We start from the raw sequence: 72089 nt of genomic DNA on the forward strand, positions 1-72089 counted from the left end.
TTTCCCTTTTAGGGGAGTAACCACTTTAGGAGTACTTTCTTGTTTGGGGTTAGAAATCATACTTTCCAGCTCTTCCAAACCAGATGAATCATTTGTTTCCTGACACTCCAGATGTGTGTTATCTGCCTCTTGCATCTCTAATATATTCATAACTCCTTGCTCATTCACTGGGAACTCTAAGGGCATATCCCCTTCTTTCCCAGGTGCTGTCGGAGCTACCGGTGCCCCCTGGAGTTAAAGATGTTTCTTCAACCTGAGGAACCGGGCTATGCTCACAACCCATTCCTAATGCGGTTACTTCCACAGGGGTATCACTGGGCTTGTCCAGCCATTCCATTACCGTTTTTTGTCTTGGGCCAACATCCACACCACTAGTGGAAGGCCTCAACTTTGCCTTCCTTTTTGTGTGTGCCATTTTTCTTTAGAAAATAAAAGAAAAAAAAAAACAGATAAAGAATCTAATTCCAGGAACAAACGATATGTAGGCTGAGTTGCAACTATACTTTAGGTTCCACCAATGGAGTACTGAGAGTGGAGAGTTTGGAGATCTTCAAGATAGAGAGACAACAGAGATTGTCTATTAATTCAAATATTAAGCGTAAACAGTATCTGGAAGTAGATGTGTTGATAAATGTGCATCTAGTATAATGTAGAAGAAGCAATCTTGCAGTCTGTATAATTCAATTGAATACTTGCAAATGCCAGTGAAGCCCGCGCGCCCCTTAGAGCGCACGGCTTGGCGGTGCGCCGGCGTTGGCTGCGCGCCGCTAAGGGCCCATTCTTAAAGGACCACTTCCGGGGTCCCGCCCTACACGTCAAAAAATTAGCAGCCGCTGTACACCATCGGGGCAGGGAACAGAAACGCTTACCCTGGGTTCTCTCAGCTGCAAGGTAATCCAGGAAATCCTTTCTCTCCTTCACTCTGTCTTTTTTTTTTTTTTTTTTACTTTTTTTTAACTTTTGGAGCCTCCTGTGCTTTTCTGTGCACTTCCCTGGCGCCGGCAGAAATTAACGCCTACCTTTGGGTAGGCATTAATTTCTTAAAGTAAAATGTGTTGCGGTCCCAGACCGTGCCCCAGGTCCCCCACCTACCTCGAGGCCGGCCCGGGCCACCGGGGTCCTGTTATGGCCTGTCCAGGCCTCTGCCACGGCTCTCCCTCCTCAAGGGAGATGCCGGCATTCAGTCGCGGCTGGCCCCACCCCCTAGATGCGCGCGCACGCAGGGGCTGGGGATTTAAAGGGATCAGCGCAGGAAACCTCAGGACTGCCCCCGGATGATGTCAGACGCTCAGTCCTATTTAAACCCTGCACCCAGGTCCCTTCCTTGCCTTGCAATGAGGTTGCAGAGTATCGAGCTGCTGCATAGAATCTTCTCTACTGTCTTCTGGCTTGACCCAGCTTGCCTCCTGACTCATCTTCAGCTTCTGCCCCTTGGTTTTGGTATCGATGTCTGACTTCTGGCTTTCAATCCGGCTCCGCCCCACGACTTCGTCTCCAGCTTCTGTTCCTGGCTTGGCATTGACTTCTTACCTCTGGCTTCCAACCCGGCTCTGTCCCCGACTCTGTCGCTGACAGATTACAACGCCCGGCCCAGGTCCTCCTTTTAGGGAATAAAGTCTGGTAGAGCACCAGAAATATTCGGTTATGAATCCCTTCTATGTGCCTGGCCCCCAGGTATATTGGTCCCTTCACTGTGACCGAGCATGTTGGGGCTGTATTCTACCGCTTACGGCTACCGTCCACGTTGCGCATTCACAACATGTTCCACGTATCCCTGCTTAAGCCCGTGGTGCTCTCAGCCTTTCACACCAAGCTGCCAGAACCCACCAGCACTGAGGCCGAGACCGACAGGATGTCTTGGACATTTGGTTCCACCGCCGCCGGTGGGAATACTTCCTGTCGTGGGAGGGGTACAGTCCAGAGGAAAACTCCTGGGAACCTTCCTCCAATATCCTGGATAAAAGCCTCCTCCGTCAGTTCCATCTCGATCACCCAGGTAAACCCAGGCCTCCAGGGAGGGGGCATAGGAGGGGGTACTGTTGCGGCCCTGGGCCGTGCCCAGGGTCCCCCACCTACCTCAAGGCCGGCCTGGGCCACCGGGGTCCTGATACGGCCTGTCCAGGCCTCTGCTGCTGCTCTCCCTCCTCAAGGGAGATGCCGGTGTTCAGTCGCGGCTGGCCCTGCCCTCTAGACGCACACGCACACAGGGGCTAGGGATTTAAAGGGGCCAGCATGGGAAACCTCAGGACTGCCCCCGGATGACGTCAGACGCTCAGTCCTATTTAATAGAGGTGTGATCGATCGTCTTAACGATCGATTTTTGCTGGGGGGAGCGGTAAACCGGATCGTCATGTTTTGTTTTGTTTTGATATCGTTAAAAATCGCAAATCGGGGGAGGGCAGGAAAACCGGCACACCAAAAAAACCCTAAAACCCACCCCGAACCTTTAAAACAAACCCCCACCCTCCCGAACCCCCCCCCCCAAATGTTTTAAATGACCTGGGGTCCAGTGGGAGGATCCCGGCGCGATGTCCCGCTCTCTGGCCACCGCTGCTGTGAAGAGAAATGGCGCCGGTGGCCCTTTGCCCTTATCATGTGACAGGGCAAAGGTAGCGCCGGCGCCATTTTGATTCCTAGCTCCTGACGTCACGCGTCCAGGAGATCGCTCCCGGACCCCCACTGGACCCCCAGGGACTTTTGGCCAGCTTTGAGGGGGGGGCCTCCTGACCCCCACAAGACTTGCCAAAAGTCCAGTGGGGGTCCGGAAGTGACCTCCTGCACTCAGGCCGTATTGCTAATATTCAAAATGGCGCCGGCTATCTGGCCGGCGCCATTTTGCAATACGGCAATACGGAGTGAAAGAACAACTCGTAATGTTTGTGAATATTCAACTCACCAAACTCAAGATAAGTGTTCTGCTGTTCATAAATATTGTCGGGATATAAAACCATATGAGAGACGGAGTGAATTATACCGCCCGTCCCATATTCAATTATAAAGACTGAAATTTCATTGCTTAAATCAGCATTATATAATTGGCTGCAGAGAATTTTACATTAATCCTTGAGATAAAATGCTATTGGACTAGTTTTTATATAGTTCCATCAGTCAACATTGTGGTTCATTCACACAAAGACATTTAGAGTTCAACAAAATGCTATATAATTGCTGCATAGTAACATGTTACCCTTTTGAGACGATTGAGTCCATCAGCATAATATAGCTAATTGCTCGGTTGAGTGAATGATTTGTCACTTTATTTCATCCATGTCATTAAGTTGCTGAACAGCAACACTTTGTTACTTTTTTGAGAAGTGTCAGTCCAACCATCAGCACAACTTAGCTGCTTGTTCAGTGGAGTAAATGATTTGCCACTTTACTTCACTAAAATCAGTTACAACAAAGTAACAAGGATATCGATCAAAAGGCAACAAAGCATAAAGATATTAATCAAGAGTGACAAATACAGATTTCAAGAATTTTTCTAAAACACATAATGTGAATTAAGTTAGATTCCAAGCAAATTCAGAATAATCAATTATTGAAATTCACAATGTTGCTTTACTAGTGCCAACAGACATCAATTTTAAAAAAAAGTTCAAATTATTAAAAAAATTAAAAAATTTAAATTAATAAAATAACACGCAAGTTTGTTAATACCAAAATAAAATTAAAACTAGAGATTATAAGACCGATGATTGGACCAATTGGCCATCAGAAGTTTCTGTTAATTCAGATCTCTTGCCAATACTGAGGTCTTATCTCTATAGTAATTTCCATGTTTAAATAATATAGTTTCAGTACCAGTCTTCTTGCAGCTCACATATTGCATAGCTAGTTATTTTTTTGTTTCGACTGTATACTAGTTATATCCCTTTATTTTGTTGGTTAGCTCCTAATATGGAACCTAACATCGTGTAACTATAGCAAGGGTTATTTTTCCCTATATGCATCACCTTGCACTTATCCACATTAAATTTCATCTGCCATTTGGATGCCCAATCTTCCAGTCTCGCAAATCCTCCTGTAATGTATCATAGTCCGCTTGTGATTTAACTACTCTAACTATATATATATATATATATATATATATTGAAAAGCACCGGTCCAAGTACAGATCCCTGAGGCACTCCACTGTTTACCCTTTTCCACTGAGAAAATTGACCATTTAATCCTACTCTCTGTTTCCTGTCTTTTAACCAGTTTGTAATCTACGAAAGGACATTACCTCCTATCCCATGACTTTTTTGTTTTCTTAGAAGCCTCTCATGAGGGACTTTGTCAAATGCCTTCTGAAAATCCAAATGCACTACATCTACTGGTTCACCTTTATCCACATGTTTATTAACCCCTTCAAAAAAATTAAGCAGATTTGTTAGGCAAAACTTCCCTTGGGTAAAGCCATGCTGACTGTGTTCCATTAAATCATGTCTTTCTATATGCTCTATGATTTTGATCTTGAGAATAGTTTCCACTATTTTTCCCGGCACTGAAGTCAGGCTCACGGGTCTATAGTTACCCGGATCGCCCCTGGAGCCTTTTTTAAATATTGGGGTTACATTGGCCACCCTCCAGTCTTCAGGTACAATGGATGATTTTAATGATAGGTTACAAATTTTAACTATTAGATCAGATATTTCATTTTTTAGTTCCTTCAGAACCCTAGGATGCCATCCATCCGGTCCAGGTGATTTGCTACTCCTTAGTTTGTCAACCTGGCCTACTACATCTTCCAGATTCACAATGATTTCATTCAGTTCGTCTGACGCATCACCCCTGAAAACCATCTCCAGAATTGGTATCCCCTCAACATCCTCATTAGTAAACATGGAAGCAAAGAATTAATTTAGTCTTTCTGCAATGGCCTTACATTCCCTAAGAGCCCCTTTAAACCCTCTGTCATCTAATGGTCCAACCGACTCCCTCACAGGTTTCTTGCTTCGGATATATTTTAAAACGTTTTTATTATGAGTTTTTGCCTCTATGGCCAACTTCATTTAAAATTCTCTCTTCGCCTGTCTTATCAATGTTTTACACTTAAGCATTGTCAAGTTAGGATAAAACATTTTCTTCAGATGGATCCTTCTTCCAATTTTTGAAAGATTTTTTTTGGCTAAAATAGCCTCTTTCACCTCACCTTTTAACCATGACTGTAATCGTTTTGCCTTCCTTCCACCTTTCTTAATGTGTGGAATACATATGGACTGCGCCTCTAGGATTGTATTTTTAAACAATGTCCAAACCTGTTGAACACTTTTAACCTTTGCAGCTGCACCTTTCATTTTTTTTCCAACTATTTTCCTCATTTTATCAAAGTTTCCCTTTTGAAAGTTTAGTGTTAGAGCTGCAGATTTACTTATTGTCCCCTTCCAGTTATTAGTTTAAATTTGATCATGTTATGATCACTGTTGCCAAGTGGCCCCACCACCATTACCTCTCTCACCAGATCCTGTGTTCCACTAAGAATTACATCTAAAATAGCTCCCTCTCTTGTTGGTTCCTGAACCAATTGCTCCATGAAGCAGTCATTTATTACATCCAGGAACTTTATGTCTCTAGCAAGTCCTGATCTTACATTTACCCAGTCAATGTTGGGGTAATTGAAATCTCACATTATTATTGCACTGCCAACTTGCAGGTCAATCCAGTAACGAGCGGTAGGAAGAGCTGCTTTAGTGCCCGGCGCACCCGCGGTTGCCGCACGCACAGTGCAGCTCACCTACCGCTCGATCCTGTATGTAAATAGCTTGCAAATGCAAGCTGCGTCTAAGAAGCGTCCGTGAAGCGTTAGGCCCGCGCAACCCATTTTACTGTATAGAGCGCCTATACAGTAACCTGGGTGCGCTGGCCTAACGCTTCACGGCCACGCTGGTATCTGTCATTTCAAATGTCATTTCAAATGACATTTGCAATGCAATTGGGCCGCTCAAGGCGTGGCGTCACGTCTTGAGCGGCCCAATTGCACGCACAGGGGCCTCTTTCGCTCGTGCAGGCGTCCATCTTCGCGGGCAGCTGGAGGCAGGCAGCTGCGGTCGTCCTCGTCGATGTCCGTCTCCGGAGGGGGGCTGCAAAAAAAGTAAGTCGCTTCGTCGCGTTACACTGCCAATCCTCTCTCCCCTCCTCCAGGAGCAAGGCTGCTTTTCGCGCCTTGCCTCGGGAGGAGGGGAGAGGGGATTGGCAGTCCCGAGCGTAGGATTGCCCGTCCTCTCTCCCCTCTCTCTTGCAACTTTTTCTTTTCGATTTTTTTTTTTTTTTTTTGCTTTTGTTGCTTCGGGAGGAGGGGAGAGGACTGGGGCTGCCCCGGAGACCAGCACCCTTGGACGCGGCCAGGGCAGGTGAGCGGGGGCTGGGGGAAAGTTTGCCGCCTACCCTTACCCCTGCCTCTAACGCAGGGGTAAGGGTAGGCGGTAAGTTAGCAGGTTAAACGTGCAGCAAAACGGTAGGTTAAAGTGATAGTTGGGGCGCGTGTTACTGGATGGTAGGGAATAGCTAATTCGATTGTTTACATGCAATATCATGCTGCGTGCGGAAGGGGTTGCCTGGGGATTTAAGGACGCGGTAAGAGTAGGTTAAGGGGGATTGGGGATCACAGGAAGGGCTAACGCTGCCGGAAAGTGAGTAGAAAGTGGGTTAGGAACGGGGGAACCGCGGACGGACTTTACAGGATTGACCTTTATGTTTGCTTCCCGATTTCTCTTAGCATTTCATTGTCTGTCTGACCATTTTGTTCAGGTGGATGGGATGGGGATAGGTGAACAATAGCACAGCTTTTAGTTCCCAGTGGCTGCACAGACCTCTACAATGCCCTCTGGGTATCTCCCTTCCCTGACTGAGTGCTGGGCCAAGATCCAAGAGAGGGGCTGCAGTGAGCCAGTGGAAGGATACAGGAAAAGAGGAGAGGAAGGTGGTGAAAGACAGAATCACAGACAGACTGATGCAATATGAGGCTAGCGGACTGGTCAACGAGTGCTTGGATGCATGTTTTGGACACACATCCAAAACCCCTTATGTAATAGGTGGTGCAAGGGAGGAGAGACAGAGGGGGTATGGAAAGGTCACATGGAGGGATCTGTGTGTTTGGGAGTATATGTGTCTGTCTGAGAAAGGAAACAGAGTGTGTATGAGGGAGGAATTTTGCGTTTGTGAGTGTGCTTGCATGTATGTATGGTAGGAGGATGTGTGTTTGGGAATGTGTGGAAGCCGTGTATCTGGAGTATGTGTTGGGGAAGTACGCAGGTGGATGTGTATTAGAAAGGCTTTCCTTGTGATAGGGAGCAAAACTGCAACAGAGAGGCTGATGTGATTGAGCATAGTTGAAATAACATTGTATAAAATAAAGTTTATTGATAGGGGTGCAATAGTCAGTAACCTTCCTGCCGCCTCCCCTCCCATCGCATGAAGTTTAGTGGGGGTGGCCAGTTGTGGTGTATGTGGCCACCCTGGCAGCTCCGTGCGTCCCGTGCCCTGCAGCAGGCGCCTTTTCTCTGGCTGCGCACGGCAAGCTCTTGGGGTAGCAGTGTTGCCAGGTTTTCATGAAAGAACAAGCACTTTTCCCAAAAAAAACAAGCCCAAAACAAGCGAAGTTGAAACTTTTTTTTTATTTCTTATAACATTGAACACTTGAAATACTTTTGTAATGCACACATAATGGCTGACTTTATTGTAATAAACTGTAGCTCTCACAGTTAACTAAAACAAGTGTGACAATTGATATCAGCCAGTTCTTCATTGTCTGTAAGGTCAGCATTGTCACGATACATATTTTCATTGAATCGCTTCAGCATATTACTACCTGGCACGAAGCTGGTACAGCAAATACCCTGGCGTCTCATGCCATAACGTACTTGCAATATTGCCGAAAGAGTTGCATTTGCCATACGGTTTCTTGTCTTGGACTTTATTAAATTTACTTGAGAGAATACTCTTTCAACATCTGCGTTACTCAGAGGCAGTGCTAAAAGTGAAAGTTTCCATGTCACATTTCTTACCTGTAGTTAGCTGGTATAGACAAGCTTTTTTTGCCAAAATAAGGATCTTTTTTGTAAAGGTGATCTGCTGCAGGGAGAAGAAATGAGGGAAAAAATAGATGAAATCAAGTGGAGTAGAACAAATTAAAAAATACCTGCCTCTCTCACACCTTCCCTCCTCTGAGCACATTTCTGGCCCCCACATCATCATCATCATTCCCCTCTCCCCATCGAGCACATTTCTGGCCCCCACATCATCATCATTCCCCTCTCCCCATCGAGCACATTTCTGGCCCCCACATCATCATCATCATCATTCCCCTCTCCCCATCGAGCACATTTCTGGCCCCCACATAATCATCATTCCCCTCTCCCCATCAAGCACATTTCTGGCCCCCACATCATCATCATCATCATTCCCCTCTCCCCATCAAGCACATTTCTGGCCCCCACATAATCATCATTCCCCTCTCCCCATCGAGCACAGTTCTGGCCCCCACATAATCATCATTCCCCTCTCCCCATCGAGCACAGTTCTGGCCCCCACATCATCATCATTCCCCTCTCCCCATCGAGCACAGTTCTGGCCCCCACATAATCATCATTCCCCTCTCCCCATCGAGCACAGTTCTGGCCCCCACATAATCATTCCCCCCTCCTGATACCTGGCTGTAGCTGCAGTCTGATTCCTTTGATGTTGCTGCTCTGAGCTCTAATGCCGTGCTGCTGGCCTTCCCGTCCACGTGAGATGCAGTGCTGGATGGAGGACGCGGTGCTCAGCTGGCTGGGTCTGGTCTGGTCTGATCTGGTCTGGTCTGGTGCGCTGCTCTGTGCTGCTCTGCGCTGCGCTCTGCCCACAAAACGTGCTCTCCTCACATCGGGACCGGCGGGTGTGGCGTGCATTAAAAGCTCTGTCTGCTCACTCTGATTGGCTCTTACTGCTGCAATATAGGGATAGGATGCGCCTGCTAAGGACACAGGCTTCATCGTAGCAGCAGCCAATCAGTGTAACATGATTCACACTTCAGCGCACAGGTCCCGCCCAACAAGCCCAAAAAAAACGCGACCGAAAGAAAAAATAAGCCCAATTAAAAGCAACCCGCGAGTCGGAAAAAAAAACCGCGAATGACTTCAAAAAGAAGCCCAATCTCGCGGTAAATAAGCGAGGTTGGCAACACTGTGGGGTAGGGAGTCAGACTCTGCGAAAAAAAGCACTGCCGCCGTTTGCCTGAACGTCACCGCGCTACGCGGTGACGTTCAGGCAGTGAAGGCGGAGCTTCTGGACCCTCTTTCCAGAAGTTTCGGGTATCTTCTCCGCTCTCGGGAGCCGCAGGCGCAGGTAGTGACGAGAGACAGCGGCAGGCGCGGCGCGTTCAGTTGCAAAGATGAGGACGGAGGCCAAGGCCGCTGCTGTTCATTTCTCCTCGGGGAAGGAACGCGTGACTCTCCCTTTGCCAGCGGAAGAGGAGCGCGGAGGTGAGCAGAGGAGCGGCGGAGGGGGGGGAGGTCGCAGCTGTCGTTCAGTACGGTCTCGCGCGCGCGCTTTGTTGGAATAACCCAGCAAGCCACTTACTTTGAATAAAGCTTTTGGTAAAATATATTTAGCATCTTATGATTACGAAATGCAGTTTATTTTGTTCTTTTTTTCGAACAGAATTACTACATGACGTGAGGTGAGGTGTAGGAGCCTGCAATCAGGAGCAGTGCCCCCCAGCTTTAGAAACGCGTCCCGCTTGCTCGGCTTCAGGCATCCCAGCTCTCACCCATCCAGTCTCACCCCCCCCCCCCCCCCCCCCCCCCATTTCCCCTATCATCCAGCCTTAGGCTGCAGGCCCCTTCCACCTCAACCCTGCTCGGCTGCCACTGTTCGCAGTTCCAGTTTGAGCAATATTGTCAGCTCCACTATGAAAAGTCTCTGAATTAGGTAAAAAGTACTTAAACGCACCCTATGTATGCATAGAAATGGATGTAGAAACGATTCAACCTTCATTGCCTAAAAAAATCTTGGTAGTGCGGTAATAATGGGAGACTTCAATTACCCCAATATAGACTGGGTAAATGTATCATCGGGTCACGCTAGAGAGAGAACGTTCCTGGATGGAATAAATGATAGCTTTATGGAGCAATTGGTTCAGGAACCGACGAGAGAGGGAGCAGTTTTAGATCTAATTCTCAGTGGAGCACAGGACTTGGTAAGAGAGGTAATGGTGGTGGGGCCGCTTGGCAACAGTGATCATAATATGATCAAATTTAAACTAATAACTGGAAGGGGGACAATAAGTAAATGTGCAGCTCTAACAGGAAACTTTCAAAAGGGAAACTTTGATAAATGAAAAAAACTGAAAGGAGCAGCTGGAAAGGTAAAAAGACTGCAACAGATATGGACACTTGTTTAAGAATACAATTCTAGACGTGCAGTCCACACATTAAGAAAGGTGGAAGGAAGGCAAAAACGATAGATGTCTTTAAAACCAGAGAGATCTTGAATGGGTAAATGTGAATCGTTATTTACTCTCAAATAATAGGACTAGGGGGCACTCCATGAAGTTAGCATGGGGCACATTTAAAACTAATCGGAGAAAGTTCTTTTTCACTCAATGCACAATAAAGCTCTGGAATTGGTTGCCAGAGGATATGGTTAGTGCAGTTAGTGTAGCTGTGTTTAAAAAAGGATTGGATAAGTTCTTGGAGGAGAAGTCCATTACCTGCTATTAATCAAGTTTACTTAGGGAACAGCCACTGCTATTAATTGCATCAGTAGCATGGGATCTTCTTAGTTTTTGGGTACTTGCCAGGTTCTTATGGCCTGGTTTGGCCTCTGTTGGAAACAGGATGCTGGGCTTGATGGACTCTTGGTCTGACCCACTATGGCATGTTCTTAACATGTACAATCATGTATTAAATGCCCCTTTAAGTTACGTCACGCATGGAGTATGGTAACTAATGGGCAGCTTACAGAGCATGGCTAGCTGGGCCCTTTTCTGTGCAGCATGCACACAGCATCTTCTCATGTTCCTTCTTTGAGTCCTTCCAGGCTCTCTTATCTCCAGGCAGAGTGAGACAGGGAGAGTGTACACTTAACATTGGATGAGATGCACTCTGAGTGTTAGAGCAGTAGCAGTGGAGCTCTGGCAGCAGCCAGGATGATTTGATGTCTGCACCACACTGATTTTTCCCTCCTCCTGCACTTGTATCTAGAGGGAGCTGGTCTATCAGGGCAGGTTCATGCATGTCTTTGCCCCCTCCCTACATCCGTTTGTGTTAAAATTTGGAAGAGAGATTGAAGGTGTTTTCAGCTTTTCTTTTGGCTACATGAATTCTCTCCATGTCCGCACCACACATTTTGTTAATGTAGATGTGCCTTGGGCTTAAGGTTGCAGAAGTGCTACTCTACTGTCACTTAGAATTCCTCCCCCCCCCCCCCCCCCCCCCCCAACGCACACATTTCTGTGTAGTTGAGGCAGAGGGTCAGACATCCATCATTATTCCACCCTGCAGCATGTTCCTAATGGCTGTGTGAGCCTGTGTCCCCAACACCACTCTTGGCTCTCACGTACCCTTGGTTAATGGGAATGGCTGCATCAGAACTGGATAAAGTTTGAAACATTGAAATAAAAATCTGTAAACTAGTCTTATGTCTCTAATCAACGTTCCCTCTAAGGACTGGGTTGCTGTGTATTTTCATTACCCTGTCTAGTGCTTGTCCATGCATTCACTCTATATGCTCTCTTGACCTGAAGCAAACACTCAGCAATCTTGTCATTGCTCTCCCTGTTCCTTTGCCCGAAATGGTCTAGTCCAGGGGTCAGGAACCCATGGCTCGCGAGCCAGATATGGCTCTTTTGAGGGCTGCATCTGGCTCGCAGACAAGTGTCGCCACACTTCGCGCTTCCCCGCTGACCCAGCTGCTCCCCGGTCCTCCGCCGCCCGGGCTTAAAATGCTGTCAGCCCGGGCGGAACACGGCAGGACAGCTGGAGTCAGCGGTACCCGGCGTGCTCTCTTCTCGTCCCCCCCCCCCCCCCCCCCCCCCCGCGGCCCGGAAGAGGAAGTGGAGAGCATCGGGTGCCTGCGCGGGAAGAAGAGACCACACTAGCGTGGTCTCTTCTTCCGCGCAGGCACCCAATGCTCACCACTTCCTCTTCCGGGCCGCGGGGGGGAGGAGAAGAGAGAGTCAGCGGCACGACTGGAGTCATCGGGTGCCTGCGCGGGAGTCATCGGGTGCCAGCCGGGTGCCAGCGCGGGAGTCATCGGGTGTCAGCCGGGTGCCAGCGCTGGAGTCATCGGGTGCCTGCGCGGGAGTCTTCCCGCGCAGGCACCCGATGCTCACCACTTCCTCTTCCGGGCCGCGGGAAGAGAGCGCACCGGCGTGCTCTCTTCTTCCCGCGGCCCGGAAGAGGAAGTGGTGAGCATCGGGTGCCTGCGCGGGAAGAAGAGGCCACGCTAATGTCCGACGGGAAGAAGACTGCAGCGCGGCTCGGAGGAAAATGAAGAGTTTCAACCGCGGCCGATGGGACTCCGCCTTCGCCTCCGCGAGGGCTGAAAATGAAGGAGGTTAGCGTTGGGAGGAGGCTGCTGCTGCCGCGAGTTCCCGGGGTGGGGGAGAGAGAGAGTGAATGAGCGAGCAAGCATGTGTGTTTGAGATCCTGTGTGTGTGAGTGAGAGATTGCATGTATGTGAATGATTGAGAGCCTGTATATGTGAAAGAGAGTATGTCTGTGATTGAGAGCCTGCCTGAGAGAGAGAGAGAGCATGAATGTAAGTTTACCATTGGGAACCTGTATGTGTAAGTTTGTGATTGAAAACCTGTTTGTGTGAAAGAGTATGTGTGTATGATTGAGATCCTTTGTGTGTGAGAGAAATCATGTGTCTGTATGATTAAGAGCCTGTGTGTATAAGTAAGAGAGAGATCATGTGTGTCTGTGTCTGATTGACAGCTGGTTTAGGTGATGGAGCATGTGAGTATGTGATTGAGAGCCTGTGTTTCAATGAGAGAGAGAGACCATGTGTGTCTGTGTGTGATTGAGAGCTGATTTAGGTGAGGGAGCATGTGAGTATGTGATTGAGAGCCTGTGTGTAAATGAGAGAAAGAGAGGACATGTTTGTAAGCATGTGAATAAGAGTCTGTGTGTGAGAGAAAAAGACAGCATGTATTTATGTGATTGAAAGCCTGTGTGTGTGTGTAAGCGTGAAAAGATAGCATGTGTGTAAATGTGTAATTAAGAGCCTATATAAGTGAGAGAGAGAAAACATTTGTATATGTGAGTACTGAGAGCATGTGTGTGTATAGGTGTGTCATTGAGAGCCAGTGTGAGAGAGAGCGCTGGTATGTGACTGAGAGAGGAGAAAGTTCCAAGCAAACCACCCCGCCTCCTGCTAATTCAGAACAATCTCAGGACACCTGGATATCAAACGTTCCCAGGTATGCAGAGCAAAAAAATTTTTGTATCCTTATTATTTTTCATTACTGGATCTTTGTGTCTGCTATTTTGAAATATTTTGTTGGTATCTGGAAATGTTTTATATGAGTTTTTAATTATTGGATATTCCACTCATCAGCTGTTTCGAAATGTTATTTTTGTTAGTACAGTTTTACTGCTGATTTTATATTTCTTGATTTGTTTTATAAGGATGGGTGATGTTTCTTTTTTCCTTTGTTACACTGCATACAGAGACTCTGGCTTGTTGCAGTTTCCAATTCAGTTTTTGTCTGCATGCTTCTTGTTATGCGTTTTGGTCTCTTTATTCTATGTTAGGTGAGGGACAGCACGTGATTCAGGTGAGGTTTTCTGCTGGCGTGTTGTTTCTGTGTAGGACTCTATAGCAGCCTGACTTGGTCCGTTTTCCTAATAGGAGATGTATTGGTGTCTTAAGGCCTGGTGTAATATTTTCAGAGACTTATTGTACATTAAAAGTGTGATCTTACATAAAATGCACATATTTACTTGTATTTAGTTTTAAACATATTGTATGGCTCTCATGGAATTACATTTTAAAATATGTGGCGTTTATGGCTCTCTCAGCCAAAAAGGTTCCTGACCCCTGGTCTAGTCCTTACTACTCCTGCGTGACCCTCCATGTGACCTGAAACTGGCAGTCTTGTCCCTGCTTTATCCCAGCCCTCATGGCTCGTTCCTCTTTTTTTTTTTTCCCTATGATCCCTTGGCAGGTATCTTCCGAGCTGTGCACCTACACTGCTCCATGGTATCTGCACATGTACGTATGCATGACTGTCCCTAACATACCATCTGCTGCACTATGCATGGATATAAATAGTGATGTGCTGTACCTGGTACTAAAACTTGGTTAACTTGTATCTAACCATTTAATTACAGAGCAATTAAAGACTGACCTGGTGAAACACAAGTCAAGACCATGTCCCCTGATTGCATGCATATTGATGAGGCTATTAGTTATTCACCCTGCATATGGGGGAGGGGGCAGTGCATCCAATCCACAATCCGCACATTTTTACATTCAAATTAATGCCTGCCCAGAGCAGGTGTTAATTTCTGAACACCCCAAAAAGTTGTACAGAAATGCAGAAAATTCTGCATTGTAGTGATATTAAGTCGGAGGAACGAAAAGCTCAAGATTTAAAAAAAGTGCTGGCAGTCAAGTTAGGGAAATGAAGGCTCAGTTAACCAGAATCCGTTTTCTGAGCCCGTGGCTATGTGCCAGTTAGGAAGTTGGACGCCGATAAATTCATCATCCGTTTTCTTAACCCAGACAGCCGACCTCTCCTGGCCGCCTGGTGTGCAGTTGACCCTTGCACCTCCTTGGCAGCGCAACCCCTAATTTAAATATTCCATGGCACCCCCAGATGAGGAGCCTGGGCACATGTTAGGAAAACAGGTGCTGAATACACAGCACCGGCTTTTGGTGCATTTTTATTGCATCAGCCCAGTTGCCTTTACTAATCACGGAATTTAAAATGTTTTTAAAGGACTCCTGCCTGTAGAGCTCAAATCTGGGAACCCTGTTTTTCTTGAAACTGATTAATTCAGAGCCACACAGACAGAATGTACATAGGAATATAGAAAACTGATTCTGGGTTGGGCCAGCTCAGAACTGGTCCACTTAATTTACACATGTGCAGGCCCAAAGAACTGTCCCAGACATCTGATCCCTCACTATACTTGCATAGCCCCCCCCCCCCCCCCCATGTTTACTAACATTTACAGCAGAAGGAAGGTGCCTCTCACATATGCAGGACTGTCCAGCAGATGTGCTTAAGTGTGGCACCAGGACTGATAAGCAAACATAAGAAATTGCCATACTGGGTCAGACCAAGGGTCCATCAAGCCCAGCATCCTGTTTCCAACAGAGGCCAAAACCAGGTAAATCTGTTTTAAATAATAAAGCAAAACTAATCACTCGTCTTAAGCTTCCTCTGTACCAGGGGGTGGCCACAAATGGCCCTGGTTTTCAGGATATCCACAATGAATATGCATAAGAGAGATGCATGCACTGCCTCCATTGTATGCAAAACTATCTCATGCATATTCATTGGAAATATTCTGAAAACCTGGCCCAGTTGTCGTACTCAAGCAGCAGAGTTGGCCACCCCTGATTTATACTATAGTCAGAAATAACGTCAGTTATGAAGCGTGTTACGAATAGATGGAGAACAGTCTTCAGGAGGGTAGCCGTGTTAGTCTGCTGTAACAAAAATGAGAAGAGTCGGGCGGCGCCTTTTCAATAAACTTGTTAGTCTATAAGCATGAGCTTTCAAGGACAAAGTCCACTTTTTCCCATCTGAAGTGGACACTATCCTCAGAAGTTCATGCTTTAATACATTGATTAGTGTATAAAGTGCCACCTGATTCCTCATGTATGAACAGATTAGCAGTGAGCTGGATACATACATTGAGTTTTACAGTGTAACCTGTCACTTGTATTTTGTTTGAACACTTATTTAAAGTATTACATATCACCATTTTCTTAGCTTTTAATTTCAATAAAGAACTGTTGCCATCATCCAGACAGGCTAGTATCACACTGGTTCAAAGCTTGTTTTATCACTGCCTGCACCCTGTTAAAATCTAAAATTTGGAAGGCAGGCTTTGTCTCCTGTAGCAATTCATGAAAAATTTCTTTATACAAAATGGACCTGTGCTGTGAACTGCTACACAGATATCTTAAAGAAACATCAGTGCCCTGACCATGCCTGTATGATATCACTGGCTGAGTTCTTGAGCTTTGTCCTGGAAGATTTTGCTGATTTACTGAATGAACTGTACAAATTCCTCCTGTGAACTCTGCTGCCTGCTACTGTTCTGGGTTTTCAACTTCTCATGCATGCTCTGTGTGGTAACTTCTTTCTAGCGGGGGCTGTACAGTTTGCTTTCTATGTGAAGCTGCCTTTGGGGGACAATAAAGCTTTCTGTACTCTGTGTGTTTCCTTGAAGACTCTGCTGGGTGTGTGCTTATTTATTTAACATTTTTATATACCGGGATTCATGTAAAAATTTACATATCTCTGTTTACATTATAACTGAAAACAAGCATGTAAGAATGCGATTACATTAAACAGGGCATAAAACTTGGATCTGAATAAATGGGGAAAACGCATAAATTAAAGACATGAAAGAAGACATGTTTATGAGTCAGGTTTAATCTGGCTGAGGATCTAGGAACACACTGGATTTATTTAATGAACGGGTATTCTGAGTAAACTTTGCAGTGATCAGCTGTTGAGATGGGTTGCTAAATTATAAGGGTGGTATGAATGGATGGTCTGCAATTCGGCCTGTTGGTTAGTATGGTGACACCAATGGTATGTCATTAGTATAATTGGAAAGCTTGGTCAAATAGCCAAGTTTTTAGTCTCTCTTTAAAATTGATAGGGCATTGTTCTAACCGGAGTTCTGGCGGTAATGTAATACAAGCTACAGTAATGTGTAATGGTGCTCAATTTGCAGCATTTGAGTCAAACAGTCTGAAAAGCTTTGCCCAATACTGTTAAGATCTCAGTCCTGTTCTTCAGAAATGGCAGGGTACTAATCTTGTCTGTTACTTTTATGGTGAAAGGACAGACTCCCTTGCTATTTCATAGTTGAACTGTCATATTTATTTTGCCATCCATCCACTGACCACCACACAGTGTATTCATTTTTACCACTGGTTTCCAAGCTGAAGGAAGCTTTCAAAGTGAAGCTACTTGGGGGGGGGGGGGGGGGGAGAGCAGGCTGACCTCACCTCCTGAGGCACGGAGAGAAAGATCATGGCGTCAAGGAGTCTAAACCACACAGAGTGGGGCTGATGGCTGCGGTGAGGAGGCAGGGAAGAATGAAGCTGCTCACCACTACCCGGAGCCTGAAATCACACGAAGATGATGGGTGTGTGTTGTATCCGAAATGAGCTGCTAACCCTGAGGAGCATTTCCAGGCACAGTGAGTACTGTTATCAGGCAGAGGGAGGGACTATCTGGGAGCCTGGACTGGGGTGTTGGGGTGGAGGTAATACAAGTACTTGAGAAGGGGCAAAGGGGTCATGAGTAGAGCATGAAGGAGAGTCAGTGCTTAGGATGGGTACATAAGAGGTGACTTGGAAAGGTGCTGTGGGTGGAGGAGTACCCTTTAGGAAAGGGCCATTGGGAAGGCAGCGCACAAACCGCAGGAGGGGAAAGTAATGGGGAGGATGGAAGGGGTCAAGGGAGATGGGAGAGCAGTAAGGCACTCGTGAAGGGGACAGGACTGAGAAGCTGCAAGAGCAGACATGGGTGGGACCATAAGGGGCTGGCAGCATGGAGGGGGGAGGGCGATAGAGAAATGACAGCAAAAAAGGAGCAAGTAGTCCATCACATCTGCCCAGCAAGCTTAAGGGTAATACCTGCCACTCTTTGCAGTTAGCTCCAAGCCATAAATTGTAGTTAGCAACCTTTTTTTGTTGGGTTATGAGCTTTTTTTTGAAAATGCAGTCACTGCTGCTTAATGTGCTGCCATAGAAGCAGTTCTGTGGGGTTTTTCCCCTTATCTCTGAGTTATCAGTACCCCGGGCTGGTTACTATGGGAAAATGTTATTTTATTAGAACATGGTAGTACTAAAATGTCTATGCTTACTTTAACACAGCCATGTTGTGGATATCAGCTTAATCCCTGTATTGAGAGGTCTTAAGCCACATAATAAAATTAACACATCCCAGGACAAGCAGGATGATAGTCCTCACATCTGGGTGACATCAATGGAGCCCTGACACGGAAAAACTTCTGTCAAAGTTTCTAGAAACATTTGACTGGCACACTGAGCCCACTGAGAATGCCCAGCATGTCAGATATTCTCAGCCACAGGGGTCTCCCTTCAGTCTTTGTTTCCATGTTGCTGTTAGCCTCGTGTGATAGGAGCTCTGTGAGATTTTTTTCCTCACAGAAAATATCATTTTTCAATCACAAAATTGTCTACTCCGGTCACCCTTCGACATACTGTTCGGTGAGTACTTTTTGAGTAATTGTTTTGGTCAATTCCAGTCACCTTTTATTCGGTACCGCAGGCCATCGTTACCAGGCCTGTTTTTTCATCATGGCCTCAGGTGTTGCGATCCCGGGGCGGCCCCGGGATCGCCGCCTACCCGGTCGCGGCTCCGGCGTCGGTCCGCGTTCCCCAGGCCTCCGGGGACCTCCGCCACCGCAGCCCCGACGTCGGGTGGCTTCGCCCGGGCCTGCGGGGCCCTCTGCTGCCTCGTTTCTGCCCCGCCGGAGCGGCCGGCGTTCTTCGGCGGCTGGCCCCGCCCCCTAGATGCGCGCGCGTCTCTGCCTCCAATTTAAAGGGGCCAGCGTGGGAAACTCAGAAGACTGCCTCCGGTGACGTCAGACGCTGCAGGGCTACTTAAGCCCTGCAGCTGCTCCTCTCCAGTGCCTTGCAACGAGGTTCCCAGGTATTCCTGTCTCCAGTTGCTGCGTTCCTGTCTCCTTTGGCCTCTGCTTATCTTCTGACCCCGGACTGGCTTGCGGTGATTCTCTGGCTCCTGACCCCGGACTGGCTTGCGGTGATTCTCTGGCTCCTGACCCCGGACGGGCTTGCGGTGATTCTCTGGCTCCTGACCCCGGACGGGCTTGCGGTGATCCTCTGGCTCCTGACTCTGGACTGGTGAACGACGACCCCTCGGCACTCAACTTTGGACTCCATCAGACTCTGCCCCCGCGGGCCCTCCTAAGTCCCAGCGGCCGGGTTCCTACAGGCTCCTCCTGGGGGAACTCCGGCTTCCAGGGTGAATCTCCTAAGTCCCAGCGGCCGAACTCCTACGAGCTCTTCTCGGGGGAGGATCGGCTTCCAGGGCGAAGACCTCCCCACCACAGCTTCATCGTCTCCTTCTTCCTTCTTCCTCGCCAAAGCCCTTGGTCGCATAGGGCTCCCAGAGTTCCTCCTTCGGCCAGCCACGAGTCTGTCCTTGCCGCCTCCCGGTCGGGGCCACTGCTGTCACCACCTTCAGCAATTCATCCTCTGGTTCCGATTGGCCCAAGGGTCCACGAATCCAACAGATTGCAAGGCTATGGACCCGGCGGACCTTGCCGGTCTAAAGGCTATTCCGGGCATTGCCCAGAAGCTGCAGCAACAACAATCCTGCCTCGATACGCTGATGTCTGCCGTTCAACGCCTGGCGGATTGCGTAGATGGGACCTCCGCAGCTTGCCCCGCAGCATCCACGTCTCAGGTCAACCCGGGTTCCCCTGTCCCGGTACAGATGCCAGCGCCCCCTAGGTACTCTGGAGATCCGAAGGCGTGTCGGGGATTCCTCAACCACTGCTACATCCGTTTTGACCTCCTGCCTGCGCAGTTCACCACGGACCGGTCTAAGACAACCTACATCATTTCCCTCCTGGACGGGAAACCCTTGGCTTGGGCTTCCTCCCTCTGGGAGCGCCAAGACTCTCGCTTAAATAACCTCGTGCAGTTCGTCAAAGCCTTCCGGAGGATCTTTGACGAACCATCCCGGGCCTCCACAGCTGTCTCAGAACTTCTCCAGCTGAAACAAGGCAATCGCCCCCTAGAGGAATTTGCGATGGAGTTCCAGACCCTGGCCACCGAGCTGGCCTGGGGGGAGGACAGCTTACATGGGATTTTCCTGGAGGGCCTCTCTCCTCGGCTCCAGGATGAACTTGCGGCCCGGGATCTTCCGGACGACCTACAGGAACTCATAGAACTGGCTGGACGCGTGGACCGGCGCATCCAGCGCCGTTTTCGAGAGCGAAGGTCCGCCCAGGGGCCGTCCGCTCGTCGAACCACGCCACCTCGGGTTCGAGCGTCACCGTCTGCGGTCGCTGCCTCTCCGCATGAAGAACCCATGCAGTTGGGCCGGGGTCCTCTCTCGGCCGAGGAACGGAGGTGTAGACGCTCGCAGGGGTTATGTCTCTACTGCGGTGGTAAGGGCCACTTTCTGGCTCGCTGCACTGAGCGTCCGGGAAACGCCCGAACCTAGAATCTAGAGGGGAGTTGATTCTAGGCAGCACCTCTCCCAACTCCCCATGTACTGTTCCGGCAAGACTCTGTCTTCCTGGAGGAGGCTTCGATACCCTGGCGCTGCTCGACTCCGGGTCCGGGGGGAATTTTATCCTCCGAGATCTGGCGCAACAACTACAGCTCAAAGTCTTGCCTCAGGAACCACCTTTACGAGTGTCATCCATCCAGGGAATTCCTCTTCCAGGGACCATTTCTACTCGCACGGGTTCTCTTCAGCTTCAGGTCGGGCTTCTTCATAAGGAGGAGATCTCTTTCCTCATCCTCGAGAAATCCATTCACCCGCTCATCCTCTGACTACCTTGGCTAAGGAAACACTCGCCGGTAATAGACTGGCACTCGCTTCAGATCACGTCTTGGGGGCCCACCTGCTCCCACAGCTGTCTTCCTGCTCGCTCGCTTCAGACGCTTCCGCTTCTGGCAGCCCCGCTGACAGTGTCACCACAGTACCAGGCTTTCCGGGATGTCTTTTCCAAAGAGAAGGCAGAACTATTACCGGAGCATCGCCCTTTTGATTGCGCGATTGATTTGCTTCCTGATACCACGCCCCCTCGGAGAGTATACCCTCTGTCCTTGCCGGAGACTAAGGCCATGTCCGCCTATATTAAGGAGAACCTGGACCGAGGTTTTATAAGACCATCTAATTCTCCAGCTGGGGCCGGCTTCTTTTTCGTGGCCAAAAAGGATGGGTCTCTTCTGCCCTGTATTGACTACCGGGGTCTGAACCAGATCACCCGGCGAGACCGCTATCCATTGCCTCTGATTCCGGAACTCCTGGACCGCCTACAAGGGGCCCGCATCTTCACCAAGTTGGACCTTAGAGGGGCGTACAACCTCGTTCGGATCCGACCGGGGGACGAGTGGAAGACCGCTTTTAATACCAGGGATGGTCACTATGAATACCTCATCATGCCTTTCGGCCTCTGCAACGCTCCAGCGGTATTTCAAAACCTAATGAACGAGGTGCTTCGTGACCTCCTGTACACGTCGGTCATTGTCTACCTTGACGATGTGTTAATTTATTCCCGGGATCTTGAGGAACATCGGCAACATGTGCGACAAGTTTTGCTAAAGCTGAGAGAAAACCGATTATATGCTAAATTGGAGAAATGCCAATTTGAGGAGGAGTCTCTGCCCTTTCTGGGATACATCGTCTCCTCTACCGGCTTCCGCATGGACCCTGATAAAGTTGCTGCCATCCGGAACTGGTCACAACCTGTGGGAGTAAAGCCACTCCAGCTTTTCCTAGGCTTTGCCAACTTTTACCGCCACTTTATTCTGCATTACTCCTCCTTGGTGGCACCTTTAACGGCCCTCACGCGCAAGGGTGCAGATGCACAAAATTGGCCATCAACTGCCGTACAGGCCTTCCAGGGTCTTAAAGAGGCATTCCTCTAGGACACCTGCCTCCGACACCCGGATCCCTTACGTCCGTTCATTGTGGAGGTGGATGCCTCCAACGTAGCCGTAGGGGTCGTCCTGTCCCAGGTCTCCAAGGACGGGAGAACCCGGCCATCTCCTACTTCTCCCGGAAGTTTTCGCCTGCCGAGGAAAAACTACGGCATCGGAGACAAGGAACTATTGGCCATTAAGTTGGCCATTGAAGCGTGGCGCCAGTGGCTGGAGGGGGCCCAACATCCTATCGTGGTTTATACGGACCACAAAAACCTTGAGTACTTGTCCCATGCGCAGAGGCTCAACCCCCGGCAGGCACGCTGGTCCCTCTTCTTCAGTAGGTTCGATTTCACTCTTCGGTACCGACCGGCAGCCAAGAATACTAGGGCAGACGCCCTCTCACGCATTTCTGAGATTGAGGACACCTCCGACCCTCCTCAATACGTGGTGGATCCGGCTAAAATCCAACTGGCAGCCACCGAACTCGCACCAGCAGGGAGGACGGTAGTTCCAGTGCATGCCAGAAGGAAGGTCCTAGCATGGGCACACGACTCCTTGACGGCCGGGCACCCCGGGGTCACCCGGACTCTCCAATTATTGACGGAGTTCTATTGGTGGCCAAGGATGAAGGAGGATGTCCGCCTCTACGTACAGTCCTGTCCCACGTGTGCGCAGCAAAAACCCCTGCCTGGTCGCCCCTGGGGGCTCCTTCAGCCAAAGGAGGTGATGGCCATACCCATTCATGAAGTGCTTCTGGAATTTCAGCATTGATTAAGGGAGCATCCTTGCTCTGTACCTGCTGTAAACAGAAGAACAGATGCAACATACCTGGTACAGCATACCCCAGGTTTCCAGAAACCACAATTGCCACACCACTCAGTGGCCATTGAATCAGCTCAGAAAAAAGCCAGCAAGCAGAAACCACACTCTTCTGCCCCACCAGGAAAAGAACAGAAGTTCTTAAATGGCTTAGGAAGAGAGGTTTTTCAGGGATCCATGCTGGTGTCTAGGATTGTGGCATACCAGCTTTATATGACGCAATATCAAAGAAACTTGTGGAAATAAGTTCAAGATATTGCTGATAATCTTCCTCAACAGCAGCTGACACTAAACACTGATTGCCAAGGGCCTAGAATCTGGCAAACACAAATTACAGGCGCCCTATGACTCCTTTAAAACATCCGCCTGTCTGTCAGCAGCTGGAATCGGTGCTCGGAGGTGGGCTTGGCTCAAGGCATCGGACCTCAGGTTAGAAGTCCAAGAGAGACTGGCAGATCTCCCATGTACCGGAGACAATCTCTTTGGTGAAAAAATTCAAGACACTGTCTCCCAACTAAAAGATCACCATGAGACACTCCATCAGCTCTCCAGATTGCCATCTGATCAGCTTTCTTCAGTAAGAAAACCCACCAGAAGGGATACTAGGAGGCCCTTCTAAAGGCCTAGAAGGTACTATCCACCTGCTTCTTTGGCACATCCCTACTGTCCACCAGAAAGAGGATATCCACGCCAGCCAAAGCAGACAAAAACCCAGCCACCTCCACAAACTGGTCCAGCGGCTGGTTTTTGAAGTAAATCAAGAGAACAGAAGCCTCTCCATCAATACCATGCCCCACTTACCTGTCGGAGGTAGACTACATCATTTCAAAAACCAATGGAGTCTCATCACTAAAGATCAATGGGTATTAGCCATCCTGAAGCAGGGATACTGTCTCAAATTCAAAACAATACCCTCAATTCCTAATAGTGTAAGTTGTACTCACATATATATAACCCTTCACCAGTTTTTGGTAACATTAAGACTGAATTACAATAGAGATCATTCAGCTCTGTTGTTGAGCTGCAACTGTGACAGCATTATCATGACTTTAGTCTTAAACCAGGGTTTACATTGCATAAGGAAAGAATTACTATATGAAAAACTAATAACAATCTGCAAAAGGCAGAACTCCTTCTGACCTTCCAGAGGATCGACCTGAGCCAGTTTGCCCCCTGGAAGACCTCTCCTACTTTAAATTCATGGGGAACAGGTTCAACGTGGAGACCAACCAGAAAGGTGCCAGACCCTCAGGCGAAGGTTTTGAGCATATTAAAGAACATTGAGATGCCGTTTGAGCCCACAGCCTTGCCCTTGCATGCCGAATTGGATGCCATCATGATCAGGGCTTGAGAATTTCCTTTCTCCGGACCAGCTACATTGCAAAAAAAGCAACCTCTAGTTTTGCATGAGGCTATCCTCCCTTTTTTTACAGCATGGTCTGGCTCCCCCTATGCATCTGTCATGGTCAAATCAGCCATGAAGAGGGTGAAGAAGACAAGGCTGCATTCGAACATCTCTCCAGGGCGAGATTTCGAATACCTGGATGACTTTGGCAAGCATACCTTTCAAGCTGATATGCTTAATGCCAAGATCCAATACCACCACCACCTATGAGTGTCTAGTCTCTTTACAAGCAGGCTTGTAGTTGTCACAGCTGAGTGACATCAAATGGAGCCTGGCACGGAATTGAAGGGTATACATACAGGAGACCCGCACTCCAAGAGTGGGCGAAGATATCCACGGCTGGTTCCTTTCCCTCTCTGCGCAGGGAGCAGAACCAATTAATCTTGTAGTTCTGCGAGGACGCAAAGAGATCTATGTCCAGCTGACCCCATCGGTGTAAGATCTTGTTCACCACAGAGGGGTTTAGGGACCATTCATGGGGGTGAAATGTCTGACTGAGGCGCTCTGCCACTACGGTCTCCGTCCCTGCCAGGTACACTGCACGCAGGAGCATGGAACGTGACCAGGCCCAACTCTGCACTGCTTCTTGACAGGAGGCAACAACACTGCAGAAAAGAGACTGCGTGGTTGCTGGGCTGGGCTCTATCTGATGATGTGCCCCATTGTGAGGGCTAACATCCTGCTGTCCTGGGAGAACACCTGGTTGAGTAAAGCAGAGTTGCTTACCTGTCTTACCTGGATCTGTAAGTCCTCAAGTTTCTAACCAGAGAGAATTCAAGAGGATGTCTCTCAAAGTCATACTTCCCTTCCTATAGCCCAACAACTGGATGTGTTCTCTGGATCTTGAGGATGTGTACTCCCATATCCCTATGCACCATATGGCCTAGTGCTACCTGTGCTTCTAAGTCAGTGGACGTCACTTCTAGTACAAAGTACTCCGCTTTAGTTTCTCATTAGCCCCAAGGGTCTTCACAAGTGTCTAGTAGTAGCTGTGGCCCTCCTAAGGAAACAGGGAATCCAACTGTTTCCTTACCTCGACGACTGGCTGCTGGGAGCCCGGATCCTCCTGCCCTACACAGCAGCCCACTAGTGACAATTCATTGTCTGGACAATCTGGGCGTAATCATCAGTTAAGAGAAATCCCATCTGCAGCCAACTCAGGCCCTACAATTCATTGGAGCCTTTATCAGTACAGAGTTAAGCACATCATTCCTTCCTAAAGACAGTGCCCTCGTGTTGCGGACCTTGGCCACTCAGCTGCAGAATGCCACACACGCCTCCTCTCTCTCCTCCCTTCCCTCTTCCTACTAAAAGCAAATGGCATAGGAGTGTTATGTTACTTCCTTTGTTATGTTACTACTCTTTCCTTTAGAAAACAAATTATGCACATAGGTTTAATGACACATTCTGTAGGTGGTTCTTAACCCTCCATTCTGGATAACATTTTTGACAATGTATCTTGTTGGAAACCTCAAACTGTACTACCTTTTGAAATCGAGCATCATTGGGTGACTGCACCAGTGAGTTGAACATACTCCTGCAGCAGGATTTGCACAGAATTTCCATTTTCTGTGCTGAATTTGGCAAGAATGGAGTAGGCTCTGGCATGCTGTGAACAGAGCCCATCCCACATGAGGTGAAGATAGTGCACGCCCCAGTCAGTGCAAGTGTGTGTATGTGTGACAAATTGGGAGCTGGTGTGTGTGGAAAAAATGATTGTGTGTGGGAGAGAGTGAGGCTGCCAGTTTGCTTGTGAGGGTGTGTATGGGTGAGAGCTTTTGTGTGTGAGGGAGCCAGGGTGCAGGGGTGTGTCAGACAGATAACCTTTGAAAGGGAACCTGGGTGAGGTTTGCAAGAGAAGCAGCCTGGAGCAGTGGTGTGTGAGAGAGAGCCTGTATCATGTGTGTGTATGTGCACTCGTGAGGGAGCCTGTATGTGGGTGAGTGAGGAGTCAAATTGAGTGAGGGGAGGGAATGGCAGGGGGAAGAGTTGGGGGGGCCTAAGAGGGCAAAGTGAAAGGAGACTGGCCACAGGAGTAGGGAGAGAGGGTGGCAGGGTCACTAGTACAGTGAGTCTAGGGAAATTCTGCTCAAAATACTTAAAACTCTGCATCTTTAAGTAACTTTTTTTCTGTATAACATTTTAAATTATATAGACTGTCCTATATTTGTTTGACCAATATAAAGGTTGCAAATTTTTATTTTGTAGAATTTTAAATATTTTTGCTCAGAATGCCCCCAGCAGTAACCAAGAGCATTTCATTACACCAGCCCGGGAATCGGGTTTCTAAAGTTGCACTGATAGCAGATGAATTAAGTGTGCAAAGTGAGGTAACTAGAGTGTGCAGCAGACTCCTCCTTTTCCTGCTGCTCCTGCTCACCCTCCCCATGCCGAGACGGGGGGAAGGGTAGGTGGGAACGTTTGCTCTTCCTGAGTCTGTGTAAAGTCTCCCGTGCAGCAGGGTCCCTGGTGGCCACGCCCACTTCCTGTCTGTGTATTGTAGCGTGCGCAGGCGCAGTTGTGCTGACACGAGTACCGGCAGCCCCTAATCTCCCTACATTATAAGAATAATCTTACATTTATTATATGCAGTAACTTAAGTAATGCTCTAGTCTTGTTCTCTCTACCCATGTTAAAGGGTAATTAACCCTTGGCTCTTTCACTGGAGGGAGGGGGGTAGGTGTGCATTCTGCATGGAGAGATCAGTTAAACACGATGGAAGGGGCAAGCGTTGCAATACTGCAAGGTTGTGGAGGAAGGGGGTTTGATGCGGAAACCTCATCAGTTTGAACAAAGCTGGGCATAGAGGAGAGTCCAGCAAGGGGCTAAAACGAAAGCTTGCCAGGAGCATGCAAGAGCTCCCTTAGTGCACACGAATAACAGGAAGTCGTGCAGGAGCTGTGAGTGTGCGCAGTCTCTGCTCCTGCTGCACGTTGGACTGGGCAAAGGGGCGACTGTGGTTTGCCACCCCCCACCCAGCTGAAAGCTGTGAAATTGCAAGAGAAAAGGAAAATGGGCGGATTACAGAGGTCTCGCAGTCTCTCTCTATCCCCCCCCCCGACCTCTTTCCATGAAAAGCTAATTTTCACGTTTGCACAAGGGACCGATTTTGCAGAAATCATCCAAATAGCAACGTCCTATGATGTGGGTTCCTTTCAGGGCTTCCCCATCCTGTCCTGGAGACCCCACAGCCAGTCGGGGTTTCAGGATATCCACAATGAATGTGCATATTATGGGGTCTCGTTATGCTAATTTACCTCGTCATGTGAATAACCTGAAACACTGATTGGCTGTGGAGTCCTCGGGACAGGTTGGGGAAGCCCTGCCCCTAGTTAATAGATGACTTGTAGGTTCCCAGCATGAGCATATTCAAGATGCTAACTTGCATGGATCACTCAGCAGTACAGGCCAGAGGTAATGGTGCAGGGTGGTCTCTTCTCACTGACGCCGCAGGATGGTTGAAAGGGCACTCCTGTTGTCAAACCCCAGAAGAAGGGTGTGCAGCCCACTGCTGAGCTGGAGGGAAGAGTGAGGGTTTGATGCAAGGCAGTCTATCAGGCAATCCTTCCAAAATACATCCATCCTAGTGCACCTTTCAAATAAGGACTTGTCAAAGGGATTTGCTTCTGTTCTGAAATCCATTGCATACCTATTATTCTGACAGCAGGTGACTTTAGTTTTCTGGTCTATTTTATTCAGCTTGGACCTTTGCACTGGTAGCTCAAAGCGAGTTACCTGCAGGTACTGAAGTTCATAACTTTGGGTTTTATTTTGATTTGAAACTGAAAAACAATCACCAATTTTTGTTTTTTCTGGATATTGTAAACGAAAATTTTTTGGGTAGATAAATCTGAGTTCTGCACTATTGTTCAGGCCTTTGTACTAACCACAATTACTGAAACTCTTTATATTGTTCTCCTGAAATATTAGTGCCCTGCAACCGCTGCACCCAAGGTTGGTCTTGGGGGCATCCCCCAGAGATCATGTGGACCCCATTGCTTCTTCAATAACATTGGTTGTCAGTGAAGCAGTGATCTGAAGTTTCAGGTCCTTACCTTGTGTATAATTATCTGCATAATATTGCTTCAAGCTATATAATGGATTTATTTTCTGTGCATACTGCAAGGAGATCCTTGCGTTCCATCAATCATTTATTAGATATTCCAATTTTTAAGGTTTCCCATGTTCAAGAGACCAGGAAACCGGCTGTCTGTGTTATAGGGCCCACATCATGGAATGACATCCCATTAGACAGCCAGAGTATTCAAGATGTTAAAATGTTTAGAAAAGCTTTTTTCTAATTTGATGATGCTTTTTAATTAAGTGGGATTAATGATTTTAAGGGTTGAGCAATGTATCTTGCTGTAAGTCTTTCATTTGTTTTACTACAATGTCTGTTAGCTGTAACATCTCATAACAGTCAATGTATGGGAGTTATAAATGTTTTAATAAAATGCTGGAGTGTTTTCCTGGCCGCAGAGGGCTCGCAATCTGAGGAGCCGTTGCAGAAATCTGGGCATTAAAATGCTGTGTTGGATTTCAGAGCACGGTTTTAATGCTCAGATTAAAACATTTTTTAATGCCTGATGCAGCAAACATGATATGCAAATGCATCGGGAGTTTAAAAAAAAAATAAAATTGTGCCGCCCTTAAATTGTGTATTTTGCGCAGACTTGAACACCCATTTTATCTTGGGAAGGGGGTAACAGAACAAGCACCCGATTCATTATATATTTTTTGTAATGTAGCTCTGCTCGGATGTCTTTCTTTACAAGTGGAATATAACGTTATAAACTACAGAGAGTCCTTATCCACCTAAGGGGCTGCCACTTAGCCAGATAACGGGCTGATACAGTAAAGTGCGCTCCGGTGGAGCACGGTTAGCCCGCGTTTGGCCACGCGTTTGACGCACTATTTTTTACCCCTTATACGGTAAGAGGTAATAGCGCATGGAAAAAGCATGGCCAACACCCCCCCCCGAAACTAATAGCACCAGCAACATGCAAATGCATGATGATGGCCCTATTAGTTATTCCTACGTGATTCAGAAAGCAAAATGTGCAGCCAAGCCGCACATTTTACTCTCAGAAATTAACTCCTGCCGGCACCGGGAAAGTGTACAGAAAAGCAGTAAAAACTGCTTTTCTGTACACCCTCCGACTTAATGTCATGGCGATATTAAGTCGGAGGCTCCAAAATTAAAAACAAAATTAAAAAAAAAAAAAATCTGCCTGCAGCTTGGAAGATGGATTCTCAATTATGCCGGCATCCGTTTTCCGAACCCGTGGCTCTCCCGTGGGTTTTTCTGTATCAGCCTGTAAGTCTGTACTTACCTGACTGAAGTCTTCCTGGTTTTAACTTTTTATTGGGGGGGGGTTAAGCGCCAATGCAGTAACGCTGGAAACTTAACCCCAGGTCACAGATAGATGGAGTCAAGTTCCTACTGTTAGGAAACCTGGGTTAGTGCCAGCATTACTTCTCTGCTTAATGCCCTCGTTGGCATAGAAATCCCATGCCAGAGCACTAGCAGCACTCACCTTTAGAAATGCATATTTTCTGCACACAGAAAGTGCAGGTGTAGAGGTGCGTTCTGAGGCAGCGGGAGGGTAAAGTGATTTGCTCAAGATCATGGTAGCAGGATTGCAATCCTGGCTTTCCCTGTGCTGGAACCACAAGGATAATCCTCTGCTAATAGGGTGATATGATTTTATAAACCAAACTCCCTGCCTGTTAGGTTAGGAATATATTCTTCTAATTGGCTCTTTCCTAGTTCTAGTGAATAAAAACTAATAATTAAAAATCATTTAAAACCTGGCACTTGCTACCGTAGTTACAGGGCTGTCCCTCTGTTCCTTGCCTGTGCTGCCCAAGATAATGTGCATGTGATGACCTGGCTCTTTATTACTCCCCCCCCCCCCCCCCCCCCCCCACACACACCGTCTGGAGCCACCACCAGGGCCAGTGCTAGTGTTTTGATGCCTGGAATCATTCAGTGCTTGGCCCAGCTCTGTCCTGCAATCTTCATTTTTAAAAACTGACAAGCCCCCCCCCCTCCCCCCAGAACCCATGGATAGGGAAGGGTTATGAGGTACCCTAGGGAAACCTTACAGGGTATCCGTGCCATTGGCCGGTCCCTGTCACATGGTAGGAGCAATGGACGGCCGGCGCCATCTTTAAAAAAAAAAGAAAATGGCGCAGGCCATCCAGTGCACCTACAATGTGACAGGGACCGGCCAATGGCACCGATAGCCCCTGTCACATGGTAAGAGCAAAGGGCCATCGGCGCCATTTTGATTTGTGGCAGCCGATAGCCCGAGCGTGGGAGAATGCTCCCGGGACCCCCGCTGGACCACCAGGTATTTAAACATTTTGTTTTTTGGGGGGGGGGGGCGGAGGGTGGGGGGATACTAACAAACTCATTTTAAAGGGTCAGGTTGTGTGTTTAGGTTGTGTCCTTTCTTCCCGCCCCCCCTCCCCCCAATAATAAGAGAACCCACTAAATTAATCGTGGGGTTTCCTATCGCTATCAGGGACCCCCGATATCTGACGATATTTTCAATCGTCCGTAAACGATTCACATCCCTAAGAGTTACCATTACAATATAGTCAACCTCCCATACCAAAACAGCCCTAACAACTTTATCTATGATAAGGCAACTCTGAACACATTACACTGGGCCCTAGAGCACCAATATACCTCCTATTAGGAAACCAGGCTGCTATAGATCCCTACACAGAAATTACATGCCAGCAAAATCCCTCACCTCGGTCACATATGCAGAACCCAGAGAGACCCTGACCAAATACAGAATAAAGAGATCAGAAAGTATAAACAGAAACCTGCTGAGAAGAACTGAACTGGAACTCATAACAAGCCAGACAACAATGGGAAAACAGGAACATTACCATTCTTCATAAATCATTACATAACAAAATCAAGAAATATAAAACATTAATCGTAAAGTCATATTCATAAAGAATATTTCAAAAGTTTATTAATAGAATATTGAAAATTTCCCAAACCAAAAATATTTAAAAAATCTGATGAATAAAAAAACCCAATAAAAAAAAAAAGTTCTATTCCCCACCCCAAAAAAAAAAAATTCAAAAGAGCTGAATCATCAAATTGTCTTCCAGCTGCTCTCCCAGATTCACCAAGCCTTCTCCACCTATGGGCTCTACAGGGAGACCTGACCTTGTGCCCTCTCTGCTTCTGCCGGCTCTCTTGTCACTATGGCCATTGGCCCTGCCCCTGATGATGTCGCCTGCCCTGGGGGGCTGGAGGGTGTGCATGACTCGTCACATGCACGGAGGGCTCCTTTGTGTGCTCCTTCGTGCATGCACGGTGTCACCGAGGATAGTTTTAACAGCTGTCTGCTTAAGGATTATATCTTTCTAATCATGTCTATCTCTGGTCAGGGGAGATTTCTTTCAAGAAAAGTAACTCCTCTTGTCCTAGCTCTTACTGCAGTTGAGGTAATGAGAGGAATAGTAAGAAGTGCTCCTTCTTTACCTTGTCTGATCGATGTTCAATCTCTGAAGAGTAAATGTCAGCTATTAATTACTTTATTCTTACGGAACAACTCTATTTTTGATTTACTGAGTCATGGTTACTGGTTGTTAATCAGATGTGTGCTCCTGGTTATTCCCTGGCAGGGGTTTATTGGTCATACATAAAGCTCTTGGAGCATTAAAGTTGAGCACTTAAATGGGACCTCAAACTTAGCCATGTTAATTATATCTGCAAGCCTTTTCTCGATTTGCTTTGTTTATATCCTTCCTAAGTTATTGAACTCTCACTTATCTCCCTTTCTTGAGCAATTACTGCTTTCCAAGTTTGATCTCAACAAGATGGTTATTTTGGGTGATTTTAATGTACATATTGATGTCTCTCTCCTCTGCCACAGCACTGCTCACTTTCTTTGCATACACTTCAGTCTCAGGCTATTCATATGCTTGGTAAGGAATATGTTACATGCATATCCTCTGAAAGTACATAAGATAATATCTCACAAATCAGAGGTCAAAGAGAAACAAAGTATCCTAATTATCTTTTATTCATTTACATATTGATGTCTGTAAGGAATGTGGTAGGCAAGAACAAGGTAAAAGTAAAATAATGTTTATTGATATACAATCTTAACGATTCTAAGTATCTAAGCACTAAAATATACAGTTCTAAGCATAATCATCTGTATTCGTGCACAGTATTTCGGCCAATACTCACTACACCCTTTTCATCATCAGCCTGGCAAGGAGAGAGAGCGCATCACAGGCGAAAAAGGGGTCTTCACTTTGTACGTCTACAAAGGACAAACATCACTTTGCATGTCAGCAAAGGAAAAGCATCACTTTGCATGTCAGCAAAGGAACTCTCTCAGTTTGTCAGCCACAGCTACTTGTCTTTTATAGCCTAATGTAAACAAGTGTGCGTGCCAAACTAGACTGTGTGTTTGTGGGACAGGATTACTCACTATCCTTGCCAGCAGTCCCAGTCTAAACAATCCAGACTCAAGGATGGATGGTCAGGTCATCTTTTCTCTGTGCTGTATGTCAAACATGCTGAGCTGATTCTGCAGTTTCCCTTACAATGTCTCTCCTCTGCCACAGTGCTGCTCACTTTCTTTGCATACACTTCAGTCTCAGGCTATTCATATGCTTGGTAAGGAATATGTTACATGCATATCCTCTGAGAGTACATAAGATAATATCTCACACATCAGAGGTCAAAGAGAAACAAAGTATCCTAATTATCTTTTATTCATTTACATATTGATGTCTCTCCTCTGCCACGGCGCTGCTCACTTTCTTTGCATATACTTCAGTCTCGGGTTATTCATATGCTTGGCCATACTCTACATCTTATCTTTGTTAATGACTCCACCTTTGCATTTCCTGCAGAGTCTTTGTGCATTTCGCCTGTCCCTTGGTCAGATCGTTACTCCATTACATTTTTGTTACATCTTCTTAGCTCTCCTCTTACTATGGAACCTACTATGTCATCCTCTCGAGATTTTGCTGACGCCTCCTCACTTCACGAGGTGCTTTCACCATTATTCACGAGCATTCAGTATGAGAATTTTTCGGCTGCATTAACATCTTGCTCTATTGATTTTAACTGCTCTTGATCAAGTTGCTCCACTTAAATCTTTTATTTTGTCTAATTCCAAACCACATCCTTGCTTTTATTTATTTTATTTATAGAGTTTTATATACCATCATTCGGTTTCGCCATTATAACGGTTTACAAGTTTCGATGGAATAGAGTATGTTAATGAGTTAGGATAGACATTATGATCAAAATTAGTTATGGCAATATTAGATTATATATTTTCATATGGCTGCGAGAGGCGGTACAGATAAGGTTCAAATGGATGAGGGAGGTAAGTTTATAGGTTCACATGGATGAGAGAGAATCCAGCCCTGATTTCTTACTACCAGACATGCCCATAGAAGAGCTGAATGCTCTTGGAGAAAAGCTCCCTCCTCTGAGAGTGCTCAGACTTCATCTTTTACTTCGTAAATATCAAGACTGCTTGAATTTAGTTTCTAGTGTTCTCTGTACAAAACAAAAGGAAATGCTTGACTTCCTGCACTTTTTAAGTTATATGTAAACAGATGTGATATGCAAATCGAACACCAGTATATAAAAACAAATACATGAAGGATCATTTTTCCAAAAAAATTAATGAAATAGGATATAACCAAAAAGTTCTCTTTAACATTGCAAAAAAACTTACCAATCCCATGACCTCACACTACACTGATATTCCTTTTGCAGAATCTTTTTCTATTTTTTTCAAATTAAAAATTGAAAAATGATGTGCTGCTTTCTCTGATACGGTATACTCAGCCTACTCCCCCTGCGTCTTCCTCTTGGACCAATTTTGAATTTGTTTCGTCAACTGAGTTTGAAAATTTAATTTCCAAATCCACCAATACCCTTTGCCCACAAATGCTTTGTTCTTCAGCTTTCTTGAAATGTTCTCGTAATATCATAGCTCCAATTTTTTTCTAAACTTATCAATCTCTTACTTAAAACACGCTGTTTGGGGGTTTTTTTTTTGTTTTTTTTTAGCAGAAGGCAATCTTGCCCTTCAGATTCTAAAAATTAATCGGCTGATCTCCTCTTTACCCTTTTGGACTAAAATTCTAGAATCTGTTTTGGGCCAACTGAATGATTGTTGAAAAAGCTGAACTTTAGATCCACATCAATCTGGCTTTCATCGAACTTTAAGTACTGAGCTCCTACTCCTCTCCCTTACTGATACTTTCGGGTCAACAATTCCTTTTAGTATCACTTGACATTTCGGCTGCATTTGACACGAATGACCACAACATTTTACTTTACAGGCTTCAGGAATTCTTAAATGTTCTTAAATGGTTTTATTCCTATCTGACCGTACTCAAGCCATCAAACTAACACATGAACTCTCTTCAACCTGTTCTATTACAGCTGGAGTCACACAAGGTTCTGCACTTTCTTCTACCCTCTTTAATCTTTAGCTTACTCCAGTTTGCAAACTTCTCGCTACCTTGTCTGATTCTTACAAACTCTATGCCGATGACATTCAATTTGTTCTTTGCATATGCCCAACATTGGGTGACACACTTCAGCACCTTAACATTTGGTTTTTCTGCTATTCAAGTGGCTAAAACATCATAAATTATCATAAATATGGGCAAAACTGAGTTTCATGCCATCCATAGTCCTTACACTGCTGTTAATTTCAGTTCTATTTCACTTCATGGCCATAATTTCATTATTCAGAAGCAGATCAAGTCTTGGTTTTATTAGACAACACCTTGTCATTTCGCCCTCAGACATGTTATTTTCCAAGGCTTCTACAGAGTTCGTGACTTGTCTGGCCTTAAAAAAAAAATCATTTCCATCTTCGCAAGTTCCACACAGTTCTTCGGGCTTCTCTTTTTATTTATTTATTTTTTATTTAAGGTTTTTTTATACCGGCATTCATGAAGCGCTCACATCATGTCGGTTTACATAAAAAAACAGGGGTGCAAAGAATACAATAAAAACATAGATAGACGTGATGAGGAAATGCAGTTACAATTAACAAGGACTAATGAACATGGGTGGAGGAAATAAAGAGAGATAGAAGAACTTAATTATATACAAGGAGATGAGGTACAGCTGCTGTGTAGGATATCTTGCTGGCGAGGTACATTAATTGGAGTTCGGGAAAGCTTGCCTAAACAGCCAAGTCTTGAGTCTTTTTCTAAAGGTTAGGGGGCAAGGCTCATTTCTGAGGTCGGGAGGGATGGAGTTCCATAAAGGTGGGCCCGCTGTGGAGAGGGCTCGATCTCTTAAGGTAATGTGACTGGTGGTTTTAGTAGGGGGTACATGGTGGGATCCTCTGTATGCGTCTCTGGTAGGTCTTGTGGAGTTGTGTAAGCGGAGGGGAATTTGTAGGTCAATTGTGGTGCATTGGTGGATAATTTTTGTATATCAACGAGATGGATTCCTATCTTAGACCACTGTAACGCTCTCTACATTGGCTTAGCTAATGTTTCTCTTCGCCCTTTGCAGTTATTACTCAATGCGGCTGTTCACTTGCTTTTTGGTTTGAAGTGGGCTGATCACTAAGGGGTAGATTTTCAAAAAGGGCGCCCTCGCGTACTTTTGTAGGCGCATCAGGCGCAAACAAAAGTACGCTGGATTTTAGCAGATACGCGTGGAGCCGCGCGTATCTGCTAAAATCCTGGATCGGCGCGCGCAAGGCTACCGAATTCGTGTAGCCGGCGCGCGCCGAGCCGCGCAGCCTACCTCCGTTTCCTCCGAGGCCACTCCGAAATCGGAGTGACCTCGGAGGGAATTCGCTAACGCCCTCCCCTCCCTTCCTCTACCTAACCCACCCCCCCCTACCTTTGTTGGGGGATTTACGCCTCCCAGAGGGAGAAGTAAATCCCCGCGCGCCAGCAGGCCTCTGGCGCGCCTAGACGCAACCTGGGGGCGGTTCCAGAGGGCGCGGCCACGCCCCCGGGCACGCTGCCGACAGGCCCCGAAAACGCCGCGCCGATTGGCCCCGCCCCCGACACGCCCCCCTCGGAAAACCCCGGGACTTACGCGAGTCCCGGGGCTCTGCGCGCGCTGGCAGGCCTATGTAAAATAGGCGCACCAGCGCGCAAGCCCTGCTCGCGTAAATCCGGGCGGATTTACGCGAGCAGGGCTCTTAAAATCCGCCCCATTACTTCTACCCTGATAGAGCTACACTGGCTTTCCATTCATGAAAGGATAAAATACAAGGTTGCTATGATTATTATTGAACTCTTGACCGATGAATCATGTCATTGGACCAATGCCATCCTACGATTTCATCAGCCCACAAGATCTCTGTGTTCCTCCCAACGCAGTCTGCTGGATGTATCATCTCCACAGCTTGCCGGACTTCAAGTCACTCGAGCGTGTGCATTTTCAGTTTTGGGGCCTACTCTCTGCAACTCATTCCCTATTGAAATTAGGCAATCTGAGTCCATCAAGAGTTTCAGAAAGGTAGTCAGAACTTAGCTTTTTAATCTTGCTTATTTTTAGGTTTCTTTTGCAATGTTGTATACATTTTGATTTTATGTTTTTTTATAGTTGATTTTATCATTTCTTTTTTGGTTTTTTTTTTCCTTCTAAATCTGTTTTTATTTGATGTTACTTATTATGGATGTTCTCTTGTACATCCCCATGTCCTGTATGCATTAGGTGATTCGCATATTAATACAATGTAAATGTAAATTACATCCAGTAGTTAAAACTAATAGGATTTAAAAATCTCTCCATTCCTGGGATCTGATTTAGTCACCCTGAGATTGTCATGAATTGGGGGAGATAGGAGCCATAAAAATTGTATCTTCTCTCACACATGCACAATAACACATTCATTCTTTCACGCACTCCCCCTCACAGGTACCTTGAGAGTGTGTATGTTCGCGTGCATGCCTGTGAGAGCCTGTATGTGACACACAGGCTCTCGGAGGCACACAAACAAGCTCTCACACAGACACACACACAGGGGCCGATGCAAAAAAATCAAAAAGAGCGCTGAAAGCAGGTGCTGAGTATTCAGCGCCTGCTTTCCTAGCGCACCCCCAGGCACCTCTCCTGGGGGCGCCTTGCAATGTTTAAATTAGGGGTTGCGTTGTCAAGGAGGTGCTAGGGTTGCTTGCATACTCCTAGCGCCTTGACAGCAGGAGCCCTCTTCCAGTCAGCAGCCATCTTCCAGTTAGGAAAACAGACGCTGAATTTATCGGCATCTCATTTCCTAATCTGCACGCAGCCATGGGTTTGGGAAACGGACGCTTGTGAACTAAGCATCCGTTTCCCAAACCTATCTGGCGCACTTTAAAACAAATTTCTTTAACTTTTAAAAAAGTTTTCCTTCCTCCTACTTAACGCTTTTCAGTACATTTTCCTATTAAGTAGGAGAATGTACAGAAAAACAGGATCTTCTGCTTTTCTGTACAACTTTTGGGAGTGCAAAAGTAACACCTGCTCTAGGCAGGCGTTAATTTCTGAGCACAAAACAGCATTTTAGATGTACCTTTTTTTTTTTTTTTTGCTTTTCGGGTGATTAACTAATAGCCTCATCAACATAAGAACATGCCATACTGGGTCAGACCAAGGGTCCATCAAGCCCAGCATCCTGTTTCCAACAGAGGCCAATCCAGGTCATAAGAACCTGGCAAGTACCCAAAAACTAAGTCTATCCCATGTAACCATTGCTAATGGCAGTGGCTATGCTCTAAGTGAACTTAATAGCAGGTAATGGACTTCTCCTCCAAGAACTTATCCAATCCTTTTTTATTTTATTTATTTATTTATTTATTGCATTTTGCATGTGATGAGCACTATTAGTTTTGCTGTGCATTAGACACACAAGGGAATTAGGTGGCGCCTACACAACCTGCATCCAACTGAGCGCACTGTATTGCACCGAGCCCCATAGACTCTTACACGTCACACACACACAGACACAGGCTCTCTCATTCACTCATACATAGAAGCTCACACACAATGGTCTCCTGCTATCTTCAGCCCGCTGCCTCCCCTGGGGCACCGCTCCGTGCAAATGCACGTTACGCACACCTGGTCACGTCAGGCCTGGCCACCACTAAAATCTTTTCATCTTCCAGTTTTACATCATAAACTTTTCACCCACAGAGAGGAACAGCGAGGCGAAGGACTTGAATGAAGTCAAAGTCTGCAATGGCGAAGCATCTGGAAGAATACAGGCTCAGCAAGAGAGCACGGGGCATGGGGCAGAGGCCAATGAAATCTCCGAAAATGAGGAATTTATATCCCAGGAAGGCACTGAGAATGCAGAAAATTCCAGGAGGAAGCATGGTAAGAGCTTGCTCTCTGTCATAACTCTGAGACAGCAGGATAGAGCTCCTGAGACTGTCAGAGAGAGGAGAGGGGCAGTCCCTGCCTTACTGCTCCCCTCACTCTCACACCTGAGACCCTCGGAGAGAGGAGAGGGGCAGTCACTGCTTTACTGCTCCCCTCACTCACACACCTGAGACCCTCAGAGAGGAGAGGGGCAGTCACTGCTTTACTGCTCCCCTCACTCTCACACCTGAGACCCTCAGAGACAGGAGAGGGGCAGTTGCTGCCTTACTGCTCCCCTCACTCTCACACCTGAGACCCTCAGTGAGAGGAGAGGGGCAGTCACTGCCTTACTGCTCCCCCTCACTCTCACACCTGAGACCCTCAGAGACAGGAGAGGGGCAGTTGCTGCCTTACTGCTCCCCTCACTCTCACACCTGAGACCCTCAGAGGAGAGGGGCAGTCGCTGCCTTACTGCTCCCCTCACTCTCACACCTGAGACCCTCAGAGAGGAGAGGGGCAGACGCTGCCTTACTGCTCCCCTCACTCTCACACCTGAGACCCTCAGAGAGAGAAGAGGGGCAGTCACTGCCTTACTGCTCCCCTCACTCTCACACCTGAGACCCTCAGAGAGAGGAGAGGGGCAGTCACTGCCTTACTGCTCCCCTCACTCTCACACCTGAGACCCTCAGAGGAGAGGGGCAGTCCCTGCCTTACTGCTCCCCTCACTCTCACACCTGAGACCCTCAGAGACAGGAGAGGGGCAGTTGCTGCCTTACTGCTCCCCTCACTCTCACACCTGAGACCCTCAGAGGAGAGGGGCAGTCGCTGCCTTACTGCTCCCCTCACTCTCACACCTGAGACCCTCAGAGAGAGGAGAGGGGCAGACACTGCCTTACTGCTCCCCTCACTCTCACACCTGAGACCCTCAGAGAGAGGAGAGGGGCAGTCACTGCCTTACTGCTCCCCTCACTCACACCTGAGACCCTCAGAGACAGGAGAGGGGCAGTCACTGCCTTACTGCTCCCCTCACTCACATAGGCTAAGACTAGCAGAGAGAGAGGAGGTCCTGGATGTTGCCCTGCAGTGGGCATGTCCTTATTTTCGCAGCTTGAGTCCTGTCTTATGATAACCTGTTTGCTTCAGCAGTTTAGCATAAACTGAAATTTGTGGAATTAACTGAAATCTCTGGAACTTAGAGATCCAAGTTATAATCCCACCTCTGCTGTGGCAGTCGTTTTACCTCCAAATGTGCTCTTCTAGTTTTATTTCTGGGTCTTCCTACTTTCTTTTCATAATGAGGGCAATGAATTTTGAAAGCCATTTCTGTAGGTGAAAAAGCATTTCAGCTGTGGAAATAATTTTTGAAAATTGCTCTACGTGTATGCAGGTAAAATGGTGTGTGGCATTGCCTGCATAGTTTACAAGTGCACGGTGGGAGGCAGCCACATGTGGAGCTTTGCATCTCTGATCTCTGCAGGTACTTTTTCTTGGGACAATAATCAAAGTATAACAATTTACTTAATTTTGCTTGGATTAGAGGGGCAAACCCTGCAGGTAAAAACTACTGGGGGCGTTTGCAGTAATGTCCGCAAGTTAAGCATTGCCCCATATTTTCTTTTTATTATTTTTTCAGGGACCTCTTATTATTGTATTGCTCTCTGCCTGTTGAAAGCTCTCCTTCCATGAGAACCGCATGTTGACCTTTGATACTTTACATATATCAGGGTGACACCTGTCAGAGGTTCTGATGATGATCAGTGCAGTTGCACCCCCTGAGTTGTGTGGTTATTTCCACAATTGTGACTCTAAGTAGGAGAAATTCTTAAACTCTTTCCAAATACTGATATCCCCTTAGCACTGAAATGAAAATCAGAAGAAAATAAGAAGATGGATGTTTTGTTTCAATAATGGTTGATTTTTTTTGTTTTTTAATCATTAATGGGAGCATTGTGGTTTACCTTCCACTTCCCTGTCTCTCATATTTATTTAAATATGTTGACTGGTAGAAGTAGGTTTAGACAAAAGCCCTCTTACAGGCTGATGCAGTAATCTGGTAGCCATGAAAATGTGCACTGGTTTTCACGGTTTTAGCTGCCAGTGGTCAGTTGAAGTCTGTACTGGCTGTGACTTGCCGAGCGATACAAGAATTATTCAAACACTGCGATGATCAAACTGAGCCTTTCAGACCCTGCGGAGGTCCCTTCTGCTGATGATCAATGATTCCTTCTCCAAAGACTCAGGCACACCCTTAGGGTAAGGTAATTCTTAGGAAGGGCTATTTACACTCTGCAAAGAATCAGAGCCGTGCGTAAATTGTATTTCACATCCCTAGGTGGCAGACTTGACTTAATTTCACAAGCTAGGAGTAATTATAACTCTTGGAGATTGAAATCATAATGCAGGGACTCTCACCTAGAAAGTGAAACAAAATAATTTATGAAAGTCCCTGTACATTGATTAAATGTTGTCATATGGCAGCTTTGAGCTTTACATTATTTTATCAGTACAGAACCCAAAAACCTCTTTTTCTGGCTTCATTTTAAAACCCCAGCTGAAAAAGTCCTATGGAATATTTTCGAAGCCCCTTTATCAGGACGAATGTGAGTGTGCGGAGCTCGAGTGCTGTTTGTCCTCGGATGCTTGGTCCACATTCACTTGTAAGTGAAGGGAAAGATGTTTCAAACGCAGGAGCGAGGCGCCCCAAAGAAAGCTTAACTTTCATTTCTCCCTGCAAAAAACCCACCAGCGTTTTTAGGAAATGAAAGAGCTTCTGATTGAGCAGAGGAGAAGCGGGAGGGCTGCCCGGTGTTTGGGTCCTGTGTCTCTGTCTCTCTCAGCTGTGTCAGCCGTTCCAGGTCTGTTTGCAACCAGTGACTTTCATTCATTCATTCATTCATTCTCTCTCTCTCTCTTTCTCCTTTCTGTGTTTCAGGACAGGCAGACTGCTGCTGCAGAAGGAAACGCCTGATCGCTCTGGTGGTACTCACTGCTCTATCTCTGGCTATAATAGTCCTGGCAGGTAAGTGAGAGGCACCGGGACGCTCTCTGTACGCGCCGTCTCAGTCTGGCGTTGACCAGCGCGAGACTACTGCGAGGCTCAAAGTTCACGCGCAGGCGCCGAAGCGCCGCCCTCCTGAGGAGGGGAGGAGCTGCTCCGTTCCGTGGTGCTCTGTTAGTGACTCCTTATTTAAGTTCATCTTTAATGTAAAATTGTATAGAACGTATGACTCTGAGCAAATTATCCCACCACATGCCAGTCATTTAAATTAAAGAGAGAGTTCCAAGTTACAGCTCACGATGCAAGCATAGCCACACACGGAGTGAAAGGCACTTATTACAATATCCTCCTTCCTCGCTGCCACCAACCCCTTAACTAGGGAGTGCAGTTCTGCATGTGAGACATGCGTGTGATATATATGTACACGCCAGGGCTGAAGCGTTCCCTGATGGTGTGCGGCACTCTGTGTCCTTAGATGCTAACAGTTATCATTTTATCTTCATGGAATGGAGGCGTAGCCTAGTGATTGGAGCAGAGGCTGAGAATCAAGGAGGCTTAGGGTTCAAATCCAGCTCCCTGGGTCTTTGGCATTGCCTCAGGTGCAGATTTATTTATTTATTTAAATTCTTTTAATATACCGATGCTCAAGACCAGGTCCTATCCTACCGGATTACATAAAACTAGGGGGAACCAATTAACAGAGCAAACAAAAACAAAAGTTACATTATAACAGGGAATGTGGAACTAGGCTGTAAGAGAAAAGATAGTTTAAACAAGTTTAAACAATAGTTTAAACAGATTTAAGATTGAAATCCAATCTTAAGTGTCAGATTAGTGATGAAAGGGGATGGATGTGTGGAACGGCCTCCCAGTGAAGGTGGTGGAGAGAAAACAGATACCTGAATTCAAGAAAGCCTGGGATAGAAAGGGTGGATCCCTAATTTAGCTTTATAATTCCCATCTCTCCCTCGGAGATCCCCTGCATTTATCCAGTGCTTTCTTGATGGACGGATGAGCCATGTGATCTTTTTCTGCCATCAAGTTTCTGTGTTTCTAATTATTTTTTCACAAAATGGTGTTGAATGGCCCAGCACTGCCTTGGTGGAGATCCAGGTCTGACCTATGTTCCTCTGCAGAAGCAGTGGTCAGCACGCCCCCTCCCCCGAGCCCCCAGGAGAGGGAGGAGCAGTCCCAGCGCTGACGGAGGGGGGTCTCAGTGCGACATGAGCTCGCTTGCTGCTCCCGTGGTCTCACCGAGCTTCCTCTCTTCCTTTTGTTAGTGACTGTGAAATCCCAGAAGGATCCACCTCAAAGCCTCTCAGAAGGTGAACTCTCCTCACCTTATCCCCATCGCCTCCTTTGTCTTTTTGGCTTCTCACCTCTCTACCATCTCCCCACTATTCTTCTCCCCTTCGTCTCTCTTCTCCCCCTCTTTCTCCTTCTTGGTTTGGTCCTTTTCTACCCTAATCTCACTCCCTTTCATATTTACCCCACCCCTTCTCTCCATCCCATACTGCATTTCCCCCTTTCATACCCCGGATCTGACCCATAGACCTTGGAATTGTAGAGGAATTGCCAGGTCTCTGTCCTGTAAACCTCTGCATTCCCCGCTGCTGAAGGTGAAGCATTTTCTCTTCTGCCCTGCACAGAAGAGAGGCATCCTCGGATTGGGTCTGTGTAGGGTGGAAGGGGGGGGGGGTGAGTCTCACCGGTTATAGTGAAAGGAAGAGCAGCAGCTGTGATTGGCTGCAGAGAGCAGGAGGGCCCCAAGGTTGCCGTTGCTGGTGGGTTTGGGGTGAAGAGGGAGTGTATGTGAATACCTTGAATACTGTGTACAATTCTGGTCATCGCATCTCAAAAAAGATATAATTGCAATGGAGAAGGTACAGAGAAGGGCAACCAAAATGATAAAGGGGATGGAACAACTCCCCTATGAGGAAAGACTAAAGAGGTTAGGGCAGCTTGGAGAAGAGACGGCTGATGGGGGTGGGGGGGGGGAAGATATTATAAAATCCAGAAAGCACTTGTTTGGGTAAATGTGAATCTGTTTACTCTTTCAGATAATAGAAGGAACTAGGGAGCATGCTATGAAGTTAGCAAGTAGCACATTTAAAACAAATTGGAGAAACTTCTTTTTCACTGAACCCCTCAACCCACAGTCAAGCTTTGGAATTCATTGCCAGAGGATGTGGTTAAAGCAGCTAGTGTAACTGGGTTTAAAAAGTTTGGATACTTTCCTGAAGGAGAAGTCCATAAACTGCTATTAATACATAAGAAATAGCCACAGCTTGTTGCTAGCATTTGTAGCTTGGGATCTATTTAATGTTGGAGTACTTGTGACTTGTATTGGTCACTGTTGGATTCAGGATGCTGGGTTTGATGGACCCTTGGTCCCACCCAGTATGGCAATCTCTTATGTTCTTGTGTTATGCTGGGATGGGATATACATGTGAGGGGAGAAAGTGAGTGAGCATGTATGTGTGAGTGAATATGTGAGCATGTTAATGTGTGTGAAAGGAAAATGTTTTTGTTTGCATACCCTCCCTCCTTTCACTAATCAACAAAAATCTCTGGAAATTGAGAGTTCCCAGATCTGATCACAGCATCTCAGAAAAGATAAAGCAGAATTAGAAAAAGGTACAGAGAAGGGCGACCAAGTTTATAAAGGGGATGGAACGATTCCCCTATGAAGAAAGGCTAAAGAGGTTAGGACTCTTCAGCTTGGAGCAGAGACGGCTGAGGGAGGATATGATAGAGATCTGTAAAATAATGAGTGGAATGGAACAAGTAAACATTAATCAGTTTGCTCTTTCGAAAAGTACAAAGACCAGAGCACATACAATGAAGTTACTGGGTAATACATTTAAAACTAATAAGAGAAAATATTATTTTATTCAATGCATAAGTAAGCTCTGGAATTCATTGCCAGAGGATGTGGTGAAAGTTATTAGTGTAGCTGCATATAAAAAAGGTTTGGACAAGTTCCAGCAGGAAAAGTCCATGAACCATTATTAAGGGAAAGTTGCAGAAATCCTCTGCTTATTCCTGGAATCTTTCTACCCCTTGGGATCCTGCCAGGTTCTTATGGCCTGGATTGGCCACTGTTGGAAACAGGATGCTGGGCTTGATGGACCCTTGGTCTGACCAGTTTGGTAGTGGTTCTAATACCCAAATCCCCCCCCCCCCCCCAGCCTGATAGTACACATGACCTAAAATTCCCAGATGCTGACAGATATTTGTTCAACTAAGGAACAAACTTGTTAAAGAACCAACCTTTTACTTTGCAAAGGAAGACATCGTCGATCCTTTTCCTAGAAGCTGAGTGGCATTTCCTGTACGTACCAGGATCAGGCCAGACGGTGGGTTATGTCCCCCGACCTGCAGATGGAGTCAGACACGGCTTCGGAGGGTGCACCCTCTACAGACCCTCAGTATCTTCCTGACTCCAGCAGATAGGAGTAGGGGAGCCTTGCTCCCCCTGTTTAGAGGAATCCTTTCCTCCTCTTTCTATTTCTTGGCTTTGTGGTTGGGAGTCTTGCAGGCAGGGCTGCCTTGTCTCCTTACCTTTTACTGTTCTGTTTCTCACAGGGTAAGTGTTTGCCTTGTTTCAGTCTCATCAGGGTTTTTGATTTTCAGATTCCCGGATTAGGGGGTGGATGTTGGAGGTTTCAGCCTCTCCTCCCCCTTGCCGCAGTCCCATGAGACGCATTCCACGGGACCGCTGCAGCAGAGAGGTCGTATTCCTCTGCTGTTACCTTCGGGGTCGGCAGGGTTAGCAGACACCTCTTCCCGCTCCTCCCCCGGGCACGATCCCTCTCGGATCATCGGTGGCGCAGCCTTCGCCTCCCCGCCGAGCATGTCGTGGTCGGCACGTTGTTCGGCGTGCAGGGAGCGCCGGGATCGCGGCTTGGCCAATCAATCGCCTGGAAACCAGGGCAGTACGGCTGGCCCTCATACACTTTCTTCCACTCGTGCGGAATCAGGCGGTCAGGATTCTCTTGGACAACGCAACCACGGTGGCGTATATCAACCGCCAGGGCGGCATGAAGAGCCAACGTCTCACTGGAGACAGCCCGCCTGATGTCGTGGGCAGAAAGACATCTCTCACACCTGGCAGCCTCTCACATTGCGGGCGTGGCCAACATTCAGGCGGACGTCTTAAGTCGACAGCGCCAAGACTCGGAGCAGCCCGGGTCGGGACCAGGGGGGAGGCGCTTCCCCTCCCCGTCAGGATGAGCCCCTCCTCGCGGCACAGGTGGGAGGCGATGACCTGAGAGTACTCTGAATTTTCCAGAGGGACGAGTTGGACGCACTCATACCTCATATCTTACATGAGCTGGACATCGAGCCCCCCTCCTGATCCTCCGGGGCCGCCCACACCCATCGTCTCGTCCACAAGCAAGAAGGGAGATCCTGTCCTAGCGGGCCTGCGCCCTCTGTCCAGGGCCTTTCCCACCCATCCCACCTTCCTATAGCTACTGGCCAGGGAATGGGATACTCCCGAGGCCTCACTCAAGGTCGGCAGTGCGATGGAAAAACTATACCCCCTCCCTGAGGATTTCCTTCAGCTCCTTAAGACACCGAAGGTGGACTCCGCGATGTCGGCGGTGACCAAGTGGACGACGATTCTGGTCACAGGTGGGTACGCGCTGCAGTCTGCAGTTTCCTAGCCCAGAGAGCGGGCCTCTGCTGGGTTCAGCAGCTCCTCACCTCGCAAGATCTGCTCCCGGAGGAAGCTAGCCAAGCAGATCGCTTGGTGGCTGTCATAGCCTACGGGGCAGATGCTCTGTACGATCTGCTCAGTCTTGGCGCGGTCCATGGTTTCGGTGGTTGCGGCGAGCCGTCTCCTCTGGCTTTGCAACTGGTCAGCTGATTCTTCCTCCAAGTCCAGTCTGTGGTCCCTCCCCTTCAAGGCTCTGAAGCCTTCTGCCGGTGGTAGCTCGCCCAGGTTCCCTTTGCGCTGGCAGTTCCTGAAACCCAGCGCGTTAGCAGCCTGAGGATTCACGGCGGAGCCCATCATAGCTGGGCCTAGGATTAAGACAGCCCAGGAAGGATGGTAGCTCAGCACTGCAGAGCGTATTCACTGGTTTAATGCAGGGCCGTAGCCGTTTGGCATGGGGGGAGCCCGTCCAGTGCGGGCCGTGATGGGATTTCCTGGCCCCCACATAACAGGATCCCGGTGGCGGTGGCAAAATCCTGGAAGAATAATCTTAACACGGAGGGCTGCGCTTGGCCATCAAGGATGGATGTCAGGCTGGGGAAATGGCTCGTTGTGAGGGGCTCCGATGGGGCCTGCTGAGTGGCAGCTGGACGGGGTCCCTCCGGTAGCAGTGCTCTGCCGCTGGGCGCAGTCCCCCCCCCCCTTCAAACCCCTGCCTGTTACCCCGGGGCAAAGACATGGGGTAACTGGTACCTCCCCCGCAGGGGGCTGAATTAGATTCCCCTGTTAGGGTCCTGTAACAAACGGCTGCGTCCACTTGCATCCAAGTTATGGCTGAGGCTGTTTGTTGTTGTGTCTATGTGATATTTGGGTGGCCGCCTCGGCTGGGCGGAGGAGGGTCAGGACCCCAGGGTGTTGGGCCTGTCCCGGTTACTTATCTGCTGCTTGCTTTAGAACAGAGGTGGGCAAACGAATGCCCTTTGGGGGGGGCTTTTGTACGGCCCGCAGGAGCAGGGACCACGTGCCACTCGCAGGAGCAGGGACCACGTGCCGCTCGCAGGAGCAGGGACCACGTGCCGCTCGCAGGAGCAGGGACCACGTGCCGCTCGCAGGAGCAGGGACCACGTGCCACTCGCAGGCAGAAAGCCCTGTCTTCTGGGAGCTCGTCCCTTTTCAGCTGAAACGCTGCCAGCAATGCTCTCTGGTCCCCTCACCCAGGCCTTCATGAACATTTCCCCTACCCTTCATCCAGCAGTTTGCATGGAGTAGGAATGCAGGATACGGTGTCTGTGACCCTCTCAAGCAGCAGCTGAAACCTGTGAGGGGATCTGTTCTCAGAAGCAGGACCGGGGGAGTTACCTGCTCATTCACTGGTCCGGGGGAGAGGGGACGGTGCCTGTGACCCTCTCAAGCAGCAGCTAAAACCTGTGAGGGGATCTGTTCTCAGAAGCAGGACCGGGGGAGTTACCTGCTCATTCACTGGTCCAGGGGACAGGATACGGTGTCTGTGACCCTCTCAAGCAGCAGCTGAAACCTGTGAGGGGATCTGTTCTCAGAAGCAGGACCGGGGGAGTTACCTGCTCATTCACTGGTCCAGGGGACAGGATACGGTGTCTGTGACCCTCTCAAGCAGCAGCTGAAACCTGTGAGGGGATCTGTTCTCAGAAGCAGGACCGGGGGAGTTACCTGCTCATTCACTGGTCCAGGGGAGAGGGGACGGTGCCTGTGACCCTCTCAAGCAGCAGCTAAAACCTGTGAGGGGATCTGTTCTCAGAAGCAGGACCGGGGGAGTTACCTGCTCATTCACTGGTCCAGGGGACAGGATACGGTGTCTGTGACCCTCTCAAGCAGCAGCTGAAACCTGTGAGGGGATCTGTTCTCAGAAGCAGGACCGGGGGAGTTACCTGCTCATTCACTGGTCCAGGGGCGAGGGGACGGTGCCTGTGACCCTCTCAAGCAGCAGCTGAAACCTGTGAGGGGATCTGTTCTCAGAAGCAGGACCGGGGGAGTTACCTGCTCATTCACTGGTCCAGGGGAGAGGGGACGGTGCCTGTGACCCTCTCAAGCAGCAGCTGAAACCTGTGAGGGGATCTGTTCTCAGAAGCAGGACCGGGGGAGTTACCTGCTCATTCACTGGTCCGGGGGAGAGGGGACGGTGCCTGTGACCCTCTCAAGCAGCAGCTGAAACCTGTGAGGGGATCTGTTCTCAGAAGCAGGACCGGGGGAGTTACCTGCTCATTCACTGGTCCAGGGGACAGGATACGGTGTCTGTGACCCTCTCAAGCAGCAGCTGAAACCTGTGAGGGGATCTGTTCTCAGAAGCAGGACCGGGGGAGTTACCTGCTCATTCACTGGTCCAGGGGCGAGGGGACGGTGCCTGTGACCCTCTCAAGCAGCAGCTGAAACCTGTGAGGGGATCTGTTCTCAGAAGCAGGACCGGGGGAGTTACCTGCTCATTCACTGGTCCAGGGGACAGGGGACGGTGCCTGTGACCCTCTCAAGCAGCAGCTAAAACCTGTGAGGGGATCTGTTCTCAGAAGCAGGACCGGGGGAGTTACCTGCTCATTCACTGGTCCGGGGGAGAGGGGATTCAGGACTTTTCTCTTCATCTCTCTCCTGCAGTGACCTTCCTTCCTCTCTATAGCCCCTTTCACTCAGGCCTACTCACCAGGCAGAGGCTGCAGATTTAACCCTGTAACTGCAGGTTTGCAGTGTAGCACAGCAGTGGGCACTTACCACAGCAGAATTTAGTGCAGGTCACAGGCATCGGGGGCCCACAGAGAGCAAAGTAACAATGGTGCAAGCCCTACCCCTCAGCCTGCAGAAGGTCCACGGATGCTTTTCTACACGTTCACCTTTCTGGCTGATTTTGAAGAGAAATCATTTGAATACTGTCTACGAGGTAAACGGGTAGTAAAGCATCCACAGACCCAGCACATAGGTGGGCTCCTGAGGACTCTCCTCAATGTCTCTAAACTGGAATTGTTTTCTCATTTTATAGGTACCCAAAGCAAGGCTCCTGCAGACCCCTCGGCCCTTCCTCCTCCTGCGGACCCCTCGGCCCTTCCTCCTCCTGCGGACCCCTCGGCCCTTCCTCCTCCTGCGGACCCCTCGGCCCTTCCTCCTCCTGCAGATCACTGTGCAGACGGCTGGATCTGGTACAGAGGGAAATGTTACTTTTTCTCTGAGGAGATTAGAGATTGGAATGAGAGCCAGAGCTTCTGCACCTCTCACAACGCCTCCCTCGCTGTCATCGAGACCCAGCAGGAATTGGTGAGTGTGAGGGGTCCCTCCCACAGCAGCCTGGGGAGGAGGTGCATTCATTTCCAGGGGAATGGCAGTGTTTGGGTGTCCCGTATCCTCATTTCCAGCTGAGGTTGCTGGGCTGTGGGATGCACACGACTCTACAGCTCTCGTTATTCCTAATGCCTGCAGATCATTTAATTGGAAAGTGGGTGACTTATTAGGAAGGAGGAGGGGGTCAGTGCTTATGACGGTGAAAGGCAAGAGTATGGAGAGAAAGTGAGAAAGATGATACCTGATGAGAGCTACAAGATGAGGCCATGAGAGATGCCTGCCTGATGAGAGCCAGCAAGAAGCTGTGCAGGGGGGAGTGAGCGGTGCAGAAGTCCTTACCCCTCCCCGGTATAGAGACGCAGCCTTGCCTTTTAGTATCTGAGTGCTGGTCAGTAATAAGTTCCCCCGTGGAGGACACAGTCTCAGCAGCTGTCTCTCTTCCTCCAGAATTTCACCAATCACCATAAAGAACACTCCAATCACTGGATCGGTCTGAGAAGAGAGAAAGGGAAACCGTGGAAATGGCCGGATGGATCGGAGTTCAATAACCTGTAAGTCTTTCCCGCTCACTGGAGAAATGTGTGAAGTGGGTGGGACTTGAGGGAGCTTTCTGATTGGCTAATGGGTGTGACATGTTAGTGACTCAGACAATATCTCTAAGTAATCCTAGCAGATCCCCTGTGGCGTATCTTACATCAAAGAGTAATAACCCACCAGTACCAGTACTTTCATCTTCTTCCACAATCACACAATGTTTTTACTTTCTATTCTTTAATTTTTCTTTTCAAATAGATCCACCTGAAAAAATACTTTAAAATTCATATATATAATAATATCTAATGTGTTCAACTAGGTTACGTTTTGGTTTTTTTAAACACGGTTGGGGGAAAAAACCTCACACTGTACCTTTTTGAAAGAAGAAATTCTTCTTTTAAATTGGAGAAGATCGAGCCCCGCTCTCCTGCGGTGATACCTAAAGGTCCCTCCCCCAGTTGAGAGTTCCTGAGATGATTTCCCAGATCCCTCAGATTTGCCTTGGTCCGGTAGCCGGTTCCCAGCGCTGACTTTGCTGCTGAAGCAGCTGAAAGGCAGCGGGTGCAGGAAGCTGAGGGCGACGGTGATGGCCTGAGCCCCTCTTCCACAGCTGGAGACCGTCTCTGAGCTCAGCCGGTAAGCGCTGAGCCCAGGTAAGTTTTTGTTTTTGTTTTTAAATGACCTTCATAGATGAGGGATTCGGTAAAACGTACTCCTGTCTCCTTGCTCGGCGTGCCGTACCAACGTCGTTCCCGATCCCGTTGGGGTAAAGGGATGTGGGCTTAAGAGTGGGTTGAGCAGCCCCCCAGTGGACTAGGCCCTGTTTTAAACTTGGTCAGCCTGACCACATGGTGGCGCCATCTTGCGCCTCTCGTATTGCCCGCCATAGGAAGTTGGTACGTGCAGGGCATCTGCTCTGAGCACGCGATGTGCGCGCATAACGTTGAGCACGTACTTACTACAATGTGTGTGTGTAAGTGCAGGATACAGGCTGGGCACACGCAAGCCGATCGAACATACAGTGACCGCCGCCAATGGCACCGGCAACCAAGAAACATAAGTGCTTTGCTTGTCATATTAGGGGCTTCAGGGTCTGACCAACTGGAAATGCTGAGCCAGCACCTTGAACCTGAGGAGCTTCTGATGTGCTGCTCGAATGGGCACCTGCAGCTACGCCTCTGTGAGGTCCAAAGCGCAGGCCGGAGCAATTAACAAAAAGGATACAGCTTCGTCATAGCTCTCCCAACATTCAGGCCTGCTATCGGGAGGTCCCCCTCCTGGAGAATGAGCTTCCAAATCTTTTTACTGATAGGAAAAGCGCTGGGTGGACCCCGAAGACCATCCAGGCCCGGATTGACCCCTTCACTATCTGATTCCTCCTGGCTCAATTTAACCCCCAACTCCTCCAACACCTGGGGCATAAGAGGTCACAGCTCCTCTCTCTCAAACAGATGGACCACCCGAGGGTCGCCCCACCTCAGTCCTGGCACCCTCGACCAGAGCCTGGTCGTCCTTATTCGGATCTGGGTGTGGGAGCTGGTCCCCATTGGGATCCAGCACTGGAGAGGGAGCCTCCTCTCTCTGTTGCTCATCCAAGTTGTCCGGGTCTCCACGGTCCAATGGCCGCACAGCATGAGGTCCCTGAAGTTTGCTTGTCGATCCAGCGATCCCCCATGCAGCCCCCGAAGCCTCTTCGAGGACCCTAAAGACCTCTCTCTAGGTCTGTGTTTAGCAGCCTTCTTGGCTAGGAACTCCCCATGCATCAGGAGCACAAATTTGGGGGAAAACCCCCTTGTACCCGACAGCGTCCCCTCAGCCCCGCTGGAATCTGAATCCGATCATTTCTCATCCCCCTGTTTTGGTTTCCTGCGCCACGGGGGGGAGGGGGGGGGACCAGTATCAGATTCCCTACCGGCCTGAGTCAGTTGGGTTCAGTCTCCCTCTGAATTAGCAGAAGACTTCCCTTTGGGCCCTGTCCCGGCCCCTGCCGGGCGAGAGGCCGCCTTGGATTTTTTTTTTAATCTTTCGTGGAGGCTCCCCCCCCCCCCCCCCCCCCGATGAACAACCTGTGCAAAGGGCGAGGGAGTTTAAATAAGCAGACCTTGCCTGCCTTCACCTGAGGCTTGTCCTTCATGTGACTTCCCGTAGGCCCCACCGCGACGCTGTGGAAAGAATTAGGCCGCACCACGTGGCGCACGAGCTGGTGGGCAGCGCTACCACTGGCGGCTCACGGCAAGACTTGTAGCGGCAGGAAAATGGCGCACGCGCCAAAGGAACTCCGTCTCGGCAATCCGCAGGGCTCCAGCGTCCCCGCCGGGGATAAAGTGCACCTCACCCGCTGCAGTCTGCGCCGCTCCCACTCCTCAAACGGCCGCTATGTCTCCAGGGTCCGGCCAGATTCGGCACTGCCGTGCAGGCCACCTGTCCCAGCACAGCCACTGTGCTCAGATTAAAAAAAAAAAAAAAAAAAGTCATTTGGGGGTTTTATTAAAACAAAGCAACAATAAAACCCAACAGCGAAATAATGAATCCAAAAATCCCTAAGGGGATACTTCCCTGAGGGGACCTCGGGGCCGAAGAGGGAGCCAGTCCCCTGGCTATCAGGGGCCCTGGACTGCATGGGCTAGCAGCACCAGGGGTATCCAACCCCCCGTTCGCCCGGCTCAGCCCAAGGGATGTCCGCACAATGGAACCTGGCACCTCGGGGAGCAATTTACAGTCTCCAAAAACCAAACAAGTCAGGACTGCAGGTTTAGCACCTCTGCCATGTGCTGGAGACAGAGAAATACTGAGGGACTGCAGGTTTTACACCTCTACAATCTGCTGGAGACAGAGAAATACTGAGGGACTGCAGGTTTTACACCTCTACAATCTGCTGGAGACAGAGAAGTACTGAGGGACTGCAGGTTTTACACCTCTACAATCTGCTGGAGACAGAGAAGTACTGAGGGACTGCAGGTTTTACACCTCTACAATCTGCTGGAGACAGAGAAGTACTGAGGGACTGCAGGTTTTACACCTCTACAATCTGCTGGAGACAGAGAAATACTGAGGGACTGCAGGTGGCGCTCTCGGTTATGTAGCAGCGCCTCAAAGTTTTGTGTTCTGCCTCCATCTGCTGGTGGGGATACAAAACCCATTGGACTAGACTGATCTGAGTTTGATCAGGAAAGGAAAGTTGTCTTGCTTGAGGCAGCTGTCTACCAACATGGTCACAATCTTATTGCTTGGTTGCCCTTGAGCATCCAGTTTTGCCGTACAAGAAAACCCAAAATAGCGCTTCTCTCTTGTTTTTCATGCCCATTTCTTAGTTTTCCTTTCAGTGTTTTGAGAACACAGTATATCTTTTTTCTTTAAGGCCTGAGAATGCTCTCCCTTACAGTGAATGTTCTGTGTTGCAGGTTTAACATTTCGCAGAAATCTGATTGTGCCTACCTGAATGATGCCAGCGCCAGTAGTGCCAGGTGCAGCATGCACAGAAAGTGCATCTGCACCCAGCCAGCATGGCCCCATTATAAGGAAGGTAGAGATCCTGCCAGACCTCTACCAGGAACCATGGAGAGAGACTTTTAAAAACATGGCTCTTCCTACAGGCCTACCCGTCCTCTACCCCCACCATATAATTGTTTTCTGGAATCCCCGTTTTTGCCATTGATTATCTTTGTAATTATGTAAATAAGTTATATTTTCTATTTTTTTTTTTTCTAACTTATGTACTTTTGGTTGTTTTTGTTCCTCCGTTTTTACCTGCAGTTATCTGTTCCATGTAAAGGCCCAGCCTATAATTTCCAAGTTAATTGTAAACCGATACGATGTGCAAACGGTTGTCTGTATATAAAAAAATGCCAAATAAATAAATAAATAAATGTATTGGATGAGATGCTGGTGGTCAGTTTCAGAGAACGGGCATCCAGCATCTCCCAAGAAGACTTGTATTGCTCAATAAGAAATTATAATTTCTACAAAATCTAAGTGGTCTTGTAAACGGGTAGAAGCGTTAGGAGCGCGCATGTTATAAAATGCAAGTGGCGTGCACACACACGCGGTCGATTTTGTAATCTGCGCGCAAGGGGGTAGAGAGAATTGCAATTTCTGCGCAGCGATGCATCGAGGCCTTCCCCAGTTCCCTCCCAGTCTGCTCCAATTAAGGAGAGGACTGGGAGGGAACTTCCCTACCCCCCTACCCTAACCTCCTCTCCACCCTCCCCAAACCCTTTCTCCTACATATCATCATTTTTTTTTTTTTAATTTTGTTGCTTACTGTTCCAACGGAGCAGTAGCAGCTTGTGCGCGCCTTCCCCGGTACCAGGGCAAATGGCCGCTGTACCTGACCGCACAGTGTGCGCAAGGTCCAGCCACGCGCGTAAACCCCTATTTTTTGCGCACGGTGGGATTTACAATTTGGCTGAACGAGAATATTCCATTTGTGTGGGAAGGAAACGGTAAAAATGTGGCTGGGTGGGTAGCTCCCTCCCCCATAGGGTGAGCCCCGTTGATATAAATACTTGGGACCACCATCTTACGTGGTGGGGTTTGTAATTTCCGTTCCCAGGGGCAGCTCGCTCTTGCCTGTCCCCTGTTTCGGTTGCAGGATGAAGGCCTCTGTGTAGGGTTCTCACATTGAGACCTGGGACAGAGAGAGAGTTAGAGAGTCTGCCTTTATTTTGAAGAATCAATTTTGAGCAAACTTGCTTTGCTGCGATGGGAATTTATTCCACAATGTTGTGCTCATGCAAACTTTCCCTAATGTTAGTAAACACAGAGAGATGGCCTTGAGAGGAGCAAACCTGGAAAATTTAAATTTACACTCGCCCTAAGATGATAACATAAGACTTCCCATACTGGGTCAGACCAAGGCTCCATCAAGCCCAGTATCCTGTGTCCAATCAGGCTACAAGTACCTGGCAGAATCCTAAGGGTTCGGTAGATTCCAAGAATGAGCGGTAAATTTCTGCAGTGCTACCTAAATTAATGGACTTTTTCCTCCAGGAAGTTTCCAAACCTTTTTTTTAAACACAGCTATACCCAGCATGGCAATTTCTTATGATGGTGACTCCTCCTAAGACAGGACCCAGAATCCTGTATACGTAGGATTATTTTCCCTATGTGCATCACTTTGCACTCATCCACAGTGCACTGTATCTGCCATTCACATGCCCAGTTCCCCATTCTCAAAGATCCTTCGGCAGTTCCTCAGCGTTTGTCTTTTAACTACTTTGGAAAAGAGGCGGCTGAGAAGGGGACAGGATAGAAGTTTATAAAATCATGAGTGGGTGGGAACAGGTAAATAAAGGAAGGTTACTTACCCTTTCAAATAAGAGCATTAGCATCAGGCCAAGGCCCACTGAGTCCAGCAGCCTGTCTGACTGACCTTTCCCTCACCATAGAGCTCACGCGCAGTACCATGTGCTGTGTTTACCAGAGTCACCAGTCAGTACAAGGACGAGGGCAGGAGTCCATGAAGCTGGCAGGCAGCAGCTGTAAAACACGTGGGCGAGCGACTTCTCACGCCGTGCACAATTAGGTTGTGGAAGTTTGTACATACTGTATGTAAATTGCTCAGTAAAAGATGTGATACTGTGGTTTTTATCATTTGTAAAGCAGTACTAGAAATAGGCAAATCTGTTTACATAAATAAAAAATATTTTGTTCATCAACCTATCTTGTCGGGAGGCTTTAATATTTATAAGGAAGCAACATCAGAAGTTACCCTCCTTCCAGAGGACGCCCAGCAGGCATCAGGTAACCGGTCCAAGGCACAGATCCTATCCCTTGTGCCAGGAGGGAGAAGCTTCATCCAGATTATACAAAAACTTACAACACACACAAACAGCAGCCTGTGGGAATTTATTTATTCAAAAATGATCTGCCACGCTCCTGGGTATACGACCATCAAAAGCAGTCAGGTTGGCACAAAGCCTGCATGGCAAACAATGAAGTCAACGTTAGCATTAAATGAGTGGCGCTGAGCAGAAGAATTCCTGTCACAAGTGCAACCTTGAGGAACTTTATGTGCTTGTGAAGTCTTGGAAAGATATTCCAAGTCGACACAGCCAGATATCTGCAAAGAAAACTGGTGGTTTATCCTTGGTTAATGCGCCCTTCTCAGATCTGTGTATCATATGATTCAAAACTGTCTCGGGGACCAACTGGGCCTATCACACCCCAACGAGCTGATTCTCCAGCAGAAGCCCAGGCAGGCTGTGGCATTTTTCTATAAACTTCCATAGACGTTTGTTTCCCATTTGGATGGGTCACGGGAGCAGATAAGGCTGACGTTTCTTTTTGTCTTTATTTGTGGCCTTTTCAATGGCAGCTCAAGGTGAGTTGCATTCAGGTACTGGAGGTGTTTCCCTATCCCCCCTGGGTGGGGAGTGGGGGCCTTACATAAGTCTTGTGCTCTGTTTCTGATGACCCCACTGCTTCCAGTGCCCTCTGTATACCTGCCTTCAGCCTGGACTCTCCTCAGCCTCTGTCTGAGGGTTCAGTATCCTAGCCGGTGGCCTTAGGATCAGGGCCTGGGTAAGAGAGATTGTTGCGGCCCCTTCAAGGCTTGATGCTGATGATCTGTAAGCAACTTGGAACACTTTTGATCCTGCTCGCCAAAGGAAATAACATGAAATAAACATGAGCCTCTATCTTAATTTTCACTTGTTAGTCACAGCTCCTCCACAGCTTGCATATAAAGACATAACTTGCCCCATGGCCACTCCTACAGTAACAGAATTCTGCATTTCCACATTAAATGTTCTGTTTGTACAGCTCCTAAACTAATCCTCCTATGCATTGCACTAAACCCTACTGTGTCTGAGTAATCTTGGGAGCTTTGGCATGGAGGGCAGTATGGAAACCAGATTTCCGAGGTGGGAGAAGGGGATCATGAGGGAGTAACTGGGTGGGGAACCTGAAGCGTGTGTCCTGGAACGAGGTCTCTCAGCTTGGTGGTTTAACCTTTGCTAAGGAGTATTGTACCCTTAATTAAAGGCTAGAAGGCGCTGGTGATTCGGAGACTATTCTGTGTCAGGTCTATCCAGTAAAGTGCGGCCACGTTTACCCAGCTCCTAACCCGCATTCTACTCACTTTCTGGCTGCGTTAGCCCTTCCTGCGATCCCGAATCCCCTTTAACCTACTCCTACCGCGTCCCAAAAACCCCTGGACAACCCCTTCCGCACACGGCATGTATATTGCATGCAAACGAGCGAATTAGCTATTCCCTCCCATCCCGTAACCCGCGCCCCGACTATCGCTATCTTTCCCTGCTGTTTTGCCGCGCGTTTAACCTGCTAACTTACCGCCTACCCTTACCCCTGCGTTAGAGGCAGGGGTAAGGGTAGGCGGCAAACTTTCCCCCAGCCCCCGCTCACCTGCCCCGGCCGCGATCATGGGTGCCGGTCTCTGGGGCAGCCCCAGTCCTCTCTCCCCTCCTCCCGAAGCAAAAAAAAAAAAGCGAAAAAAACGTTGCAGCCCCCTCCGATATCCGGAGGGGGCTGCAAAAAGTAAGTCGCTTCGCACTGCCAGCCCCTTCTTCCCTCCTCCCGGAGCAAGGCTGCTTTTCGCGCCCTGCTTCGGGAGGAGGGAAGAAGAGACACGGACAGTGTGAAGCGGCGAAGCGACTTACTTTTTGCAGCCCCCATCGGACCTCTCCTGCCTCCCGCTGCGCGACTTACTTTTTTTTGCAGCCCTCCGGCCATCGGCAGGGACGGATCGTGGCTCCCCTGCCTCCCGGCGAAGATGGACGCCTGCACGGGAGAAAGCGGCCCCTGTGCGTGCAATTGGCTGCTCAAGACGTGACGTCACATGCCGTGACGCCAAACGTTGTGACGTCACGTCTTGAGCGGCCAATTGCACGCACAGGGGCCGCTTTCCCCCGTGCAGGCGTCCATCTTCCCCGGGAGGCAGGGGAGCCACGATCCGTTCCTGCTGATGGCTGCAAAAAAAAGTAAGTCGCTTCGCCGCTTCACACTGTCAGTGTCTCTTCTCCCCTCCTCCCGGAGCAAGGCTGCTTTTCGTGCCCTGCTTCGGGAGGAGGGGAGGGGGGACTGGCAGTCCCGACTTCCTGGTACCTGTCATTTGAAATGACAGGTACCAGCGTGGCCGTGAAGCGTTAGGCCCGCGCACCCAGGATACTGTATAGGCGCTCTATCCAGTAAAATGGGTTGCGCGGGCCTAACGCTTCACGGATCCTTCTTAGACGCGGTTTACATTTGCATGAAATTATAGTTCAGGATCGAGCGGTAGGTGAGCTGCACTGTGCGTGCGGCAACAGCGGGTGCACCGGGCACTAACGCAGCTCTTCCTACCGCTCGGTACTGGATAGACCTGTGTGGGAGGAGGGTGCTGGGAGTAGGTGACAGCGCACAGCCCCAGCAACTGAGGAGTTGGTGCCTTGCTGGTTGTGAAGGGAGGAGGCGGCATCTCCTTCCCCCTCACATGGAAGGAAAGAGGTAGAGAGCTTGGGAAGGGGATTCCCATCCTGTACCTCCCTGTGATTTCAACAGCGGTACAAGGACTCTGCATTCATTGTGAAGACCTAGCAGAGAAAAGAGTCACGCCAAAGAGTAAAAACCTGTGCAGGCTTATACCGCCCTTACCACGAATGCACGGTGCAAGTTGTATCATGAATCTTCTTACTGTTAAAATGCAAACAGCACCACTTCCTTTACAAACTTCACCTCACACAAAACATTTTGCAAAGCTTTAGGGGCCCGGGTGGACTCCTGCTTTGTCATCCCCTAAGGCCACCAGTGAGCTTGGTTACCTTCACCCCAGCTGTGATCTCTGAGCTTTCCCAGGCCCCACTCTCTCCCCTCTCCAGGATTCGCACCTCTGTTCCTGCCTTCAGTACCCGTGGGGGTCCCTGCACCTCCTCTGTCTCTGCCCTGTTTCAGATTTGTGGGATTTGCTTTTCCTGTTGGTTCCGAGACGCTGATCTTGCTTCTCATGGGAACCCGATAAATTCTGGCCCAAAATGTCTTATGAGAAAAGGAGTAAATCTGTGTAGGGAGAGAGAGGGGAGGCAGAGGCTGAAATCCCTCCCCCGCGTAGGTAAGGCAGAGGAAAGGGGGTTCTGGATGAGGGTCCCAGCACTAACATGGGGGAATATTTCTGCATCCAAAAGAAGGTGAGGGCATGGGACGACCTTCCGGGGCGGCGGTGATGGAGAACTGAAGAGAGCCTGGGTTTGGGGAGGCTCGGCCAGTCAGCCACCACCAGGCATCCCAGAATATTTTGTATTTCCTTCTTCCAATGACTCGGGGAGCAAACCTGGCGTTTACAGAGGTGAGGGTGACCTCTCTCCCCTCACAGGAGCTGCAGTTCACTAAATGGTACTTAAAATTAGTTTCCTTATTCTTCTAGTTGAAAATGTTCTCTTAGCCCAGGTGTGGAGGGTGCACGGGTGTCCTTACTGTCCGTGTAACGTGGCATAAAGGATCTGTATCTTCCCGGCACAGGCCAGGAGCAGCAATGGGGCTTTCTCACATGTTCCCAGCTTCTTTCTGGCAAATCCAGTTATAGACATTGCTACAGGAGTCAGGATCAAAGCTGTGCATATACACGGCCATGCACTGGTCCCCTGCCGTGGAGCTTGACATGGAGAATCTGCCAAAGAAAGGGAGCGAGAGAAATTCAACCAGAGCACAGGCTGCAAACTCTGAAATCAGTCTGCAGCAGGAGCTTAGTGCTGCTCTAAACCTGAGCCCTCCCTGCCCTGTCGCCGAGAACTCTCCACACTTCTCTCAGGCCCTGTGATCCTCACTCCCCCCACCTCTGAGGATCCTCTGTGCTTATCCCAGGCTTTACCCCTCACTCCCCCACCTCTGAGGATCCTCTGTGCTTATCCCAGGCTTTACCCCTCACTCCCCCACCTCTGAGGATCCTCTGTGCCTGTCCCAGGCTTTACCCCTCCCTCCCCCACCTCTGAGGATCCTCCCTTTGTCCATCCCAGGCTTTACCCCTCACTCCCCCACCTCTGAGGATCCTCTGTGCTTATCCCAGGCTTTACCCCTCACTCCCCCACCTCTGAGGATCCTCTGTGCCCATCCCAGGCTTTACCCCTCACTCCCCCACCTCTGAGGATCCTCTGTGCCCATCCCAGGCTTTACCTCTCACTCCCCCACCTCTGAGGATCCTGTCCCAGGCTTTACCCCTCACTCCCCCACCTCTGAGGATCCTCTGTGCCTGTCCCAGGCTTTACCCCTCACTCCCCCACCTCTGAGGATCCTCTATGCTTATCCCAGGCTTTATCTCTCACTCCCTCACCTCTGAGGATCCTCTGTGCTTATCCCAGGCTTTACCCCTCACTCCCCCACCTCTGAGGATCCTCTGTGCTTATCCCAGGCTTTACCCCTCACTCCCCCACCTCTGAGGATCCTCTGTGCCCATCCCAGGCTTTACCTCTCACTCCCCCACCTCTGAGGATCCTCTCTGCTTATCCCAGGCTTTACCCCTCACTCCCCCACCTCTGAGGATCCTCTGTGCCCATCCCAGGCTTTACCCCTCACTCCCCCACCTCTGAGGATCCTCTGAATGGCACAAATGATCTTTTGCTGCTTCTGCTAGTGCCAGGGCACTCTTCCCTTTAAGGCGGGCAGCATTAAACTGATACCTTTCTCCTGACCAGGTGCACTGCAGGGATCCGTAGGCCTTACTAAAACTAAAATAAATGGCTGATTTGAGCACACCAGGCAGGGAGAACTCTGCATCCATTAGTGAATATTTTCCCCAAGAGAAAATAAGGAGCGGTGAGCGGGAAGTTGTTCTCTGTGATAGGGAGGGGTGAGGGGAGGAGAGATGGCTTGGAAGTTCTCTCTAGGGAACAGTAAGAGAAGACGAGTTGTGTAGGCTTTCTTAATCTGGAGGGGGAGGAGAGAAGGTTGAGGTGGTGGTGGTCTTCTCTCTAAGCTGGAGGGAGAGGAGAGAAGGTTGAGATGGTGGTGGTCTTCTCTCTAAGCTGGAGGGAGAGGAGAGAAGGTTGAGATGGTGGTGGTCTCTCTAATCTGGAGGGGGAGGAGAGAAGGTTGAGGTGGTGGTGGTCTTCTCTCTAAGCTGGATGTGGTGGTCTTCTCTCTTGCGAGTAGAGGGAAGGGAATTGGTTGGAAAGTTGGTCTTTTTGGTGATCGGGGCAGCAGCGATCGTGGGAAGGTGAGCTTTAGGCTGGTAGGTAGAGGAGGGAGCCTGTGAAGTTAGAGAGAGCACCAAGAAAGGGGGGGGGGGGGGGAGGGAGGGGAAAGAGATGGGTGGGAAGGTTTCCTCCTGCACCTTTGCTTTAGGTTCCTAACCTTGAAAGATGGCAAAGCAACTCAAACTTTCCTTTAATGCAGAGAGGCTAAGTTCAGGCTCCACCTAACTGAGGCAGGGGTCCCTCTGCAGGACTGCTTCTTGCTCTTATTAATGGGGGGGGCCTCTGCAGGACTGCTTCTTGCTCTTATTAATGGGGGGGGCCATTAATAAGAGCAAGAAGCGGGACTGCTTCTTGCTCTTATTAATGGGGGGTCCCTCTGCGGGACTGCTTCTTGCTCTTATTAATGGGGGGGGCCTCTGCAGGACTGCTTCTTGCTCTTATTAATGCAGAGAGGCTAAGTTCAGCCTCCTATAGCTGAGGCGGGGGTCCCGCTGCAGGACTGCTTCTTGATCTTAAGAGAGAGGAGTAGCGGCTACCTCATCCCGAAAGAGTAACTGCAGAACAAGTAAAGGAGGGGGGAGTAGTCCCAGCAGGTCACCCACACGTGACACCACCGTCACCACCTATTCACTCAGAAAGAGCCTACAACTTCTGCAGGTGCCAGTGCTTAACAAGAAAGGGTTAATGAACTCCTGCCAAGCTGAAATGTTCCACCTTTGGCCCAGTGTGTTATGGACTCATCCTCACGCTGCTCCCACTCCTTCAGCTGCAGGATCTCATTGCACAGAAAAACACCGCAAGGGTGATCGGCCAATAACTGAAACCTGGGCGTCAGCCCTCCTCACTGACTTTGAAACATCCCAGGGAGCCACTCACAGCTTTCGATTTAATGGGGAACCATCCACCCAGGTCCAGGAGCTCGCTGGTGAGGGGATGCGAAGTCCGATCCAGTGATGCCCACGCTGTGTCTGACTGTTTATGAAATCCTGTGCAAACAGAACAAAAAACATCTGTACACATCCATATAGCAAACCTCAGGATCAGAAAGACACAGAAAAGAGATTGGTAAATGCACAGCTGCACCCGAGAAAAGAAATATTCCAGCGTAATATTAGGTAAACTCAAAGCATCCTGGGTGTTTCCTATCCCATGGCTGTGCAACCGCCTGTTACGTAACAGAAAGGGGGCAGGCCCCCAAATCTATCTTACAGGGCAAACTAACTAAATACAGAAATGGACTTGTTGGATCCCATCTTTGCACTCCCACTGGAGCTCATCTCCTTGAGAAAGGTTGCAGAGAAGAGCAAGACGTTGCATTGGCTTTGCCTGAAACTAAATCTGTATTTTTGGTGTGGCTGATTCCCGCCAGTGCCGATCGCTTTATTCCTCACTAAATCATTCTTAACCCCATAGTTCAATGCCCTCAGCTTATCCCGTTTCACTAAACTCCCAGGTAGGAGAGGGATTGGTGGATTAAGTGTGAGAATGGAAAATGAGGTTGTGGCGGGAGCGAGCCTTGGGAAGAAGTAGTAAATGATTACCCCGAGAGAAAACATTCTCTGAATCTGTGCAGAGAGATCCTGGCTGAAGACGGCAGACGTGGGCCTGGGAAAGCAGGAAGGGGAGGGGAGGGAAGCCGACCCACATTCAGAGGTTAGGGCACAGATCTCTAGAGGAAGGACCTGGAGCCCCTGGACACCACCTCTTCTGTTAGTGAGCACAGAGGGCGGGCTGTATAAGGAACGGCTTCAGATTAGGGTATGAATGACACGGGCCTCGTCCTTAATCTGCGTCTGGGCATGGGGCTACATTACACACACAATTCACATTTTATATCAAAATATATGCAGGCAATGCAGCCTTTCCATATTAATGAACACATACACAGATCAATCGTATCCACAGCACCAACCTCACAACATATCAGCTTATCCCATTCCTCCCCCTCCCAATGAAGGGATCTTATCTGCAATTACAAAATATCGCCTGGAAGAGATCTAGGGAGGGTCAGCACTAACCACAAGTTTTCAAGTTCATATCAACTAAGGGCCACAGTGCCCCGCTGGATGTAAGGGGCCCATGTCTTGTCATCATGTTCCCCCTAAGACCGACCCTCTCTTATCTCTGCCATACACCCCCAGAACGCTGCTATGATTATCTGCAGCACCAGATGTTGCCGGTGATGCGCCACATGTGCTACCGGTAGCTTAAGCAGAAAAGGCTTGGGGTCCAGAAGAACATTTGGGATCCTGTCCCAATCTCTTGTGACCTCCAGGCATTGCTACCAAATATGGAAGAAAGATCCCGGCCCTCCATATCCTCTCCAACATAAATACATCCTATGGAGTCTCATCAGGATCACATGCCAGCACCTAAGCACCTTATAGCTACTATCCCAGCCCTCCATATCCTCCCCAACATAAATACATCCTATGGAGTCTCGTCGGGATCACATGCCAGCGACTAAGCACCTTATAGCTACTATCCCATTCCTCCATATCCTCTCCAACATAAATACATCCTATGGAGTCTCGTCGGGATCACATGCCAGCGACTAAGCACCTTATAGCTACTATCCCAGCCCTCCATATTCTCTCCAACATAAATACATCCTATGGAGTCTCGTCAGGATCACATGCCAGCGCCTAAGCACGTTATAGCTACTATCCCAGCCCTCCATATCCTCTCCAACATAAATACATCCTATGGAGTCTCGTCAGGATCACATGCCAGCAATTAAGCAACTTATAGCTACTATCCCAGCCCTCCATCTCCTCTCCAACATAAATACATCCTATGGAGTCTCGTCAGGATCACATGCCAGCACCTAAGCACCTTATAGCTACTATCCCAGCCCTCCATCTCCTCTCCAACATAAATACATCCTATGGAGTCTCGTCAGGATCACATGCCAGCACCTAAGCACCTTATAGCTACTATCCCGGCCCTCCATATCCTCTCCAACATAAATACATCCTATGGAGTCTCGTCAGGATCACATGCCAGCGCCTAAGCACGTTATAGCTACTATCCCAGCCCTCCATATTCTCTCCAACATAAATACATCCTATGGAGTCTCGTCAGGATCACATGCCAGCGCCTAAGCACGTTATAGCTACTATCCCGGCCCTCCATATCCTCTCCAACATAAATACATCCTATGGAGTCTCGTCAGGATCACATGCCAGCAATTAAGCAACTTATAGCTACTATCCCAGCCCTCCATCTCCTCTCCAACATAAATACATCCTATGGAGTCTCGTCAGGATCACATGCCAGCACCTAAGCACCTTATAGCTACTATCCCAGCCCTCCATCTCCTCTCCAACATAAATACATCCTATGGAGTCTCGTCAGGATCACATGCCAGCACCTAAGCACCTTATAGCTACTATCCCGGCCCTCCATATCCTCTCCAACATAAATACATCCTATGGAGTCTCGTCAGGATCACATGCCAGCACCTAAGCACCTTATAGCTACTATCCCGGCCCTCCATATCCTCTCCAACATAAATACATCCTAAGGAGTCTCGTCAGAATCACATGCCAGCGCCTAAGCACCTTATAGCTACTATCCCGGCCCTCCATATCCTCTCCAACATAAATACATCCTATGGAGTCTCGTCAGGATCACATGCCAGCACCTAAGCACCTTATAGCTACTATCCCAGCCCTCCATCTCCTCTCCAACATAAATACATCCTATGGAGTCTCATCAGGATCACATGCCAGCGCCTAAGCACCTTATAGCTACTATCCCAGCCCTCCATCTCCTCTCCAACATAAATACATCCTATGGAGTCTCGTCAGGATCACATGCCAGCGCCTAAGCACCTTATAGCTAATATCCCGGCCCTCCATATCCTCTCCAACATAAATACATCCTATGGAGTCTCGTCAGGATCACATGCCAGCACCTAAGCACCTTATAGCTACTATCCCGGCCCTCCATATCCTCTCCAACATAAATACATCCTATGGAGTCTCGTCAGGATCACATGCCAGCGCCTAAGCACCTTATAGCTACTATCCCGGCCCTCCATATCCTCTCCAACATAAATACATCCTATGGAGTCTCATCAGGATCACATGCCAGCACCTAAGCACCTTATAGCTACTATCCCATTCCTCCATATCCTCTCCAACATAAATACATCCTACGGAGTCTCGTCAGGATCACATGCCAGCGCCTAAGCACCTTATAGCTACTATCCCGGCCCTCCATATCCTCTCCAACATAAATACATCCTATGGAGTCTCGTCAGGATCACATGCCAGCACCTAAGCACCTTATAGCTACTATCCCAGCCCTCCATCTCCTCTCCAACATAAATACATACTATGGAGTCTCACCAGGATCACTTGCCAGCGCCTAAGCACCTTATAACTACTATCCCATTCCTCCATATCCTCCCCAACATAAATACATCCTATGGAGTCTCGTCAGGATCACATGCCAGCGCCTAAGCACCTTATAGCTACTATCCCATTCCTCCATATCCTCTCCAACATAAATACATCCTATGGAGTCTCGTCAGGATCACATGCCAGCGACTAAGCACCTTATAGCTACTATCCCATTCCTCCATATCCTCCCCAACATAAATACATCCTATGGAGTCTCGTCAGGATCACATGCCAGCGCCTAAGCACCTTATAGCTACTATCCCATTCCTCCATATCCTCCCCAACATAAATACATCCTATGGAGTCTCGTCAGGATCACATGCCAGAGACTAAGCACCTTATAGCTACTATCCCATTCCTCCATATCCTCCCCAACATAAATACATCCTATGGAGTCTCGTCAGGATCACAGGCCAGCGACTAAGCACCTTATAGCTACTATCCCATTCCTCCATATCCTCTCCAACATAAATACATCCTATGGAGTCTCGTCAGGATCACAGGCCAGCGACTAAGCACCTTATAGCTACTATCCCATTCCTCCATATCCTCCCCAACATAAATACATCCTATGGAGTCTCGTCAGGATCACATGCCAGCGCCTAAGCACCTTATAGCTACTATCCCATTCCTCCATCTCCTCTCCAACATAAATACATCCTATGGAGTCTCGTCAGGATCACATGCCAGCGCCTAAGCACCTTATAGCTACTATCCCATTCCTCCATCTCCTCTCCAACATAAATACATCCTATGGAGTCTCGTCAGGATCACATGCCAGCGCCTAAGCACCTTATAGCTACTATCCCAGCCCTCCATATCCTCTCCAACATAAATACATCCTATGGAGTCTCGTCAGGATCACATGCCAGCAATTAAGCACCTTATAGCTACTATCCCATTCCTCCATATCCTCTCCAACATAAATACATCCTATGGAGTCTCGTCAGGATCACAGGCCAGCAACTAAGCACCTTATAGCTACTATCCCATTCCTCCATATCCTCTCCAACATAAATACATCCTATGGAGTCTCACCAGGATCACAGGCCAGCGACTAAGCACCTTATAGCTACTATCCCATTCCTCCATATCCTCTCCAACATAAATACATCCTATGGAGTCTCACCAGGATCACATGCCAGCGACTAAGCACCTTATAGCTACTATCCCAGCCCTCCATATCCTCTCCAACATAAATACATCCTATGGAGTCTGGTCGGGATCACATGCCAGCGACTAAGCACCTTATAGCTACTATCCCATTCCTCCATATACTCCCCAACATAAATACATCCTATGGAGTCTCGTCAGGATCACATGCCAGCGACTAAGCACCTTATAGCTACTATCCCATTCCTCCATATCCTCCCCAACATAAATACATCCTATGGAGTCTCGTCAGGATCACATGCCAGCGACTAAGCACCTTATAGCCACTATCCCATTCCTCCATATCCTCTCCAACATAAATACATCCTATGGAGTCTCGTCAGGATCACATGCCAGCGCCTAAGCACCTTATAGCTACTATCCCAGCCCTCCATATCCTCTCCAACATAAATACATCCTATGGAGTCTCACCAGGATCACAGGCCAGCGACTAAGCACCTTATAGCTACTATCCCATTCCTCCATATCCTCTCCAACATAAATACATCCTATGGAGTCTCGTCAGGATCACATGCCAGCGACTAAGCACCTTATAGCTACTATCCCATTCCTCCATATACTCCCCAACATAAATACATCCTATGGAGTCTCGTCAGGATCACATGCCAGCGACTAAGCACCTTATAGCTACTATCCCATTCCTCCATATCCTCTCCAACATAAATACATCCTATGGAGTCTCACCAGGATCACATGCCAGCGACTAAGCACCTTATAGCTACTATCCCATTCCTCCATATCCTCTCCAACATAAATACATCCTACGGAGTCTCGTCAGGATCACAGGCCAGCGACTAAGCACCTTATAGCTACTATCCCATTCCTCCATCTCCTCTCCAACATAAATACATCCTACGGAGTCTCGTCAGGATCACATGCCAGCGACTAAGCACCTTATAGCTACTATCCCATTCCTCCATCTCCTCTCCAACATAAATACATCCTATGGAGTCTCGTCAGGATCACATGCCAGCGACTAAGCACCTTATAGCTACTATCCCAGCCCTCCATATCCTCTCCAACATAAATACATCCTATGGAGTCTCGTCAGGATCACATGCCAGCAACTAAGCACCTTATAGCTACTATCCCATTCCTCCATATCCTCCCCAACATAAATACATCCTATGGAGTCTCGTCAGGATCACATGCCAGCAACTAAGCACCTTATAGCTACTATCCCAGCCCTCCATATCCTCCCCAACATAAATACATCCTATGGAGTCTCGTCTGGATCACATGCCAGCAACTAAGCACCTTATAGCTACTATCCCATTCCTCCATATCCTCTCCAACATAAATACATCCTATGGAGTCTCGTCAGGATCACATGCCAGCGACTAAGCACCTTATAGCTACTATCCCAGCCCTCCATCTCCTCTCCAACATAAATACATCCTATGGAGTCTCGTCAGGATCACATGCCAGCGACTAAGCACCTTATAGCTACTATCCCAGCCCTCCATCTCCTCTCCAACATAAATACATCCTACGGAGTCTCGTCAGGATCACATGCCAGCGACTAAGCACCTTATAGCTACTATCCCAGCCCTCCATATCCTCTCCAACATAAATACATCCTATGGAGTCTCGTCAGGATCACATGCCAGCGACTAAGCACCTTATAGCTACTATCCCATTCCTCCATCTCCTCTCCAACATAAATACATCCTACGGAGTCTCGTCAGGATCACATGCCAGCGACTAAGCACCTTATAGCTACTATCCCATTCCTCCATCTCCTCTCCAACATAAATACATCCTACGGAGTCTCGTCAGGATCACATGCCAGCGACTAAGCACCTTATAGCTACTATCCCAGCCCTCCATATACTCTCCAACATAAATACATCCTATGGAGTCTCGTCAGGATCACATGCCAGCAACTAAGCACCTTATAGCTACTATCCCATTCCTCCATATCCTCCCCAACATAAATACATCCTACGGAGTCTCGTCAGGATCACATGCCAGCGACTAAGCACCTTATAGCTACTATCCCAGCCCTCCATATCCTCTCCAACATAAATACATCCTATGGAGTCTCGTCAGGATCACAGGCCAGCGACTAAGCACCTTATAGCTACTATCCCATTCCTCCATCTCCTCTCCAACATAAATACATCCTACGGAGTCTCGTCAGGATCACATGCCAGCGACTAAGCACCTTATAGCTACTATCCCATTCCTCCATCTCCTCTCCAACATAAATACATCCTACGGAGTCTCGTCAGGATCACATGCCAGCGACTAAGCACCTTATAGCTACTATCCCAGCCCTCCATATCCTCTCCAACATAAATACATCCTATGGAGTCTCGTCAGGATCACATGCCAGCAACTAAGCACCTTATAGCTACTATCCCATTCCTCCATATCCTCCCCAACATAAATACGTCCTATGGAGTCTCGTCAGGATCACATGCCAGCAACTAAGCACCTTATAGCTACTATCCCAGCCCTCCATATCCTCCCCAACATAAATACATCCTATGGAGTCTCGTCTGGATCACTTGCCAGCAACTAAGCACCTTATAGCTACTATCCCATTCCTCCATCTCCTCTCCAACATAAATACATCCTATGGAGTCTCGTCAGGATCACATGCCAGCGACTAAGCACCTTATAGCTACTATCCCAGCCCTCCATATCCTCTCCAACATAAATACATCCTATGGAGTCTCGTCAGGATCACATGCCAGCAATTAAGCACCTTATAGCTACTATCCCATTCCTCCATATCCTCTCCAACATAAATACATCCTATGGAGTCTCGTCAGGATCACATGCCAGCGACTAAGCACCTTATAGCTACTATTGGTGAGGTAACACAGCTCTTTCCCCTGTCCAGAAAACAGTGACCCCACGTTGTCTCAGCTAGGACTACCCTTATATCCCTCTCCCCTACAGCAATATGAGTCTGCATCATTTTCACCTCTGCATAGGCTCTAGTGATGGCTCAGCACTTTCACAGTAATCTTCAAATGTCGCCTTATCTTGTGTAAATGCGTCTACAGTTTCCAGTGCATAAGAGACGCCAACTGTGTACATGAAAACGCATCACCAACTCTAAGATCAACAGCAAAAGGTATTATTCTCCGTCCATCCATCCCAGGCCTGGTGCAAACTAGTCAGCCCAAGAGCCCCCCATTGGCACCTGCTCCCACATTATTTCCAGGTGTAGAGTAGTGCAGAGGTAATGGGCCCTATCTCCCACCAGCGCTCGCATCCCCCTACTCCAAACATCCATCGTTAGTTTGCTGAAAGGGGAGCACTCGTCCACACCTTGTCCAAATCCCTTAGGTGACCAAATTCATTGCTGGTGGAACATCATCCCCAATATCCTGTTTCAGCTGACCCCCACTGTTTAATGTTGGATCCTCTATGCCACTCGGTACCATAGGAGCGTGGGCTCACCCAGTCCTCCCCATCGTTTAGATTAAATATAAAATGCATTTTGCAACCCGTGGGGGTAGGGGGTCGCTGCTTCCACGTGACGCCAAGGACCTTTTTCTTGCATGATTTCACAATCCGGTCTGGGATAGGGACCGGCGATGTTGGGAACACAGCAGGACGGTGGTAGAAGATTCATTTTACAGCCTCCAACCCTTCCTAGCCATGAAAAGTGTGGTCTCTCCCCTCTCCCCTGAATGATAGATCTAAGTGAGTCCCAACGTGCACCCCCTTCAGCCCATCCTTAGCCCAGTGAAAGGGAGCTGCCTCTGCCACGAAGACCAAATCGGTGCAGACAAACATTCAATACTTATGTATTTATTTAAAGGCTTTTATAGACGGGCATTCGGGAGAACATCAGATCTGTCTTATTTTCATTAACCTTGCAAGCAGAGACCTCACCCTATCTCTGCATTTCGGATGACAATGATCTCGAGGAGGATTCCGGATTAGTCAGGGTGAACATAAGCTCACTGGCAAATAAAAATAAATTTGTGGCCCTTCCTCCTGATAAGAGATGAGGCCGGATGTGTAAACTCTGCCTACCTCTTTCTGGAGAGGGCTGAGGGGGCAGAGTGATGAAGAAGAGCTGGGACGGAGGACACCGATGCCGAGCTTCCCTTCTCAGAAGAAGCCCCCATTATCCTGCGGGCAGGCTTTGGGGTTAGGGTATTACCCCCTTATCCAGGGGAAGTAGCAGCTTTAACCCAAGCCCATCTTCTGCAGCACTTTAAAGAGATCGGGCCCGTGAGCTAGGGGCAAATGTGCAGCCCTAGCTCCTGCTCGGCTCCGGGCACCCAGGAGAGGTGGCTGTCAGCGGATTAGGAAAACGCACGCTCAGTTTTATCAGCATCCGTCCTCCTGACCTGTGCACTCCAGGCGCTTCCCTAATTCATCGTCCCTTTTCCTAACCTCATTACCCGCACACTTTAAACACATTTTTTTCAGCATTTTGCTCTGCTGATTTCATATCTCTCTCTGTGCTCCGGGCAGGCGTTAATTTCTGAGCACAAACGTTTGCAGGTTGGGTGCACTTTTTTCTTGATCTGCCGCGAATAACTGATATCCTCATCTACCGTACATGCCTCTGATGTGCTAAGCACTATTAGTTACAGGGGGGAGGGGTTGGACGCACTAATCCCCTTATGGAATAAGAGGCTGTGAATGCGCGTCCGAAACCCACGTCCAACTGTGGATTAAACGGTGCTCAGCTGAGGGCTCTGTATAGGATCAGGCATTACATAATAACAGAGGGGCCTCCCTCTCCTGGGATTTTTAGGTCCATATTAATAACTGAGGATTAAACGGTGCTCAGCTGAGGGCTCTGTATAGGACCAGGCATTACATAATAACAGAGGGGCCTCCCTCTCCTGGGATTTAGGTCCATATTAATAACGGAGGATTAAACGGTGCTCAGCTGAGGGCTCTGTATAGGACCAGGCATTACATAATAACAGAGGGGCCTCCCTCTCCTGGGATTTTTAGGTCCATATTAATAACTGAGGATTAAACGGTGCTCAGCTGAGGGCTCTGTATAGGACCAGGCATTACATAATAACAGAGGGGCCTCCCTCTCCTGGGATTTTTAGGTCCATATTAATAACTGAGGATTAAACGGTGCTCAGCTGAGGGCTCTGTATAGGACCAGGCATTACATAATAACAGAGGAGCCGCCCTCTCCTGGGATTTTTAGGTCCATATTAATAACTGGGGATTAAACGGTTCTCAGCTGAGGGCTCTGTATAGGACCAGGCATTACATAATAACAGAGGGGCCTCCCTCTCCTGGGATTTTTAGGTCCATATTAATAACGGAGGATTAAACGGTGCTCAGCTGAGGGCTCTGTATAGGACCAGGCATTACATAATAACAGAGGGGCCTCCCTCTCCTGGGATTTTTTAGGTCCATATTAATAACTGAGGATTAAACGGTGCTCAGCTGAGGGCTCTGTATAGGACCAGGCATTACATAATAACAGAGGGGCCTCCCTCTCCTGGGATTTTTAGGTCCATATTAATAACTGGGGATTAAACGGTGCTCAGCTGAGGGCTCTGTATAGGACCAGGC

The 72089-nt window shown here is 48.5% G+C and overlaps 1 protein-coding gene across 1 annotated transcript; it reads left to right on the forward strand.

Annotated features, from left to right (window-relative positions):
• The first annotated feature begins 9190 nt into the window (after positions 1–9190).
• LOC115081659 (early activation antigen CD69-like) lies at positions 9191–55496 on the forward strand. Its single transcript, XM_029586083.1, has 6 exons — positions 9191–9443; positions 38208–38390; positions 41308–41394; positions 49035–49306; positions 49778–49881; positions 53266–55496. The coding sequence occupies exons 1-6, from the start codon at positions 9353–9355 to the stop codon at positions 53435–53437; spliced, it is 909 nt and encodes a 302-aa protein (XP_029441943.1). The 5' UTR covers positions 9191–9352; the 3' UTR covers positions 53438–55496.
• The last annotated feature ends 16593 nt before the right edge of the window (positions 55497–72089 follow it).

The sequence above is a fragment of the Rhinatrema bivittatum genome, unplaced genomic scaffold (genome assembly GCF_901001135.1).
Source record: "Rhinatrema bivittatum unplaced genomic scaffold, aRhiBiv1.1, whole genome shotgun sequence".
Lineage (NCBI taxonomy): Eukaryota > Metazoa > Chordata > Amphibia > Gymnophiona > Rhinatrematidae > Rhinatrema > Rhinatrema bivittatum.

What these genes read in the sequence shown, in the direction of transcription:
- LOC115081659 (XM_029586083.1), top strand. Translation starts at nt 9,353, where the DNA reads ATGAGGACGGAGGCCAAGGCCGCTGCTGTTCATTTCTCCTCGGGGAAG. An exon ending in AGCGGAAGAGGAGCGCGGAG is followed by an intron (nt 9,444 to 38,207) that starts GTGAGCAGAGGA and finishes TTTCACCCACAG; the next exon opens with AGAGGAACAGCGAGGCGAAG. An exon ending in GGATCGGAGTTCAATAACCT is followed by an intron (nt 49,882 to 53,265) that starts GTAAGTCTTTCC and finishes TCTGTGTTGCAG; the next exon opens with GTTTAACATTTCGCAGAAAT.